The sequence below is a fragment of the Ranitomeya imitator genome, chromosome 5 (genome assembly GCF_032444005.1).
Source record: "Ranitomeya imitator isolate aRanImi1 chromosome 5, aRanImi1.pri, whole genome shotgun sequence".
Classification (NCBI taxonomy): domain Eukaryota; kingdom Metazoa; phylum Chordata; class Amphibia; order Anura; family Dendrobatidae; genus Ranitomeya; species Ranitomeya imitator.
In genome coordinates, this window is record NC_091286.1 from 8850648 (window position 1) to 8922736 (window position 72089).

The 72089-nt window shown below is 51.6% G+C and overlaps 2 protein-coding genes across 3 annotated transcripts; both read left to right on the forward strand.

Moving 5' to 3' along the window:
* The first annotated feature begins 7832 nt into the window (after nucleotides 1-7832).
* On the forward strand, nucleotides 7833-47726 carry RNF8 (ring finger protein 8). Of its 2 annotated transcripts, none has more exons than XM_069768280.1 (8): nucleotides 7833-8653; nucleotides 18885-19013; nucleotides 21306-21953; nucleotides 23706-23768; nucleotides 30224-30310; nucleotides 30415-30522; nucleotides 30607-30811; nucleotides 47254-47726. In XM_069768280.1, exons 1-8 carry the CDS (start codon nucleotides 8546-8548, stop codon nucleotides 47505-47507), a joined length of 1602 nt encoding a protein of 533 aa, XP_069624381.1. In that variant the 5' UTR covers nucleotides 7833-8545; the 3' UTR covers nucleotides 47508-47726. The 2 variants fall into 2 exon arrangements, with proteins under 2 accessions (XP_069624381.1, XP_069624382.1); XM_069768281.1 differs by having other exon boundaries at nucleotides 8428-8653; nucleotides 30607-30818.
* A 14484-nt stretch (nucleotides 47727-62210) lies between these two features.
* Nucleotides 62211-65426, forward strand: LOC138681061 (alpha-1,6-mannosyl-glycoprotein 2-beta-N-acetylglucosaminyltransferase-like). Its single transcript, XM_069768282.1, has 2 exons — nucleotides 62211-65203; nucleotides 65266-65426. The coding sequence occupies exon 1, from the start codon at nucleotides 62408-62410 to the stop codon at nucleotides 63668-63670; it is 1263 nt and encodes a 420-aa protein (XP_069624383.1). The 5' UTR covers nucleotides 62211-62407; the 3' UTR covers nucleotides 63671-65203; nucleotides 65266-65426.
* The last annotated feature ends 6663 nt before the right edge of the window (nucleotides 65427-72089 follow it).

A 72089-nucleotide genomic window follows, 5' to 3' on the forward strand; every position in this document is an offset into this window, starting at 1 on the left:
GATTTTTATGATTGGCAGCCGTCACACACTGAAAGACCCTTTTTATTGCAAAAAATATTTTTTGCAATACCACATTTTGAGAGCTATAATTTTTCCATATTTTGGTCCACAGAGTCATGTGAGGTCTTTTTTTTTGCGGGACGAGTTGACGTTTTTATTGAAAACATTTTTGGGCACGTGACATTTTTTTATCGCTTTTTATTCCGATTTTTGTGAGGAAGAATGACCAAAAGCCAGCTATTCATGAATTTCTATTGGGGGAGGCGTTTATACCGTTCCGCGTTTGGTAAAATTGATAAATCAGTTTTATTCTTCGGGTCAGTACGATTACAGCGATACCTCATTTATATCATTTTTTTATGGTTTGGTGCTTTTATACGATAAAAACTATTTTACAGAAAAAATAATTATTTTTGCATCGCTTTATTCTCAGGACTATAACTTTTTTATTTTTTTGCTGATGATGCTGTATGGCGGCTCTTTTTTTGCGGGACAATATGACGCTTTCAGCGGTACCATGGTTATTTATATCTGTCCTTTTGATCGCGTGTTATTCCACTTTTTGTTCGGCGGTATGATAATAAAGCGTTGTTTTTTGCCTCGTTTTTTTTTTTTTTTTCTTACGGTGTTTACTGAAGGGGTTAACTAGTGGGACAGTTTCATAGGTCGGGTCGTTACGGACGCGGTGATACTAAATATGTGTACTTTTATTGGTTTTTTTTTTTTATTTAGATGAAGAAATGTATTTATGGGAATATTTTTTTTTTTTTTTCATTATTTTGGAATATTTTTTTTTATTTTTTTTACACATTTGGAAAATTTTTTTTTAACTTTTTTACTTTGTCCCAGGGGGGGACATCACAGATCAGTGATCTGACAGTTTGCACAGCACTCTGTCAGATCACTGATCTGACATGCAGCGCTGCAGGCTTCACAGTGCCTGCTCTGAGCAGGCTCTGTGAAGCCACCTCCCTCCCTGCAGGACCCGGATCCGCGGCCATCTTGGATCCGGGGCTCGAGCAGGGAGGGAGGTGAGGAGACCCTCGCAGCAACGCGATCACATCGCGTTGCTGCGGGGGTCTCAGGGAAGCCCGCAGGGAGCCCCCTCCCTGCGCGGTGCTTCCCTGCACCGCCGGCACATCGCGATCATCTTTGATCGCGGTGTGCCAGGGGTTAATGTGCCGGGGGCGGTCCGTGACCGCTCCTGGCACATAGTGCCGGATGTCAGCTGCGATAAGCAGCTGACACCCGGCCGCGATCGGCCGCGCTCCCCCCGTGAGCGCGGCCGATCGGCTATGACGTACTATCCCGTCCAGGGTCAGATAAGCCCAGGGCACCTCGACGGGATAGTACGTCTAAGGTCACAGAGGGGTTAAGGTAGACAGCCAACCTATAATTAACTGTCCTGTGGAGTTCGAAGTAAGGCCTAGAGTCAGTTACTCCCGCGGTGTTCCGGCCACCGGCTACGCGCCTCAGTAGGATGTTGCCTCGGTCTCACGGCACGACTCCTACTGGTTCTCCTTTGTGCTTGATCTCGTTTACACTGTTCCACAATATCCTTCCCTTCGTGTCTCTTTCTTAGGATACCGCCGCAGGGTGTGCAGGCGCGGTTCCGTAACGTTCTGCTCTGTTCGCTAGGCACCTGCCAGGTTCCCACGCCTGACAGGGACCCCCCTGTGCCTTCTCCCTGCAACACCCCCTGCCACGGGATGTTGCCTGAATCCAACCCAGTCAGCTTCTGACTAACTTCCTCCCCAGCCCCTAGTTTTACCAGTGTGAGGAGTGGCCCAATAAATAAACCCTTTGCTCCCTCTAGTGGCCGGAGTGTGAAGTGTAATGTGTGCTCGTGATACCTGGTCAGAATTCCTTCAGTGCCATCAGACGTACCATCACTCCCCTTAGCGGCAGAGCATCATACTGCAACGACCAGGTCTCTGGGGCGCTGCACCAATACTTTGTTTGCCAATGCAGAAGCAAAATAAAAAATACACGTTGTATTCCGCCATTACGTCGTGTGTCCAATTCAGTGTGAAACATTTGGTGAAAGGTCCCCTGTAAGGCAAGATGAGACGAGGCTTCTCTGTGATAACGAATATTCTGATGTTTATAAATCCTGCAGCGCCATTATAACCTGCGTGACACAGGGCGCCCCGGTCACACATCAGCACTGGAACTGCTGCAAATTGTATCTGGACTTAGATGGAAAATTAATGTGCACAGTATGGCAGAGCACCGAGTGCACGTGGTCTGGACACAGTATGGCAGCGCACCGAGTGCACGTGGTCAGGACACAGTATGGCGACGCACCGAGTGCACGTGGTCAGGACACAGTATGGCAGAGCACCGAGTGCACGTGGTCTGGACACAGTATGGCAGCGCACCGAGTGCACGTGGTCAGGACACAGTATGGCAGAGCACCGAGTGCACGTGGTCTGGACACAGTATGGCAGCGCACCGAGTGCACGTGGTCAGGACACAGTATGGCGGAGCACCGAGTGCACGTGGTCTGGACACAGTATGGCAGCGCACCGAGTGCACGTGGTCTGGACACAGTATGGCAGCGCACCGAGTGCACGTGGTCAGGACACAGTATGGCAGCGCACCGAGTGCACGTGGTCAGGACACAGTATGGCGACGCACCGAGTGCACGTGGTCAGGACACAGTATGGCAGAGCACCGAGTGCACGTGGTCTGGACACAGTATGGCAGCGCACCGAGTGCACGTGGTCAGGACACAGTATGGCAGAGCACCGAGTGCACGTGGTCTGGACACAGTATGGCAGCGCACCGAGTGCACGTGGTCAGGACACAGTATGGCGGAGCACCGAGTGCACGTGGTCTGGACACAGTATGGCAGCGCACCGAGTGCACGTGGTCTGGACACAGTATGGCAGCGCACCGAGTGCACGTGGTCAGGACACAGTATGGCAGAGCACCGAGTGCATGTGGTCTGGACACAGTATGGCAGCGCACCGAGTGCACGTGGTCAGGACACAGTATGGCAGAGCACCAAGTGCATGTCGTCTGGACACAGTATGGCGGAGCACCGAGTGCACATGGTCAGGACACAGTATGGCAGAGCACCGAGTGCACGTGGTCTGGACACAGTATGGCGGCGCACCGAGTGCACATGGTCAGGACACAGTATGACGGAGCACCGAGTGCACGTGGTATGGACACAGTATGGCGGAGCACCGAGTGCACGTGGTCAGGACACAGTATGACGGAGCACCGAGTGCACGTGGTCTGGACACAGTATGGCAGAGCACCGAGTGCATGTGGTCTGGACACAGTATGGCGGAGCACCGAGTGCACGTGGTCTGGACACAGTATGGCAGAGCACCGAGTTCATGTCGTCTGGACACAGTATGGCAGAGCACCGAGTGCACGTGGTCTGGACACAGTATGGCGGAGCACCGAGTGCACATGGTCAGGACACAGTATGACGGAGCACCGAGTGCACGTGGTCTGGACACAGTATGGCGGAGCACCGAGTGCACGTGGTCAGGACACAGTATGACAGAGCACCGAGTGCACGTGGTCTGGACACAGTATGGCAGAGCACCGAGTGCATGTGGTCTGGACACAGTATGGCGGAGCACCGAGTGCACGTGGTCTGGACACAGTATGGCGGAGCACCGAGTGCACATGGTCTGGACACAGTATGGCGGAGCACCGAGTGCACGTGGTCTGGACACAGTATGGCGGCGCACCGAGTGCATGTGGTCTGGACACAGTATGACGGAGCACCGAGTGCACGTGGTCTGGACCCAGTATGGTGGAGTAGAGTACACGTGGTCTGGACACAGTATGACGGAGCACCGAGTGCACGTGGTCTGGACACAGTATGACGGAGCACCGAGTGCACGTGGTCTGGACACAGTATGACGGAGCACCGAGTGCACGTGGTCTGGACACAGTATGACGGAGCACCGAGTGCACGTGGTCTGGACACAGTATGACGGAGCACCGAGTGCACGTGGTCTGGACACAGTATGACGGAGCACCGAGTGCACCTGGTCTGGACACAGTATGACGGAGCACCGAGTGCACGTGGTCTGGACACAGTATGGCGGAGCACCGAGTGCACGTGGTCTGGACACAGTATGACGGAGCACCGAGTGCACGTGGTCTGGACACAGTATGGCGGAGCGCCGAGTGCACGTGGTCTGGACACAGTATGGCGGAGCGCCGAGTGCACGTGGTCTGGACACAGTATGGCGGAGCGCCGAGTGCACGTGGTCTGGACACAGTATGGCGGAGCGCCGAGTGCACGTGGTCTGGACACAGTATGGCGGAGCGCCGAGTGCACGTGGTCTGGACACAGTATGGCGGAGCACCGAGTGCACGTGGTCTGGACACAGTATGGCGGAGCACGGAGTGCACGTGGTCTGGACACAGTATGGCGGAGCACCGAGTGCACGTGGTCTGGACACAGTATGGCGGAGCACCGAGTGCACGTGGTCTGGACACAGTATGGCGGAGCACCGAGTGCACGTGGTCTGGACACAGTATGGCAGAGCACCGAGTGCACGTGGTCTGGACACAGTATGACGGAGCACCGAGTGCACGTGGTCTGGACACAGTATGACGGAGCACCGAGTGCACGTGGTCTGGACACAGTATGACGGAGCACCGAGTGCACGTGGTCTGGACACAGTATGACGGAGCACCGAGTGCACGTGGTCTGGACACAGTATGACGGAGCACCGAGTGCACGTGGTCTGGACACAGTATGGCGGAGCACCGAGTACACGTGGTCTGGACAGAGTATGGCGGCACATTGAGTGCACGTGGTCTGGACAGAGTATGGCGGCGCACCGAGTACACGTGGTCTGGACAGAGTATGGCGGCACATTGAGTGCACGTGGTCTGGACACAGTATGGCGGCGCACCGAGTACACGTGGTCTGGACAGAGTATGGCGGCACATTGAGTGCACGTGGTCTGGACACAGTATGGCGGCGCACCGAGTACACGTGGTATGGACACAGTATGGCGGAGCACAGAGTGCACGTGGTCTGGACACAGTATGGCGGCACATTGAGTGCACGTGGTCTGGACACAGTATGGCGGAGCACAGAGTGCACGTGGTCTGGACAGAGTATGGCGGCACATTGAGTGCACGTGGTCTGGACAGAGTATGGCGGCACATTGAGTGCACGTGGTCTGGACAGAGTATGGCGGCACATTGAGTGCACGTGGTCTGGACAGAGTATGGCGGCGCACCGAGTACACGTGGTCTGGACAGAGTATGGCGGCACATTGAGTGCACGTGGTCTGGACAGAGTATGGCGGCACATTGAGTGCACGTGGTCTGGACAGAGTATGGCGGCACATTGAGTGCACGTGGTCTGGACAGAGTATGGCGGCACATTGAGTGCACGTGGTCTGGACACAGTATGGCGGCACATTGAGTGCACGTGGTCTGGACACAGTATGACGGAGCACCGAGTGCACGTGGTCTGGACACAGTATGACGGAGCACCGAGTGCACGTGGTCTGGACACAGTATGACGGAGCACCGAGTGCACGTGGTCTGGACACAGTATGACGGAGCACCGAGTGCACGTGGTCTGGACACAGTATGACGGAGCACCGAGTGCACGTGGTCTGGACACAGTATGGCGGAGCGCCGAGTGCACGTGGTCTGGACACAGTATGGCGGAGCGCCGAGTGCACGTGGTCTGGACACAGTATGACGGAGCGCCGAGTGCACGTGGTCTGGACACAGTATGACGGAGCACCGAGTGCACGTGGTCTGGACACAGTATGACGGAGCACCGAGTGCACGTGGTCTGGACACAGTATGACGGAGCACCGAGTGCACGTGGTCTGGACACAGTATGACGGAGCACCGAGTGCACGTGGTCTGGACACAGTATGGCGGAGCACCGAGTACACGTGGTCTGGACACAGTATGACGGAGCACCGAGTGCACGTGGTCTGGACACAGTATGACGGAGCACCGAGTGCACGTGGTCTGGACACAGTATGGCAGAGCACCGAGTGCACGTGGTCTGGACACAGTATGGCGGAGCGCCGAGTGCACGTGGTCTGGACACAGTATGGCGGAGCACCGAGTGCACGTGGTCTGGACACAGTATGGCGGAGCACCGAGTGCATGTGGTCTGGACACAGTATGGCGGAGCACCGAGTGCACGTGGTCTGGACACAGTATGGCAGAGCACCGAGTGCACGTGGTCTGGACACAGTATGGCGGAGCACCGAGTGCACGTGGTCTGGACACAGTATGGCGGAGCACCGAGTGCACGTGGTCTGGACACAGTATGGCGGAGCACCGAGTGCACGTGGTCTGGACACAGTATTGCAGAGCACCGAGTGCACGTGGTCTGGACACAGTATGACGGAGCACCGAGTGCACGTGGTCTGGACACAGTATGACGGAGCACCGAGTGCACGTGGTCTGGACACAGTATGACGGAGCACCGAGTGCACGTGGTCTGGACACAGTATGGCGGAGCACCGAGTACACGTGGTCTGGACAGAATATGGCGGCACATTGAGTGCACGTGGTCTGGACACAGTATGGCGGCGCACCGAGTGCACGTGGTCTGGACACAGTATGGCAGAGCACCGAGTGCACGTGGTCTGGACACAGTATGGCGGAGCACCGAGTGCACGTGGTCTGGACACAGTATTGCAGAGCACCGAGTGCACGTGGTCTGGACACAGTATGACGGAGCACCGAGTGCACGTGGTCTGGACACAGTATGACGGAGCACCGAGTGCACGTGGTCTGGACACAGTATGACGGAGCACCGAGTGCACGTGGTCTGGACACAGTATGGCGGAGCACCGAGTACACGTGGTCTGGACAGAGTATGGCGGCACATTGAGTGCACGTGGTCTGGACACAGTATGGCGGAGCAGAGTGCACGTGGTCTGGACAGAGTATGGCGGCACATTGAGTGCACGTGGTCTGGACAGAGTATGGCGGCACATTGAGTGCACGTGGTCTGGACAGAGTATGGCGGCACATTGAGTGCACGTGGTCTGGACAGAGTATGGCGGCACATTGAGTGCACGTGGTCTGGACAGAGTATGGCGGCACATTGAGTACACGTGGTCTGGACAGAGTATGGCGGCACATTGAGTGCACGTGGTCTGGACACAGTATGGCGGAGCACCGAGTACACGTGGTCTGGACAGAGTATGGCGGCACATTGAGTGCACGTGGTCTGGACAGAGTATGGCGGAGCACAGAGTACACGTGGTCTGGACAGAGTATGGCGGCACATTGAGTGCACGTGGTCTGGACACAGTATGGCGGAGCACCGAGTACACGTGGTCTGGACAGAGTATGGCGGCACATTGAGTGCACGTGGTCTGGACACAGTATGGCGGCACATTGAGTGCACGTGGTCTGGACACAGTATGGCGGCACATTGAGTGCACGTGGTCTGGACACAGTATGGCGGCACATTGAGTGCACGTGGTCTGGACACAGTATGGCGGAGCACCGAGTGCACGTGGTCTGGACACAGTATGGCGGCACATTGAGTGCACGTGGTCTGGACACAGTATGGCGGAGCACCGAGTGCATGTGGTCTGGACACAGTATGGCGGCACATTGAGTGCACGTGGTCTGGACACAGTATGGCGGAGCACCGAGTACACGTGGTCTGGACAGAGTATGGCGGCACATTGAGTACACGTGGTCTGGACACAGTATGGCGGCACATTGAGTGCACGTGGTCTGGACATTTATGGAGGAGATGTACAAGATGTCATTTGTGTTCCTGAAGTCACTGTTGAGCCGAGGACCCCACACATGTAGCAGCGGTCCGGGAGCGATCCCATGTATTCTCCGATCACACCGCGATCACATGGCGCGGCGGCCATGTTATACAGCGGCTCCGGCTCAGGGGTCGCCCCATTCTCCGGGGGCCGGGTGGTCTTCCCTCTGTGCCGCCGTCTGTGTCGTGATGTCGCCTCCTCGTGGGCAGACCTGGAGCCGAAGACAGAACCATCGATGGGGGCGGAAAAAAACAACAAAATAACGATGAAAACATCGATTCTGCTCCCGGGAACGGCCCCGGCCGCCATTACAAGGACCCAAGCACTGAGGCCGCGCACACACCGGCGAGCACGGGGCTACGACCCCGCATCCATCCACGACATTGTATGGTGACATTACAGCCGCCATCTACCGTCTGGGAACACAAACCGCACAGCACGAATGAGTTAACACCGACTTTCCGATAATCCGGCACCGGACCGCGGAGCCGCCGGCTGATATGAGAACCGTGTCAGGGCGCACTGCCGGATCACCGGATTTATCAACGGTTTCCATAGTTTCCCGCCGTCTTTCCGTAGTCATGGGTACAGGCACGCTCGGCATTCAGCTGCGCATGTCTGACTAGCTCGGCTGCTGATTGGTCGAGCGCGTCTGTCTTTGGTTGTCGGCGCTTTATGACGTGTGGCCGCTCGGCGGGTGATTGGTTTCCCTGACCGTCAGGTTTTTTTTGTTTCCCTCCGGTGTTGTCGCTCGCACTGAAGGCTGCGGATGAGCGGCGGGAAAAATGACGGAGACCGAGGCTGTGAGCAACGGCGAGGGCGGCGGCATGTGCTGGTGTCTGCTGAGACTGGGAGAAAGCCGAGATGTATTATTACTGCCTGAGGGGGAAGAGGTGAGGAGATGGCGCCCGATATACACAGACCTGACAGGAGGGGCCCCGATATACACACACCTGACAGGAGGGGCCCTGATATACACACACCTGACAGGAGGGGCCCCGATATACACACACCTGACAGGAGGGGCCCCCGATATACACACACCTGACAGGAGGGGCCCCCGATATACACACACCTGACAGGAGGGGCCCCGATATACACACACCTGACAGGAGGGGCCCCGATATACACAGACCTGACAGGAGGGGCCCCGATATACAGACACCTGACAGGAGGGGCCCCGATATACACACACCTGACAGGAGGGGCCCCTATATACACACACCTGACAGGAGGGGCCCCGATATACACACACCTGACAGGAGGGGCCCCGATATACACACACCTGACAGGAGGGGCCCCCGATATACACACACCTGACAGGAGGGGCCCCGATATACACACACCTGACAGGAGGGGCCCTGATATACACACACCTGACAGGAGGGGCCCCGATATACACACACCTGACAGGAGGGGCACCCGATATACACACCTGACAGGAGGGGCCCCTATATACACACACCTGACAGGAGGGGCCCCGATATACACACACCTGACAGGAGGGGCCCCGATATACACACACCTGACAGGAGGGGCCCCGATATACACACACCTGACAGGAGGGGCCCCGATATACACACACCTGACAGGAGGGGCCCCGATATACAGACACCTGACAGGAGGGGCCCCGATATACAGACACCTGACAGGAGGGGCCCCGATATACAGACACCTGACAGGAGGGGCCCCGATATACAGACACCTGACAGGAGGGGCCCCGATATACACACACCTGACAGGAGGGGCCCCGATATACACACACCTGACAGGAGGGGCCCCCGATATACACACACCTGACAGGAGGGGCCCCGATATACACACACCTGACAGGAGGGGCCCCGATATACACAGACCTGACAGGAGGGGCCCCGATATACAGACACCTGACAGGAGGGGCCCCGATATACACACACCTGACAGGAGGGGCCCCTATATACACACACCTGACAGGAGGGGCCCCGATATACACACACCTGACAGGAGGGGCCCCGATATACACACACCTGACAGGAGGGGCCCCGATATACACACACCTGACAGGAGGGGCCCCGATATACACACACCTGACAGGAGGGGCGCCCGATATACACACCTGACAGGAGGGGCCCCGATATACAGACACCTGACAGGAGGGGCCCCGATATACAGACACCTGACAGGAGGGGCCCCGATATACAGACACCTGACAGGAGGGGCCCCCGATATACACACACCTGACAGGAGGGGCCCCGATATACACAGACCTGACAGGAGGGGCCCCCGATATACACAGACCTGACAGGAGGGGCCCCCGATATACACACACCTGACAGGAGGGGCCCCGATATACAGACACCTGACAGGAGGGGCCCCGATATACACACACCTGACAGGAGGGGCCCCCGATATACACACACCTGACAGGAGGGGCCCCGATATACACAGACCTGACAGGAGGGGCCCCCGATATACACACACCTGACAGGAGGGGCCCCGATATACAGACACCTGACAGGAGGGCCCCCTATATACACACACCTGACAGGAGGGGCCCCGATATACACACACCTGACAGGAGGGGCCCCGATATACAGACACCTGACAGGAGGGCCCCCTATATACACACACCTGACAGGAGGGCCCCCTATATACACACACCTGACAGGAGGGGCCCTGATATACACACACCTGACAGGAGGGGCCCCGATATACACACACCTGACAGGAGGGGCGCCCGATATACACACACCTGACAGGAGGGGCCCCTATATACACACACCTGACAGGAGGGGCCCCGATATACAGACACCTGACAGGAGGGGCCCCGATATACACACACCTGACAGGAGGGGCCCCGATATACACAGACCTGACAGGAGGGGCCCCGATATACACACACCTGACAGGAGGGGCCCCGATATACACACACCTGACAGGAGGGCCCCCTATATACACACACCTGACAGGAGGGGCCCTGATATACACACACCTGACAGGAGGGGCCCCGATATACACACACCTGACAGGAGGGGTGCCCGATATACACACACCTGACAGGAGGGGCCCCGATATACAGACACCTGACAGGAGGGGCCCCGATATACACACACCTGACAGGAGGGGCCCCGATATACACACACCTGACAGGAGGGGCCCTGATATACACACACCTGACAGGAGGGGCCCTGATATACACACACCTGACAGGAGGGGCCCCCGATATACACACACCTGACAGGAGGGGCCCCCGATATACACACACCTGACAGGAGGGCCCTGATATACACACAACTGACAGGAGGGGCCCCGATATACAGACACCTGACAGGAGGGGCCCTGATATACACAGACCTGACAGGAGGGGCCCCCGATATACACACACCTGACAGGAGGGGCCCCGATATACACACACCTGACAGGAGGGCCCTGATATACACACACCTGACAGGAGGGCCCTGATATACACACACCTGACAGGAGGGGCCCCGATATACAGACACCTGACAGGAGGGGCCCTGATATACACAGACCTGACAGGAGGGGCCCCCGATATACACACACCTGACAGGAGGGGCCCCGATATACACACACCTGACAGGAGGGCCCTGATATACACACACCTGACAGGAGGGCCCTGATATACACACACCTGACAGGAGGGGCCCCGATATACAGACACCTGACAGGAGGGGCCCCCGATATACACCCACCTGACAGGAGGGGCCCCCGATATACACCCACCTGACAGGAGGGGCCCCCGATATACACACACCTGACAGGAGGGGCCCCCGATATACACACACCTGACAGGAGGGGCCCCCTATATACACACACCTGACAGGAGGGGCCCCCGATATACAGACACCTGACAGGAGGGGCCCCCGATATACAGACACCTGACAGGAGGGGCCCCCGATATACAGACACCTGACAGGAGGGGCCCTGATATACAGACACCTGACAGGAGGGGCCCTGATATACAGACACCTGACAGGAGGGGCCCCCGATATACAGACACCTGACAGGAGGGGCCCCCGATATACAGACACCTGACAGGAGGGGCCCCCGATATACAGACACCTGACAGGAGGGGCCCTGATATACAGACACCTGACAGGAGGGGCCCCCGATATACAGACACCTGACAGGAGGGGCCCTGATATACAGACACCTGACAGGAGGGGCCCTGATATACAGACACCTGACAGGAGGGGCCCGATATACACACACCTGACAGGAGGGGCCCCGATATACACATGTGAAGGAACAAATTATGAAAGATTCTCCATTTTGTGCTTTGACTCCATTTTCTTGTTGATCAAAGATAAATTCTGTTATTTAATTAGGTAAAAGGTTACAGCTGCCATGAAGTAATTTTATCTTGTTTTTCACAAGCCTGTTATTCATCTAGGCTCTGGTTCATAATTGGTATAAAGACCTTGAGTGTTCTAACTCGAGCCGAGCCAGATAAGAGACTCGTGGGTGTATCGCTATACAAGACTGAGGCATCTGTTAATATTTTTTATGCCAAAAAGACACGATCATATCTGTAGTTTCCGTTTTTTCCTGTATCTTTATGGGTTAAGTTTTTCCTGCATTCTTATAGGTTAAGAACTGTGAGCGTGTTCTTATGCTGATTGGTTGAAGTAGAATTTGCTAATATGATAAAACTGCAACACAATAATCGGGGGCCCAGAGATCTGCTCGATCCCCCATACAGAGACATGAGTCTCCGTCTGGTCATTTTCAGTTGCCGGCAACGCCCTGTAGATTAATTTGGAAATCACTGAGTCAAGCGTGAAGGATCACTTTAGATCCTCCTTCAACACACACACCTGACAGGGGGGGCCCCCGATATACACACACCTGACAGGGGGGGCCCCCGATATACACACACCTGACAGGGGGGGCCCCCGATATACACACACCTGACAGGGGGGGCCCCCGATATACACACACCTGACAGGGGGGGCCCCCGATATACACACACCTGACAGGGGGGGCCCCCGATATACACACACCTGACAGGGGGGGGGGCCCGATATACACACACCTGACCGGGGGGGGGGGGCGATATACACACACCTGACGGGGGGGGGGGCCCGATATACACACACCTGACGGGGGGGGGCCCGATATACACACACCTGACGGGGGGGGGCCCGATATACACACACCTGATGGGGGGGCCCGATATACACACACCTGACAGGAGGGGCCCCCGATATACACACCTGACAGGAGGAGGGGCCCCGATATACACACACACCTGACAGGAGGAGGGGCCCCGATATACACACACACACACACACACCTGACAGGAGGAGGGGCCCCGATATATACACACACACCTGACGGGAGGCCCCCATATGTACATAACAGCCCCCATATATAATAATATACTCCCAAAATGTACAAACATTTCCCCCCCCCCTCCTTGTTCTGTCACCAACCTCAGACCTTGTTCTAAAGGTACCGTCACATTGAGCGACGCTGCAGTGATCTAGACAACGATGTCTATCGCTGCAGCGTCGCTGGAGAGCTGTCACACAGACAGCTCTACAGCGACCAACGATCCCGAAGTCCCCGGGTAACCAGGGTAAACATCGGGTTACTAAGCGCAGGGCCGCGCTTAGTAACCCGATGTTTACCCTGGTTACCATTGTAAATGTAAAAAAAAAACAAAACACTACATACTTACATTCCGATGTCTGTCGCGTCCCTCGCCTTCAGCTTCCCGCACTGACTGAGCGCCGGCCGTAATGCACAGCGGTGATGTCACCGCTGTGCTTTTCTTTACGGCCGGCGCTCACAGTCAGATATCGTTGTGTGACGGTACCTTTAACCCCGTACTCATGCTTGTTGCACTCTCCCCTTTATGATGTGCGCAGTACCTGCCTCCCCCACCGTGGGCGCTGTTTTCCCGACTACCTATAATCTCATTCACCCTTAGGCAGGGTGGATTTGATTTAAATCTAACTGATTTAAATCACGATTTAAATCACTAGTCAGTAAGGCTTGATTTAAATCAGTGATTTAACCCTCCGTCACATACAATATTCGGACTAACGAGTTCACATACAATGTGCCTGTCAGGCGCCTGCTGGAAAAATACCTATAATATCTAATGTTTGCAATTTCAGTGCTCTAAAAGTGATCAGTGGCCTTCATAGGGATGTAATAAAAGAGACTACACATAATCAGTTGCAAAAAAAAACATTTACTTAACATAAAACTAATAACTATGAAATACAAACTTTTCAAAACTCCCGCCAAATAGTCCCCAGTTCGACTCTCTCAAAAAAATGTACAAAGAAAATTTTTGAACACAAACTTAATTTTAAGGTACCTTAAGTACTATTAAAAACATATTCAATCAGAAGTAGATGCTGAGGTTTCCCCAGAAAAGTCACACTTGCAGAGCAAATAGCAAGAATTACACACCATTTTTGCATGTGTCAGGCAAATTGCTTTATGACATTTATCTTTTCCAATATAATATGATCCAACTTCTTCATCCTCACCACTGTCACCATCTTGCTCTGTTTCAGAATCCAGGACACATTCTTCCACCTCATCATGAGAATCAATCTCACTTTCCTCTCCTAAATCCTCATTCAGTGTGAGGTCTCTATCATCTAACAGCATGTTTGTTACTTCCTCAACATCAAGTTGTTTGGATAAATTGTACATTTTCCTCTCCATTTCAGCAGATAATCTGAAGCAAGAGAAGGAATATGTTAGGGAACTACTGTATATGCCTGAGCAGCACACTTTCTTTTATAAAATCTCCCTTATATCTATGAAATATCCTCACATTTTGTGCTATACATTCATAAAACAAGCTAAATAAACTATTGTGATGAATAAAAACATAAAATACCAACCTTACTGAATGTGACGTATTCACATACAATGAGCCTGAGAGATCTGTGCAGCTATATCCTCTCCCCTGAAGCTCTGAAATCCAACTGTGATATCAGGTTTCACAGACCTTCAAGAGACAGGAGACTACCTGGAGGGAGGGGGTTTCCTCACAATCTGGTGAGGAAGGAGAAATGAAAGTAAAAGAGAAGCGCCTGTCAGATCAGTTGTATGTGACGGAGGGTTAAATCAAAGTTTCTACCTAAACTAGTTCTTGCTACTTTAACATGCAAGTAGATGGAAATTTTTAGAATCACTTTTTATATTACTTTTTTCTCCCCAGTTTAATGGGTTAATCATTCATATTTGGACACCACTGTTCTGTTGTACTTGGGAAGGAGAAAAATAATCCTGACCTTAATAACAATTTAAATAGATTTATTCAACTGAAACAATAACAACATTACAGCATAAGTTATTTGCTTAAACAAACATCCATGTTTGTTAACTAATTTGGCTAAACAAAATATATATATATATATATATTATAAGAAACTTAGACTGTCAGCCCAGCCGACACATGAAAAACTTAAATACTACTGTCCCTGCTGTCCTCTGTAGCTCACTTGTCGTCATCTTCATCATCATCTTCTTTGTTCCTATTCATAATCTGGAAAAGAAAAACAAGCTTTCCTGCTTTATTGGGTCCCAACCGATTGGATTCATTCATTCTAAATTGAGAAAAGGAAGAGAATATTCTTTCAATGCCTGCAGAAGAAGCTACTGCTGTTAAAAGTGAAATCATTACTTGAACAGTCTCTATATCCAAGCGCTTAAGTGACTTCCACCAGTTTACTGGTGTGACCTTCCTTAAAATATCTTCAGCAAACATATATTTCTTGAATGGTTCCCCCTTAGCTCTGAAGTTTATTATAGTTGGCATTAAAGATGGATGATTGCTGGATACACATGTCATAGCTAACTCCTCTTCCTCAGCACTTAGGTTTTGACCCTGATATTGGATATTGACAATATTTGCCAAAAAATGAGCTGAAGTCAGTGCTTGTCCCATTCGTTTGTTTACTGCTTGTAATTTAATTCTGTCCATGTGTAGTTCTGTTTTTAAGTGTTCACTCAGTTCCTTCCAAATTTCAACAGCATCCGCAATAAAACAGCTATTTTTCTGTATTTTGTTTAAAGCTTGAGAGATGGGTTTCAGGAAGCTCAGCATATGTTCAACATTTCTCTTAAGCCCAATGTTGAGGATTTTGGCCGTGACAGTGCCATCTATTTTATCTCGATTTTCTTCACAAAGTGTCATCAGAATAGGCCAGTTTTTGATATACTGCTCAAAACAGTCCACCACAGAGTTCCATCTAACATCTTGTGGGAGCGTTAGCTTGGTTCCACCCATCCTTTTCAGAGCTGCTGCAGCAAAATGATTATTACGGAAGTATTTAGCAATTTCAACAACATTAGCCTTTATTTCTGGAACACTTAAGTCTTTGGCTAAGAGGTGCAGCAAATGAGCACTGCAACCATATGTTATTAGCAGCTTTGTATTCCCTCCCTGCTCTTCTAAATCTCTTCTCATCTTGGATACGTTTGCAGCATTGTCAGTGACCAAACTGCATACTAGACATTTGAATTTTTGTTCACATGTCGTTATAGCTTTTACTGCCACTTCTTGTAAGTATTATGCTGTGTGTGCATTTCCTGACGTATCAGTTGTTTGTGCAAGGAAGACTTTACCTTCTTCTGTTGTTATACAAGCACATACAATAGGATCATTGTGGACATTACTCCACCCATCAATACTTAGGTTCTGTCATACACTTGATCCAGCAGTTTCCCTGCAACATCAGCTCTGCTGGGTGGACTGTATCCTGGTCTCAGTGACTGAACCATATTAATGAAATGTGGGTTCTCAGTCAGACGGAAAGAAGAGTTCGTTGCATAAATAAACTGGGCAATTTTTTCATCAATCAACTCTTTTTCTAATCTGCTAGTTCTTTTCACAAACCTATCTATGGTGGTTCCAGGAGGTAAAGGTTTTTTCTTCCTTTTGGGTGATGGTGATATGTGGCTGTGGGTGTCTGATGATGATGCTGCTGCTAATGAAGCACTATCCTGGATGGATAAGGGTATGTTCACACGTTCCTGATTTCCATCCTTTTTTTTTTTTCAGGACTGTTTTTTAAAAAACTGCAGCTCTTGGCAGAAAACGCAGGTCCTTTTTTTGGTCCTTTTTTGGTCCTTTTTTGATGCGTTTTTTGATGCAGTTTTCTAGCCAGAGTCTGTGTGTTTTCTAGGAATTTTTTTAGGGTTAAAATGGCTGAAAATACCCTAACCCTACCCCTAACCCTAACCCTATTCTAACCTTAGTGAAAAAAAAAAAATTCTTTATTTTTTTATTGTCCCTACCTATGGGGGTGACAAAGGGGGGGGTCATTTACTATTTTTTTTTATTTTGATCACTGAGATAGGTTATATCTCAGTGATCAAAATGCACTTTGTAACGATTCGGCGGGCGCACTGCGCATGCGCCCGCCATTTTGCAAGATGGCGGCGCCCAGGGAGAAGACGGCCGGACGGACAACGGGACCGGGTAAGGGGGGAGATGGGGGCACGGGGGGGGGGCGTCGGAGCACGGGGGGGTGGCATCGGAGCATGGGGGGGTGGGATTGGGGCACGGGGGGGCAGCCACACTGCAGCGGTTCTGCACCACAAACCGCAGTAAAACCCACAGATATTTTTTTCATCTGCGGGTTTTACTGCGGCTTTCACCTCACAATGGAGGTCTATGGGTGCAGAACCGCTGCTGTTTTACAAAAAGAAGTGACATGGTACTTCTTTTTTACCGCAGCTAATCAGTGCGGTTTTTTTTTTTCAATTCAGGACCATGTGCACAGTGGGTCCTGTTTTCCATAGGGTACAGTGTACTGTACCCTGCATGGAAAACAGCCGCGGAACCGCAGCGGCAAAACCGCTGCGTTTCCGCGGTAAAAAACGCACTGTGTGAACATGGCCTAACTCTGAAACTGTAGAACAGGATGATGGTGATCTTGGAGGTGGATAGTTTCCAGAATCCATGAATTCCCCTAAACAAAAAAAGTCAATGCTGTTATTTTATTGTTTATACAATTTCTGCTTATTGTACACAATACATCACTGCCCCTGCCCCAAAAGGAATATTTGTTTTTCTTCATAACTGTACCAAATGACAGTAACATGCAGTAATAAGATATATAATTTTTCTCACACATGACAGTTCAGTCTTTAGAAATAGGATTCAATAAAAATGTTTACCAACCTGAAGATCCTGCCTGTTCAGAAGTGTTTCTTTGGTCATCTTCATCACCGCACTTCTCATGATGTTGCCTCATTCGCGCCACCAGGCCTTGCATCTCTTTGTTGCATCGTTTGCATTTTGCACGCATGCCTGCCTTACCGATAGGCGAAGGAGCTTCATTAAAATATTCCCAAACTGGGTCTCTTTTACGGCCTGCTGCCATTATAAGGAAAGAATGTAAAAAACCTCAGATCGTACACACAAACAGATCCAGACTTGTCTGTGAGTGGCTATGCTGCACTATTGTGCTCAAAGTTTCACTTTCATTTTCTTGTCTGCTTGCCCTTCCTCCTCCTCACACTTAGATTCACATTCTTCTTGTGTTGTGCAGATCTATTCCACTCCAAACAATCAGAAACATATTGTCTAACTTCTTGGACTTGGCACTGAAGAGGTTGATTCTGTATTCATAGGTTTGTAGAACAATAGGATTAAGGTCTTTTTCTCAACTCTGTTCATGTTGTAACATTTTTGCCGTGAAGAAGAGGCTGGGACCTCTGCGGAGTCAAATTCAGTTTTGAGAACTGCGTAAGTAAAGCGAGCGTCTGTGATCATATAGGAGAGAAACTGCCCACTAATCCTACAGAAACCTCTGGAAGAGCATGGCATTGTGAATGTTACACATATACAGCCTTTATTCTACTGAGTTAAACAACTCCGCTTTATCTCATGATGGAAGAACCAGGTAAAATATTTTCCTCAAAAAGCAGTTTATTGAAAAAAATCCGATTTAAATAAATAAAATCCGATTTAAATAAAAAAAATCCGATTTTTAATTTATTTATTTTTTTTATTAAAAAAAAACAAAAAAAAAAAACCATTGATTTTTATCCACCCTGCCCTTAGGTCATCGTGAAGTTATCATCTGAGGTTCTCCCGGCTCCGCGGGGCGCCACGTCACTAATGAGCTTCCATCTTTCCTTCAGGTTTCCTTGGGGAGAGGATATGACGTCATGTACCAGCTGAGCTCCGCTGCGTGCCCCCTTATGATCTCCCGCACACACTGCTTCCTCAGGCAGAATGCGGAGGGGCACTGGACCATCACCGACAACAATGTGAGTTTGACAACCTGATTGCAGGAGCAGCATGATGTACAGGACAATCCCTGCAAGGGCACAGGAGATGGGAAAGTGGGCATCTCTGGAGGGGCGAACAGCAGTAGAAAGGTCCCTCCATGACCCCTCTCACCTCCAACCCAACGGGCAAAGGTAGGGGTGGGCTCTACAAGAAGGTGGGGGCAGCCGTAGGACCGCGCCCGGGGCTCTGCTGGTGTGTAGCATTCACTATATGATGCACACAGTCCAGGATGTCTTTACCACAGTGTAACACAGTGTGGAAGAAGCAAGACGCGAAACGTGCGTTGGGGCCTTCAGGACTGCACGTGCAGGTTATGTATTACCTCCATTTTTTCCACCTTTAACATGCATCTAGTGTGGGGCATGGCTTATTGGTAAGCCCTCTGTGCACAGGCATCTTCTGACAACTATTAACCGTTCAGTGGCAGCGATGTAGATTGGTTTATACAGCACTAAGCACTTTATCTATTGTTCATTCTTTGTATCAGTCCATGTTTATTTAAATACTGGGTACGGTAACCCTACAAGGAGAGATATGTACTATTTAGTATGGGTTGTTCTTCATTGACAATATATACTACTGTTTATCAATCCATTGTTTAATGGTTATTTAACCCCTCTGCATACTGATTTTTCTCTATACCTTAATGGTTGTGATGCATGATCTGCACACCTGCAGTTTTATTTTGCATGTGTATTTCCATTTTTGGACGGTATATCTATACTTTTTTTTTTTTTAATGAAAGTGTTTTTAATCAAGATTTAATAAAGCTTTAATGTTTATGTACCTGTGACATTTTGCTTTCGTTACACATTTTTTGGGGGATTTCTTTGAGTTTATGGAAGTCATTTATATAGGCCGGGATTAAACTATATGGCACAGTGTAACACTAGATGGCGCCACGTCAGTATATTCTTTTGTGACTGTTATTGGGGTCTTTACCTTGTTAGTTTTATTAGGAGACTTTCTCTCCGTCAGCGACGTCTCTTGAATAAGCGCTGCCCAGCTCGCCTGCCCCTCCAGCTCGCCTGCCCCTCCAGCTCGCCTGCCCCTCCAGCTCGCCTGCCCCGACAGCTCGCCTGCCCCGCCAGCTCGCCTGCCCCGCCAGCTCGCCTGCCCCGCCAGCTCGCCTGCCCCGACAGCTCGCCTGCCTTCACACCCTGTTCTCTAATGTTTGTAAATCAGGGCAGGGGCATCAGTGGGACCGGCTGCAGCCGGAGAGAGAACACAAAACTGTCAATGGAATAACAGAGTGTCATGTACTGAACACGTTAACTGGATAATGTGCCGCTGCCCCCAGGTCTCTAAGGAATACTTCTTTACAATCTGTGCACTGCCCTGTAGGCGAGGAGACGTACGTGACTGCCCCAAAATATTGTCACTTGGAAACACTAAACCTTGTGGGTGCGTTCCCTTCTCCAAACTGAACTCTGACGCCAGAAGCCATTCATTCACATGTGAAGAGAAAACTGGACTGAAAGTCAGATCAAATTCTGCGTAGAAGCTGTAAAAGCTGGGAATGCCTAGAATGTCAGCACTGAGAAATACAAAATAGTGAGTGCAGCTCTGGAGTATAATACAGGATGTAACTCAGGATCAGTAATGTAATGTATGTACACAGTGACTGCACCAGCAGAATAGTGAGTGCAGCTGTGGGGTATAATACAGGATGTAACTCATGATCAGTAATGTATGTACACAGTGACTGCACCAGCAGAATAGTGAGTGCAGCTCTGGAGTATAATACAGGATGTAACTCAGGATCAGTAATGTATGTACACAGTGACTGCACCAGCAGAATAGTGAGTGCAGCTCTGGGGTATAATACAGGATGTAACTCTGGATCAGTAATGTAATGTATGTACACAGTGACTGCATCAGCAGAATAGTGAGTGCAGCTCTGGGGTATAATACAGGATGTAACTCATGATCAGTAATGTAATGTATGTACACAGTGACTGCACCAGCAGAATAGTGAGTGCAGCTCTGGAGTATGTCATTAAAGCTGAGTAACGTATATTGTGTAGCTTTCAGTGAAGTCTCTTTCGGGTTTATAAGACAGGTGCCAGTGATCGTCCATCCCATGGTAATTATTATACGAGACCCCTGATGAGACTGTATACTGGCTATATATTCTGACCGCTGTTGCTTCTGGCTCAATGATGCTGTTGACTACACTGAAGTTGTGGTTTGGGCCCTTTACAATCACCTGGGCTTTTTATGGAGGGGAGGAACCTCAGATGCTGATTGTCTTCTCTCTCATGTTGCAGAGCCTCAATGGAGTTTTTCTCAATAAAGTGAAGCTGTCTCCTCAGACACCGTACGTCCTGACCAAAGGCAGCAGCATCCAGATCGGTGTCGTTATGCCCAATGCCGAGAGGGCCGAGTTTGAGTACGAGTTGGTTGAGGAAAATCTAGAAAAGATTCGGCCACTTCTAACTCGTCCACAGTCGGGAAAGAGAAAGTTGATCAGAAACAAACGGAAACTAAACTGTGAAGACTCTGAGGCCTCCGTGACAGAGGGCACCTCCAGCACGTCCAAGGCCAAAATCCCCCGCATCTTAATAGACAGCAGCCAACCAAACAGGTCACAAAAGGCTGAGATCTCTACGCAGCCCACAGTAAAGATGGAGACCTCAGTGGATCTGGACTGTTCTGCGGATGTGGACCTCATTGCCTCCACTCAAACGCCAACAGAGAACACGCTCCATTTTACGAATATAAGGCAGTCTCTTGTAGAACTTAAGAATCTTATTGCTCAGGTCAAGGAGAAGATGAAGACCACTCAACAGAGCGGATCCACCGGGGACAGACCGGAGCTCCTGGACCTGCAGAAGGAGCTGAGCAGTAAACAAGAGGAGCATCTCCAGAGAGTCAACGAGATGAAGACGACCGTCCAGGAGCAGCAAGGAATCCAGGTATGAGGAGGAGACACTGGTGTGGACTATGGACACGCACCGTGACTCCCTGCGGGATTGTGTGGGCTAGGTGGAAATACAGGGGCTTTCTGAAGTCCAGCTATGTGATGAGGATCATGTCGGCACAGGAGCCCCCGGCCAGTGTGACCAGCAGGAGGCAGGTTGTGATTGACAGATGAGCGACCAGGATGAGAGAAGTCTCTGATCTCAGACGCTTAACCCTCTAAATTCCACTACGGAGCTTAGTAGGGGAGGACACTTCTCAGACATGGCTGCCCATTGATTTCTTTCATCGCATATTCAGGGTAGCCGTGTACTTAAGACTGCCCCAAGGTCTGCCACGGGTGTCCACCAAAGGCACGGTCTAGTAGAAAACCTTTAATGATAAATATTTCAGTCAATTAAAAGAAATCTAAAACAACTATAACCATTTTATTAAACCAAGCTAAATTTTATTCAATTTAGAATTTTTTTTTCACCAGAAAATTTTTTTAAACTTGACTAAAAAATAAATAAAATTTAGCTTGCATCGCCATTTTCTGTGAACTTTTTTTATTTTTCCGTTGATAGAGCTGCGTGAGGGCTTGTTTCAACGTAACTATCTATTTTTTTTATTATTATTATTTTGCTATTGTGTGGTACATAAGAACGATTTCAACGATTTTTAATTAATTTTTGGGAAGGTGTAACTACCAGAAAACTGCAATTCTAGCATTTTATACAAAATGTTTTTTTCTTTTTCATTATTTTTTAAGTATTTACCGGACTTGCGTGGATGTGGCAATACTGTGTTTAAAGGGGTTAATGACTTTTTTTTTATATTTGTTACAATTTTTTTTTTTTTTTTTTAAATATACACTGCCCAAAAAATAAAGAGAACACTAAAATCCCACATCCTAGATATCACTGAATGAAATATTCCAGTTACAAATCTGTATTCATTACATAGTGGAATGTGTTGAGAACAAAAAAACATAAAAATGATCAACGTAAATCAACCTGCGCTATCCCCAGTTCTCCAGCACATACACTTCAGCTAATATTTCTGCATTTGGTTGCTCGTGTCTACCTGAAATTTCAAACATATTTTTTCTTTAATTTTGTTAAGTTCTCCTAGGATGACCCCTTAGAATTACAAGACTTTCTGATCTCTCAAGGAGGTCACCATCTCTGACACTGGTGCTGCCTGCATTACAATTCTGTTCCACACACAGAGGGGACGAGACCGAAACTCCCATCGCAGTTAATGATGATGACTGCACAGCTCCGATCACAGAATTATAATGGAATCCTGCCTCCCTGATTACTTCTAACCTATTAGTCTTATTTGGGGGAAGGAGAATGATCGCACTTTCCTCCCTGCAGGCAGAGATGTTACTGGCTCTAGCTGGTCATGTGATGCTGTACTTAAGATGGAGGAAGCGCTGCAGGAAAATGGCGACACTATTATGAGAAGCCCTGAATGTGCTAGATAAGGACCTAGTGAGACCCGTGGGCTGGAGAGGAGCATAAGGGACCATGTGTGACATCTGAGCAGACCTGACGCTACACACTCATAACTTACCAACACGTTACTCTAAAACTTTGAGACTTAGAGTTGCAAAGTCAGTGCATAAGTTTCCAGATCCGTCCCCTTTACCTAAGGCCCCATCTGCTTTGCTGAGGTCGGGGTTACTCCGTTATGTGGCCAGCAGTGCTGTGGATTTGGGGTTTCTCCCGTGTCACTCACAGATTTTCTCCGTCTGACCACAGGGGAATTCATTGCAGTCAGAAGAGGAGCGTCAGAAGGAGCCGCTGGCACAGATCCTGGCAGAGGTGAGGTCGAGCCGTGAGAGGCTCAGATGATTGATATCGAGAAGGACGCTTGTGTCCTCCTGGCTGTTTCCACAGGGCACAATTACTGTGTGATTACGGGACATTTTATATCCTGCAGTGCTGCCATCTCCCGGCATTTCTGCAGATCCTATGCTTGCCTCTAAGTGACCTGCTCTGTGCCATGACCCTGCGTCCTGCAGAGACCACAAGCACCAGGGGAGGTTTTTTTTATTTTTTTGCAGGAGTTGTAGAATTTGCTGCAGATAATCTGCAGCAAAACCTGCAACAAAGTGGGTTACATTTTACCACACGTCAACGCTGGTAACAGATGAGGTGCATAGCTCTATAGTAATATATGGGGGTTGTGGTAATAGATGGGTGCACGGCTCTATAGTAATATATGGGGGTTGTGGTAATAGATGGTGCGCGGCTCTATAGTAATATATGGGGGTTGTGGTAATAGATGGGTGCGCGGCTCTATAGTAATATATGGGGGTTGTGGTAATAGATGGGTGCGCGGCTCTATAGTAATATATGGGGGTTGTGGTAATAGATGGGTGCGCGGCTCTATAGTAATATATGGGGGTTGTGGTAATAGATGGGTGCGCGGCTCTATAGTAATATATGGGGGTTGTGGTAATAGATGGGTGCACGGCTCTATAGTGATATATGGGGGTTGTGGTAATAGATGGGTGCACGGCTCTATAGTAATATATGGGGGTTGTGGTAATAGATGGGTGCGCGGCTCTATAGTAATATATGGGGGTTGTGGTAATAGATGGGTGCACGGCTCTATAGTAATATATGGGGGTTGTGGTAATAGATGGGTGCGCGGCTCTATAGTAATATATGGGGTTGTGGTAATAGATGGGTGCTCGGCTCTATAGTAATATATGGGGGTTGTGGTAATAGATGGGTGCGCGGCTCTATAGTAATATATGGGGTTGTGGTAATAGATGGGTGCGCGGCTCTATAGTAATATATGGGGGTTGTGGTAATAGATGGGTGCACGACTCTATAGTAATATATGGGGGTTGTGGTAATAGATGGGTGCGCGGCTCTATAGTAATAATATATGGGGGTTGTGGTAATAGATGGGTGCGCGGCTCTATAGTAATATATGGGGTTGTGGTAATAGATGGGTGCGCGGCTCTATAGTAATATATGGGGTTGTGGTAATAGATGGGTGCACGGCTCTATAGTAATATATGGGGGTTGTGGTAATAGATGGGTGCACGGCTCTATAGTAATATATGGGGGTTGTGGTAATAGATGGGTGCTCGGCTCTATAGTAATATATGGGGTTGTGGTAATAGATGGTGCACGGCTCTATAGTAATATATGGGGGTTGTGGTAATAGATGGGTGCGCGGCTCTATAGTAATATATGGGGTTGTGGTAATAGATGGGTGCGCGGCTCTATAGTAATATATGGGGGTTGTGGTAATAGATGGGTGCGCGGCTCTATAGTAATATATGGGGTTGTGGTAATAGATGGGTGCGCGGCTCTATAGTAATATATGGGGGTTGTGGTAATAGATGGGTGCACGACTCTATAATAATATATGGGGTTGTGGTAATAGATGGGTGCGGCTCTATAGTAATATATGGGGGTTGTGGTAATAGATGGGTGCGCGGCTCTATAGTAATATATGGGGGTTGTGGTAATAGATGGTGCGCGGCTCTATAGTAATATATGGGGGTTGTGGTAATAGATGGATGCGCGGCTCTATAGTAATATATGGGGGTTGTGGTAATAGATGGGTGCATAGCTCTATAGTAATATATGGGGGTTGTGGTAATAGATGGGTGCTCGGCTCTATAGTAATATATGGGGGTTGTGGTAATAGATGGGTGCATAGCTCTATAGTAATATATGGGGGTTGTGGTAATAGATGGGTGCTCGGCTCTATAGTAATATATGGGGGTTGTGGTAATAGATGGATGCACGGCTCTATAGTAATATATGGGGGTTGTGGTAATAGATGGGTGCACGGCTCTATAGTAATATATGGGGGTTGTGGTAATAGATGGGTGCGCGGCTCTATAGTAATATATGGGGGTTGTGGTAATAGATGGGTGCGCGGCTCTATAGTAATATATGGGGGTTGTGGTAATAGATGGGTGCGCGGCTCTATAGTAATATATGGGGTTGTGGTAATAGATGGATGCGCGGCTCTATAGTAATATATGGGGGTTGTGGTAATAGATGGGTGCGCGGCTCTATAGTAATATATGGGGTTGTGGTAATAGATGGATGCGCGGCTCTATAGTAATATATGGGGGTTGTGGTAATAGATGGGTGCATAGCTCTATAGTAATATATGGGGGTTGTGGTAATAGATGGGTGCGGCTCTATAGTAATATATGGGGGTTGTGGTAATAGATGGGTGCGCGGCTCTATAGTAATATATGGGGTTGTGGTAATAGATGGGTGCGCGGCTCTATAGTAATATATGGGGGTTGTGGTAATAGATGGGTGCGCGGCTCTATAGTAATATATGGGGGTTGTGGTAATAGATGGGTGCGCGGCTCTATAGTAATATATGGGGGTTGTGGTAATAGATGGGTGCGCGACTCTATAATAATATATGGGGGTTGTGGTAATAGATGGGTGCTCGGCTCTATAGTAATATATGGGGGTTGTGGTAATAGATGGGTGCTCGGCTCTATAGTAATATATGGGGTTGTGGTAATAGATGGGTGCACGGCTCTATAGTAATATATGGGGGTTGTGGTAATAGATGGGTGCACGACTCTATAATAATATATGGGGGTTGTGGTAATAGATGGGTGCACGGCTCTATAGTAATATATGGGGTTGTGGTAATAGATGGGTGCACGACTCTATAATAATATATGGGGGTTGTGGTAATAGATGGGTGCGCGACTCTATAGTAATATATGGGGTTGTGGTAATAGATGGGTGCTCGGCTCTATAGTAATATATGGGGGTTGTGGTAATAGATGGGTGCGCGGCTCTATAGTAATATATGGGGGTTGTGGTAATAGATGGGTGCGCGGCTCTATAGTAATATATGGGGGTTGTGGTAATAGATGGGTGCGCGGCTCTATAGTAATATATGGGGGTTGTGGTAATAGATGGGTGCACGGCTCTATAGTAATATATGGGGGTTGTGGTAATAGATGGGTGCGCGGCTCTATAGTAATATATGGGGGTTGTGGTAATAGATGGGTGCGGCTCTATAGTAATATATGGGGGTTGTGGTAATATATATGGGGGTTGTGGTAATAGATGGGTGCGCGGCTCTATAGTAATATATGGGGGTTGTGGTAATAGATGGGTGCGCGGCTCTATAGTAATATATGGGGGTTGTGGTAATAGATGGGTGCGCGGCTCTATAGTAATATATGGGGGTTGTGGTAATAGATGGGTGCGCGGCTCTATAGTAATATATGGGGGTTGTGGTAATAGATGGGTGCACGACTCTATAGTAATATATGGGGGTTGTGGTAATAGATGGGTGCGCGGCTCTATAGTAATATATGGGGTTGTGGTAATAGATGGGTGCTCGGCTCTATAGTAATATATGGGGGTTGTGGTAATAGATGGGTGCGCGGCTCTATAGTAATATATGGGGGTTGTGGTAATAGATGGGTGCGCGGCTCTATAGTAATATATGGGGGTTGTGGTAATAGATGGGTGCGCGGCTCTATAGTAATATATGGGGGTTGTGGTAATAGATGGGTGCACGGCTCTATAGTAATATATGGGGGTTGTGGTAATAGATGGGTGCGCGGCTCTATAGTAATATATGGGGGTTGTGGTAATAGATGGGTGCGGCTCTATAGTAATATATGGGGGTTGTGGTAATATATATGGGGGTTGTGGTAATAGATGGGTGCGCGGCTCTATAGTAATATATGGGGGTTGTGGTAATAGATGGGTGCGCGGCTCTATAGTAATATATGGGGGTTGTGGTAATAGATGGGTGCGCGGCTCTATAGTAATATATGGGGGTTGTGGTAATAGATGGGTGCGCGGCTCTATAGTAATATATGGGGGTTGTGGTAATAGATGGGTGCACGACTCTATAGTAATATATGGGGGTTGTGGTAATAGATGGGTGCACGACTCTATAATAATATATGGGGGTTGTGGTAATAGATGGGTGCACGGCTCTATAGTAATAATATATGGGGGTTGTGGTAATAGATGGGTGCGCGGCTCTATAGTAATAATATATGGGGGTTGTGGTAATAGATGGGTGCGCGGCTCTATAGTAATAATATATGGGGGTTGTGGTAATAGATGGGTGCGCGGCTCTATAGTAATAATATATGGGGGTTGTGGTAATAGATGGGTGCGCGGCTCTATAGTAATAGATGGGGGTTGTGGTAATAGATGGGTGCGCGGCTCTATAGTAATAATATATGGGGGTTGTGGTAATAGATGGGTGCGCGGCTCTATAGTAATATATGGGGGTTGTGGTAATAGATGGGTGCGCGGCTCTATAGTAATATATGGGGTTGTGGTAATAGATGGGTGCGCGGCTCTATAGTAATATATGGGGTTGTGGTAATAGATGGGTGCGCGGCTCTATAGTAATATATGGGGGTTGTGGTAATAGATGGGTGCGCGGCTCTATAGTAATATATGGGGGTTGTGGTAATAGATGGGTGCGCGGCTCTATAGTAATATATGGGGGTTGTGGTAATAGATGGGTGCGCGGCTCTATAGTAATATATGGGGTTGTGGTAATAGATGGTTGCACGGCTCTATAGTAATAATATATGGGGGTTGTGGTAATAGATGGGGTGCACGGCTCTATAGTAATATATGGGGGTTGTGGTAATAGATGGGTGCGCGGCTCTATAGTAATATATGGGGGTTGTGGTAATAGATGGGTGCGCGGCTCTATAGTAATATATGGGGTTGTGGTAATAGATGGATGCGCGGCTCTATAGTAATATATGGGGGTTGTGGTAATAGATGGGTGCATAGCTCTATAGTAATATATGGGGGTTGTGGTAATAGATGGGTGCGGCTCTATAGTAATATATGGGGGTTGTGGTAATAGATGGGTGCGCGGCTCTATAGTAATATATGGGGTTGTGGTAATAGATGGGTGCGCGGCTCTATAGTAATATATGGGGGTTGTGGTAATAGATGGGTGCGCGGCTCTATAGTAATATATGGGGGTTGTGGTAATAGATGGGTGCGCGGCTCTATAGTAATATATGGGGGTTGTGGTAATAGATGGGTGCTCGGCTCTATAGTAATATATGGGGGTTGTGGTAATAGATGGTGCACGGCTCTATAGTAATATATGGGGGTTGTGGTAATAGATGGGTGCGCGGCTCTATAGTAATATATGGGGGTTGTGGTAATAGATGGGTGCACGGCTCCATAGTAATATATGGGGGTTGTGGTAATAGATGGGTGCGCGGCTCTATAGTAATATATGGGGGTTGTGGTAATAGATGGTGCACGGCTCTATAGTAATATATGGGGGTTGTGGTAATAGATGGGTGCGCGGCTCTATAGTAATATATGGGGTTGTGGTAATAGATGGGTGCGCGGCTCTATAGTAATATATGGGGGTTGTGGTAATAGATGGGTGCGCGGCTCTATAGTAATATATGGGGTTGTGGTAATAGATGGGTGCGCGGCTCTATAGTAATATATGGGGGTTGTGGTAATAGATGGGTGCGCGGCTCTATAGTAATATATGGGGGTTGTGGTAATAGATGGGTGCACGGCTCTATAGTAATATATGGGGGTTGTGGTAATAGATGGGTGCGCGGCTCTATAGTAATATATGGGGGTTGTGGTAATAGATGGGTGCGCGGCTCTATAGTAATATATGGGGGTTGTGGTAATAGATGGGTGCGCGGCTCTATAGTAATATATGGGGGTTGTGGTAATAGATGGGTGCGCGGCTCTATAGTAATATATGGGGGTTGTGGTAATAGATGGTGCACGGCTCTATAGTGATATATGGGGTTGTGGTAATAGATGGGTGCGCGGCTCTATAGTAATATATGGGGTTGTGGTAATAGATGGGTGCGCGGCTCTATAGTAATATATGGGGGTTGTGGTAATAGATGGGTGCGCGGCTCTATAGTAATATATGGGGGTTGTGGTAATAGATGGGTGCGCGGCTCTATAGTAATATATGGGGGTTGTAGTAATAGATGGTGCGCGGCTCTATAGTAATATATGGGGGTTGTGGTAATAGATGGGTGCGCGACTCTATAATAATATATGGGGGTTGTGGTAATAGATGGGTGCGCGGCTCTATAGTAATAATATATGGGGGTTGTGGTAATAGATGGGTGCACGGCTCTATAGTAATATATGGGGGTTGTGGTAATAGATGGAGACATAAACCTAGTAAAGTATGAGGGGCTGAGTAATCTGGGAGATCGCTGATGTTTATCCTCGTTTTTCTCATTCGGGGGATTTACCGCTTCCTCTCGTTGTGTCCTCAGTACTCGCAGCTCCTGGATGACTTGAGTTTTTGTCGCCACGACCTGGAACTGATTATTGAAGCAAAGAATAAAGAGCAGGAAACCAAGGTGCATCATCGTCTGTCCACATTATCGATGACACACGGGTTGAGCTCCATTCATCTCTGCTGGGGGTTGTAGTCCTCACTTTGTGACTTTTCTGTATTTTGCAGGAAGAGAAGGAGAAGATGGAGGCTCAGAAGGAAGATGTTCTGCATCACATGAATGATGTCCTGGATAACGAGCTGCAGTGCATCATCTGCTCCGAGCACTTCATAGAGGTGAGCGGCCTTCACCGCCGGGCGGGAAAGAAGCAACAGACGCTAATGTGATGTGCATTACCAAATGCTTACTGCCCCCCACAGGCCGTCACCCTGAATTGCGCCCACAGCTTCTGCGCTTTCTGCATCCAGGCTTGGAGAAGCAGGAAGGAAGAGTGTCCCATCTGCCGGCAGGAGATCGTGACACAGACGCGCTCCCTCGTCCTTGACAATTGTATTAACCGCATGGTGGAGAAGCTGAGCCCCAAAATGAGAGATCGAAGGCTGGCCGTCATCCTAGAGCGCAAAGGTGAGAGGTGGGTGACTTGTATCAAAGCATTCTCTTACTGAACCCCGAGAAACAGCGGAGCAAGAACTGCTGATCTCTGGTGATGGATAGGAGGCATTCTCAGTGATGTCACCGCTGATCTCTGGTGATGGATAGGAGGCATTCTCAGTGATGTCACCTCTGATCTCTGGTGATGGATAGGAGGCATTCTCAGTGATGTCACCTCTGATCTCTGGTGATGGATAGGAGACATTCTCAGTGATGTCACCGCTGATCTCTGGTGATGGATAGGAGGCATTCTCAGTGATGTCACCGCTGATCTCTGGTGATGGATAGGAGGCATTCTCAGTGATGTCACCGCTGATCTCTGGTGATGGATAGGAGGCATTCTCAGTGATGTCACCGCTTATCTCTGGTGATGGATAGGAGGCATTCTCAGTGATGTCACCGCTTATCTCTGGTGATGGATAGGAGGCATTCTCAGTGAGGTCACCTCTGATCTCTGGTGATGGATAGGAGGCATTCTCAGTGATGTCACCGCTGATCTCTGGTGATGGATAGGAGGCATTCTCAGTGATGTCACCGCTGATCTCTGGTGATGGATAGGAGGCATTCTCAGTGATGTCACCGCTGATCTCTGGTGATGGATAGGAGGCATTCTCAGTGATGTCACCGCTTATCTCTGGTGATGGATAGGAGGCATTCTCAGTGATGTCACCGCTTATCTCTGGTGATGGATAGGAGGCATTCTCAGTGATGTCACCGCTTATCTCTGGTGATGGATAGGAGACATTCTCAGTGATGTCACCGCTTATCTCTGGTGATGGATAGGAGGCATTCTCAGTGATGTCACCGCTTATCTCTGGTGATGGATAGGAGACATTCTCAGTGATGTCACCACTGATCTCTGGTGATGGATAGGAGACATTCTCAGTGATGTCACCACTGATCTCTGGTGATGGATAGGAGACATTCTCAGTGATGTCACCGCTGATCTCTGGTGATGGATAGGAGACATTCTCAGTGATGTCACCGCTGATCTCTGGTGATGGATAGGAGACATTCTCAGTGATGTCACCTCTGATCTCTGGTGATGGATAGGAGGCATTCTCAGTGATGTCACCGCTGATCTCTGGTGATGGATAGGAGACATTCTCAGTGATGTCACCACTGATCTCTGGTGATGGATAGGAGGCATTCTCAGTGATGTCACCTCTGATCTCTGGTGATGGATAGGAGGCATTCTCAGTGATGTCACCTCTGATCTCTGGTGATAGATAGGAGACATTCTCAGTGATGTCACCTCTGATCTCTGGTGATGGATAGGAGACATTCTCAGTGATGTCACCTCTGATCTCTGGTGATGGATAGACGGCTGTGATGAACCCGCACCTCGCCATCCATCCTGATGTCACTATTACGTCAGAAGGATCACGTAATGTGGTCTTCCCACTTTTGCCAACTTGATGTTCTGTTAAGCCGATAAACGGACGTGTGAGATGAGAGAAACCCAAGGTTAAATTCTATATATAATCGCCTTAGTGGCACACTGGACAATACACTATACACACAATGGTCAGATATGCAAATACAATAGTGGTGGGACAAAATTTGCAGAATATAAGTCAGGAACCTGTCAGATGAAAGGGCTATTTTGCGGGGAGTGGCTGCCACCTGGGAGGCTTGTGGTTCCCTCTGTTCCTTGACTTCTTTCCCCTACAATAAGTCATATCAGCCTCCTCAGAAAAAGCAATAGGCCATGCTTTACACGATCATTAACCCCTTTGAGTCACTACCCTCTGAGCTAAACCTAAATCCCTTCCCCTTGCCTCTAGCAGCTAAAAACTGCAAAACCTAAGATGGGTCCATAACTCCTTAATGAATGGTCCTAGGGGAGGCGGTTTTGGCATCATCGGATCCAGTGCAGTGAGGCCCCTGCTACGCGTTGAGACCAAACAGCTTTGCCACCTGGCTCCTACTAGCCATTCTACGTATCTTCCCTCGACTGCTAGATCGGATCGAGACCCTGGAAGGCATTCGGCCCGTTCCAGAGATCTCAAAAATGTAACCGATCTGTGGCTATGACTTACAATATGTCCATATTCTCCTTTATCAAGTCCTAGCTGTCTAAACAAAGCAGCTTGACCGCATGGTATCCATGTTGCAAGCATATCTGTTGTCCTGAGATTAGCTGGCCACAAGGTGTGAGATCTTTCACTCACAGCCTTTTCAGGCTTGACTCCCTGCTTAGCTAGGTGTCCTGTTGCAGCTGCATAATGGAATTGTGTTTTATAATCCCATGCCAAGTAGGATACAAATGATTGACATGAAATTATGTTTCCAATATTCTTCACACCTCCCCCTTTAGAGGGCGCTAGGGGGCATCACTTTCCGCTGTTTTCCTGCACTTCCGTCTGCAACCTGTTTGTCGGCTCCAGCATGGCAACCTCCCATTCGTTCTGGATACAGTGTGTAACCAGGTGAGGAGGTTGTGGACCGTTTTCACGGTGAATTGGTGTTTGTATGTAATGGGTGCAGACGCTGCAGGGCCACACAATTGCCAGACATTTCTTCTCCATTATGGAGTAGGCCACCTCCCTCGGCAGGAGCTTCCGACTCTGGTACCAAACGGGATTTGCCAAAGTCGGCTGCTTGTAGTACTGGGAAGCTGGAAAGGGCGGTCTTCAGCTTCCTGAAGGCTGTCTTAGTCGTTTGTTCAATCGATGGCGGAGGGCAGCTTCTTCTTGGTGATGTCCGTCAGGGGTTTCACAAGGCTACGATAGAGGGGGGCGAACCTTCTATAGTGCCTGGCGGTGCCCATGACCTGTTATTTGGTTCTGGGGGTAGGCCAGGATGTGATGGCATCCACTTTCCTGGGCTCTAGTTTCAGAGCCCCACCTCTCCCCCACCCACACCTACCCAGTGACCCAGGTAGTGGTTTTTACTCGTAGCCAACTGGCACTTTTCCAGTTTAATGGTCAAGCCTGCCTCGCAAATCCGCCCAAGCCACTGCGCCAGATGCTCTAGGTGATCCTCCCAGACTGGACAGAAGATTACAGTCGTCCAGGTATGCAGCCGCGTACCCTTCAAATCCATTGAGCAGCTTGTTGACCTTCCGCTGAAAAGTGGCAGGAACATTCTTCAATCCGATCAGCATCATCGTGGACTCGTACAGTCCGAATGAAAGGCAGCGTTCCCACACCTCACGGGTCAGGGAAATTTGCCAATATCCTCGGCTCAGGTCCATGATGGTCCTGGCCAACTGATTGAGCAGGTCATCGATGCGCGGCATTGATTAAGCATCTGTGACCGCGTTGAGCCCCCTGTAGTCCACGCAGAACCAGGTCGTCCTGTCCTTCTTTGGGACGTGGACTACAGGCGAGACGCTGGATATTTGGATGACCCCAGTTTCAGCATTTCGTCTATCTCCTGACGCATGTGCTGCTGCACCTCCAGGGAGACCCAATATGCTGAACTCTGGTGCGATCCCTTGTGTCCATGTGATGAATGCCGACTTGGTCCTTCCGGGCTTGTTGCTCAACACATTCCAGAAGGGGTGTAGGGTAGCCCACATCTGGGACCATTGGTTCGACAAGAGCTGGTGAAAAACCTCCACATCCTGCTAGAGGGCCAGCAGGCGTCTTGTGGACAGATAAGACGGAGTGTTTGGTAAAGCACGTGATTCTACTGTTTACTGTAAATGGAATGAGACCTACAAATAAAAAAACACAGTAGTTGGTCAAATATGGTGAAGGGTCAAAGATATTTTGGGTTGTTTTGCTGCCTCTGGCACTGGGTGCCTTAACTGTTTGCTAGGCATCATAAAATGTTAAGATTCCCAAAAGGAATGTAGTGCATGGGGTCAGAAAACTGGGTTTGCATCCTGAGTCATGGGTCTTCCAGCAGGACAATGACCCCAAACATACTTAAAGCACCCAGAAATGGATGGAAACAAAGCGCTGGAGAGTTCAGAAGTGGTAATTCTAGCTCCAGTAGCGTAAAGTCTCCCACCACTACCACTTACATACAAATGCTAGAGATAAACTGTGAATGTATACATTAAATCAGTTAATTTTGCCTGCTTTGCTGAATTTCTGAATACAGATCACTGTAAAAAAAAACAACAAATTGGTCCATGAGTCCACTGAACCAGGCAGCAGCAAGGCTTAAAATTTATGAGGCAATAATCCCTGACTAGATGCCTGTCAAAAGCTATACCTACTGCCATACCTCACCATAGAAGAATTGCAGATAAGAGCGGTAGTATTGTAACAGAATAGAATCACTTTTTTCAAGACAAATTCAAATAGATTTGTTTAACCCCTTCCCGACCCATGACGCCACGTAGGCGTCATGAAAGTCGGTGCCATTCCGACCCATGACGCCTATGCGGCGTCATGGAAAGATCGCGTCCCTGCAGATCGGGTGAAAGGGTTAACTCCCATTTCACCCGATCTGCAGGGACAGGGGGAGTGGTAGTTTAGCCCAGGGGGGGTGGCTTCACCCCCTCGTGGCTACGATCGCTCTGATTGGCTGTTGAAAGTGAAACTGCCAATCAGAGCGATTTGTAATATTTCACCCATTATAACGGGTGAAATATTACAATCCAGCCATGGCCGATGCTGAAATATCATCGGCCATGGCTGGAAATACTAGTGTGCCCCCACCCCACCCCTCCGATCGCCCCCCCACCCCCCCGATCTGGCCGGTACACTGCTCCGGCTCCCCTCCGTCCTGTGCTCCGCTCCCCCCCCGTGCTTGTGCCCGCTCCCCCCGTGCTCCAATCACCCCCCCGTGCTCCAATCACCCCCCCTGCACTCCGATCCACCCCCCCCGTGCTCCGTTCCACCCCCCCGTGCTCCATTCCAGCCCCCCCGTGCTCCGTTCCACGCCCCCCGCGCTCCGTTCCACCCCTCCCGCGCTCCGATTCCCCCCCCCGTGCTCCGATCCCCCCCCCCGTGGTCCCCCCCCACCCTATCATACTTACCGATCCAGCCGTGGTCCCGTCCTTCTTCTCCCGGGCGCCGCCATCTTCCAAAATGGCGGGCGCATGCGCAGTGCGCCCGCCGAATCTGCCGGCCGGCAGATTCGTTCCAAAGTGCATTTTGATCACTGAGATATAATCTATCTCAGTGATCAAAATAAAAAAAATAATAAATGACCCCCCCCCCCTTTGTCACCCCCATAGGTAGGGACAATAAAAAAATAAAGAAATTTTTTTTTTTCCACTGTTAGAATAGGGTTAGGGGTAGGGGTAGGGTTAGGGGTAGGGTTAGGGTTAGGGGTAGGGTTAGGGGTAGGGTTAGGGGTAGGGGTAGGGTTAGGGGTAGGGTTAGGGGTAGGGTTAGGGTTAGGGCTAGGGTTAGGGTTAGGAATGTGCACACGTATTCTGGTCCTCTGCGGATTTTTCCGCTGCGGATTTGATAAATCCGCAGTGCTAAACCGCTGCGGATTTATGGCGGATTTACCACGTTTTTTTCTGCGCATTTCACTGCGGTTTTACAATTGCGATTTTCTATTGGAGCAGTTGTAAAACCGCTGCGGAATCCGCACAAAGAAGTGACATGCTGCGGAATGTAAACCGCTGCGTTTCCGTGCAGTTTTTCCGCAGCATGTGTACAGCGATTTTTGTTTCCCATAGGTTTACATTGAACTGTAAACTCATGGGAAACTGCTGCGGATCTGCAGCGTTTTCCGCAGCGTGTGCACATACCTTTAGAATTAGGCTATGTGCACACGGTGCGGATTTGGCTGCGGATTCGCAGCAGTGTTCCATCAGGTTTACAGTACCATGTAAACATATGAAAAACCAAATCCGCTGTGCCCATGGTGCGGAAAATACCGCGCGGGAACGCTGCATTGTATTTTCCGCAGCATGTCAATTCTTTGTGCGGATTCCGCAGCGTTTTACACCTGTTCCTCAATAGGAATCCGCAGGTGAAATCCGCACAAAAAACACTGGAAATCCGCGGAAAATCCGCAGGTAAAACACAGTGCCTTTTACCTGCAGATTTTTCAAAAATGGTGCGGAAATATCTCACACGAATCCGCAACGTGGGCACATAGCCTTAGGGTTAGGGTTGGAATTAGGGTTGTGGTTATGGTTAGGGGTGTGTTGGGGTTAGGGTTGTGGTTAGGGGTGTGTTGCGGTTAGGGCTGTGATTAGGGTTATGGCTACAGTTGGGATTAGGGTTAGGGGTGTGTTGGGGTTAGTGTTGGAGGTAGAATTGAGGGGTTACCACTGTTTAGGCACATCAGGGGTCTCCAAACGCAACATGGCGCCACCATTGATTCCAGCCAATCTCGTATTCAAAAAGTCGAATGGTGCTCCCTCACTTCCGAGCCCTGACGTGTGCCCAAACAGTGGTTTACCCCCACATATGGGGTACCAGCATACTCAGGACAAACTGCGCAACAATTACTGGGGTCCAATTTCTCCTGTTACCCTTGTGAATCTAAAAAAATGCTTGCTAAAACATAATTTTTGAGGAAAGAAAAATGATTTTTTATTTTCACGGCTCTGCGTTGTAAACGTCTGTGAAGCACTTGGGGGTTCAAAGTGCTCACCACATATCTAGATAAGTTCCTTGGGGGGTCTAGTTTCTAAAATGGGGTCACTTGTGGGGGGTTTCTACTGTTTAGGCACACCAGGGGCTCTGCAAACGCAACGTGACACCCGCAGACCATTCCATCAAAGTCTGCATTTCAAAAGTCACTACTTCCCTTCTGAGCCCCGACGTGTGCCCAAACAGTGGTTTACCCCCACATATGGGGTATCAGCGTACTCAGGAGAAACTGGACAACAACTTTTGGGGTCCAATTTCTCCTGTAACCCTTGGGAAAATAAAAAATTCTGGGCTAAATAATTATTTTTGAGGAAAGAAAACGTATTTATTATTTTCACGGCTCTGCATTATAAACTTCTATGAAGCACTTGGGGGTTCAAAGTGCTCACCACACATCTAGATAAGTTCCTTTCAGGGTCTAGTTTCCAAAATGGGGTCACTTGTGGGGGGTTTCTACTGTTTAGGCACATCAGGGGCTCTGCAAACGCAACGTGACGCCCGCAGAGCATTCCATCAAAGTCTGCATTTCAAAACGTCACTACTTCAATTCCAAGCCCCGGCATGTGCCCAAACAGTAGTTTACCCCCACATATGGGGTATCAGCGTACTCAGGAGAAACTGGACAACAACTTTTGGGGTCCAATTTCTCCTGTAACCCTTGGGAAAATAAAAAATTCTGGGCTAAATAATTATTTTTGAGGAAAGAAAACGTATTTATTATTTTCACGGCTCTGCATTATAAACTTCTATGAAGCACTTGGGGGTTCAAAGTGCTCACCACACATCTAGATAAGTTCCTTTCAGGGTCTAGTTTCCAAAATGGGGTCACTTGTGGGGGGTTTCTACTGTTTAGGCACATCAGGGGCTCTGCAAACGCAACGTGACGCCCGCAGAGCATTCCATCAAAGTCTGCATTTCAAAACGTCACTACTTCAATTCCAAGCCCCGGCATGTGCCCAAACAGTAGTTTACCCCCACATATGGGGTATCACCGTACTCAGGAGAAACTGGACAACAAATATTGGGGTCAAATTTCTCCTGTTACCCTTGGGAAAATTAAAAAATTCTGGGCTAAATAATTATTTTTGAGGAAAGAAAACGTATTTATTATTTTCACGGCTCTGCATTATATACTTCTATGAAGCACTTGGGGGTTCAAAGTGCTCACCACACATCTAGATAAGTTCCTTTGGGGGTCTAGTTTCCAAAATGGGGTCACTTGTGGGGGGTTTCTACTGTTAAGCCACATCAGGGGCTCTGCAAACGCAACGTGACGCCCACAGAGCATTCCATCAAAGTCTGCATTTCAAAACGTCACTACTTCACTTCCGAGCCCCGGCATGTGCCCAAACAGTGGTTTACCCCCACATATGGGGTATCAGCGTACTCAGGAGAAACTGGACAACAACTTTTGGGGTCAAATTTCTCCTGTTACCCTTGGGAAAATAAAAAATTGCAGGCTAAAAGATCATTTTTGAGAAAATATTTTTTTTTTTTATTTTCATGGCTCTGCGTTATAAACTTCTGTGAAGCACTTGGGGGTTCAAAGTCCTCACCACACATCTAGATTAGTTCCTTTGGGGGTCTAGTTTCTAAAATGGTGTCATTTCTGGGGGATCTCCAATGTTTAGGCACACAGGGGCTCTCCAAACGTGACATGGTGTCCGCTAATGATTGGAGCTAATTTTCCATTTAAAAAGCCAAATGGCGTGCCATCCCTTCCGAGCCCTGCCGTGCGCCCAAACAGTGGTTTACCCCCACATATGGGGTATCAGCGTACTCAGGACAAACTGGACAACAATATTTGGGGTCCAATTTCTCCTATTATCCTTGGCAAAATAGGAAATTCCAGGCTAAAAAATCATTTTTGAGGAAAGAAAAATTATTTTTTATTTTCATGGCTCTGCGTTATAAACTTCTGTGAAGCACCTGGGGGTTTAAAGTGCTCAATATGCATCTAGATAAGTTCCTTGGGGGGTCTAGTTTCCAAAATGGGGTCACTTGTGGGGGAGCTCCAATGTTTAGGCACACAGGGGCTCTCCAAACGCGACATGGTGTCCGCTAACAATTGGAGCTAATTTTCCATTCAAAAAGTCAAATGGCACGCCTTCTCTTCCGAGCCCTGCCGAGTGCCCAAACAGTGGTTTACCCCCACATATGAGGTATCGGCGTACTCGGGAGAAATTGCCCAACAAATTTTATGATCCATTTTATCCTACTGCCCATGTGAAAATGAGAAAATTGAGGCGAAAAGAATTTTTTTGTGAAAAAAAATTACTTTTTCATTTTTACAGATCAATTTGTGAAGCACCTGAGGGTTTAAAGTGCTCACTAGGCATCTAAATTAGTTCCTTGGGGGGTCTAGTTTCCAAAATGGGGTCACTTGTGGGGGAGCGCCAATGTTTAGGCACACAGGAGCTATCCAAACGCGACATGGTGTCCGCTAACGATGGAAATAATTTTTCATTCAAAAAGTCAAATGGCGCTCCTTCCCTTCCGAGCCTTACCATGTGCCCAAACAGTGGTTTACCTCCACATGTGAGGTATTGGTGTACTCAGGAGAAATTGCCCAACACATTTTAGGATCCATTTTATCCTGTTGCCCATGTGAAAATGAAAAAATTGAGGCTAAAAGAATTTTTTTGTGAAAAAAAAGTACTTTTTCATTTTTACGGATCAATTTGTGAAGCACCTGGGGGTTCAAAGTGCTCACTATGCATCTAGATAAGTTCCTTGGGGCGTCTAGTTTCCAAAATGGGGTCACTTGTGGGGGAGCTCCAATTTTTAGGCACACGGGGGCTCTCCAAACGTGACATGGTGTCCGCTAAAGAGTGGAGCCAATTTTTGATTCAAAAAGTCAAATGGCGCTCCTTCCCTTCCAAGCCCTGCCGTGCGCCAAAACAGTGGTTTACCCCCACATATGAGGTATCAGCGTACTCAGGACAAATTGGACAACAACGTTCGTGGTTCAGTTTCTCCTTTTACCATTGGGAAAATAAAAAAATTGTTGCTAAAAGATAATTTTTGTGACTAAAAAGTTAAATGTTCATTTTTTCCTTCCATGTTGCTTCTGCTGCTGTGAAGCACCTGAAGGGTTAATAAACTTCTTGAATGTGGTTTTGAGTACCTTGAGGGGTGCAGTTTTTAGAATGGTGTCACTTTTGGGTATTTTCAGCCATATAGACCCCTCAAACTGACTTCAAATGTGAGGTGGTCCCTAAAAAAAATGGTTTTGTAAATTTCGTTGTAAAAATGACAAATCGCTGGTCGAATTTTAACCCTTATAACTTCCTAACAAAAAAAAATTTTGTTTCCAAAATTGTGCTGATGTAAAGTAAACATGTGGGAAATGTTATTTATTAACTATTTTGTGTCACATATCTCTCTGGTTTAACAGAATAAAAATTCAAAATGTGAAAATTGCGAAATTTTCAAAATTTTCGCCAAATTTCCGTGTTTATCACAAATAAATGCAGAATTTATTGACCTAAATTTACCACTAACATGAAGCCCAATATGTCACGAAAAAACAATCTCAGAACCGCTAGGATCCGTTGAAGCGTTCCTGAGTTATTACCTCATAAAGGGACACTGGTCAGAATTGCAAAAAACGGCAAGGTCTTTAAGGTCAAAATAGGCTGGGTCATGAAGGGGTTAATGTAGCAACATCAAGGACTGTTATTTCATCAATCCTGCTGGGGAATATAGTGGAGTGTTTCTCATCTACTCACCCTGATTTGGAGGAGACCAGGATCTTCTGCGCTGGTCTTATACTAGTAGAACCCACCGGTTCTTTTGGTTTCAAAATGTTTTCCCTCAAGTAGAAGGTGGAGATTCAGAAATTTTTTTTTTTTCATTACTAAGGCGTAGGTCTCCTTCACTGGTAAAATGTGTGCACTAAACGCAAAGGATGCCAAAAATTAGGAGTCACTCCAGTACCCCTTTGAAGAGATGTAGTGGAAGGTCTCTGAATACATTTTTCCCCATTATTAACCCCATCACGCCGCAGCCCATTTTCGTTTTTGCATTTGTTTTTTGCTCCCAGACCAATAACTTTTTTATTTTTCCATCAATATGGCCGTGTGAGGGCTTCTTTTTCTGCGGGATGAGTTGTACTTTTGAATGACACCATTGGTTTTACCGTGTGGTGTACTGGAAAACGGGAAATAAATTCCAAGTGCGGTGAAATTGAAAAAAAAAAGTGCAATTCCACAACTTTTTTTTTTTTTTAACCATGTTCACCTAGGGGGTATGCATGTATATAAGAATGTTCGAGGTGGCATCCTAAAAGCCCTTAAAAAAATTATAGTGAGGGTAGCATGATCACCTTGTTGATTTGGTGGTGGTGGTGGTGGAAGAGGAGGAGGACGATGACACACAAAAGATGAAATCCTGAAGTGTATACCGATGTTTGGGTGGGAAGTGGTGCATGGGCATACACCAGAAATAAATCCCAAAATGCTGCATTTGAGTTTATGTACCGCTGCTGTCATTTGATAGTGTACAGAAGTCTTGACCTAGCCAGCCCTTGATCATTTTGATAAGACTCAACCTGTCAGCATTCTAAGTTGTCAGAGCGGCACTAAAACCAGCTCTGACAAAACGCTAGCGGCAGGACAGGCCAGGACCTCCAAGGCGTACAGAGACAGTTCATGCCACATGTCCAGCTTGGGTGCCCAATAGTTGTAAGGCACAGAGGAATCACAGAGAATGCTGGTACAGTCAGGTACTCCTTCAGCATTTTCCTAAATGTTACCCTCCTTGTCAGAGTACCCCACGCATCAGGGCCTGGTTGCTTGGAGGGTCTGAGAAAACTATCCCAGACCTTTGAGAATGTTCCCCTTCCTCTGCGGCATCTGGTGTGTGTCTGTGACCTCTGCCAACAGTGTTGTCAGATGGGAATTTTTTTAATAACTCTTCAACTAGGGCTTTTTGGTACTGCAACCTTTTATTAGACCTATCCTTGTAGCGTGGGCCTAGAAGGGTGACCAACCGGTAATTAGTGTTGGCCAAAAGGCTTACAGCGTGAGGGTCTTGGGAAAGGCAGTGGAGCATAAAGTCAGGCATGTGTGCCAGACTGCCAGCAGCCAAGACTTCTCTGTCCCCACCAAGAGGACGACTGTCCATGTTGTCTTCTTCGTCCTCCCGCTCCTCCTAGTCTTCAGGCCATCCACAGTGAACAGATGGGATGAAGGTGATGGGGTTACTGCTATTTGTAGCGGAGGCAACCAGCTCCTGTTCCTCTTCTGCCTTCTCATTATCACCCAATCCGCATTGACAAGATGAGATGAGGATGGGCTGTGTTTCATCACCCTGTATAGTTTCTTGCTCCATCTCAACTTGCTCCTCCTGCAAAGCCTCCTCTTTAATTGTGAGCAGTGAGCGTTTCAGTAGACAGAGAAGCAGGATGGTGCCGGTGATTATGGTGTCATCGCCACTCAGCATCTTGGTCGAGTCCTCAAAGTTGTGGAGAACTGCACAGATGTCAGACATCCGTACCCACTCAACAGCTCTTATATGCGGAGGATTACCGGAATACTGACGTGCATGGTGTACCTGGTATTCCAACTACTGCCCGTGAGCGTCTCACAAAGCCTTGCCAACATATGTAACGTTGAGTTCTAATGTGTGGTGACATCGCACACCAGCTGGTGAGCTGGAAGTTGCAAGCGCTTCTGCAGCACTGCCAGGGCAGCGGAAGCTGTAGCCGACTTGCGGAAATGGGCACATACGCGGCTTAGTTTCTCAAGTAGCTCAGGCAGATCTGGGTAGGTTTTGAGAAACCACTGAACCACCAAGTGGAGCATGTGGGCCAGACGTGGTACATCTGTGAGGTTGCCAAGCTTCAGAGCTGCCACCAAGTCACAAGCGACCATGCCTGGTTGTAGAGTCAGGGGCGAGACCTGTAGATCAGTCTGGTCAGTAGGACCTTTCAACAACTCTGCGGTGGTGTGCTGTTTGTCACCTAAGCAGATTAGCTTCATCAGATCTTGTAGTCGCTTGGCTGAGGGAGTGCTGCAGTGCATCCAGCTTGAGACTGATGTTGAGGTTTGTGATATGGAGGGTGTGGAGGAGGTGCAGAAACTGCTGTAGAAGGTGGGTGCATCCATGATTGAACCAGGCCTCGGTGTTGATAGCACGTGCTCATTCCAGGGTCCGACTGGGTCCCAGCTATCACAATGCTCACCCAGTGTGCCGTCAGAGAAATGTAGCATCCCTGGCAATAAGCACTTGTCCAGGTGTCCATGGTTAAGTGGACCTTCCCAGTCACAGCATTGGTCAGAGCATGGCTGATGTTATGGGACACGTGCTTGTGTAAGGCTGGGATGGCACATCGAAAGAAATGGTGGTGGTTGGGAACCTAGAGATGGCTGCTGCCATGAGGTTGTGGCAACGTCCCCAGAAGCCTCCATATTTCCAGGGCGAGCAATCAGGAAACGTGGCTGTTTAATATCGTGGCCTGTTGGTGGGTGGCTGCTTATTTATTCTTGCGTTCCCAGGACTGGGATAGGGACAACTGAACACTGCACTGGGACAAGATTACTGACGGTTGCAAGTGTGTAACGGCAAGTGCAGGGTGGGAGTCATCTTTGCCTACATCATGGACAGGATTGGCATGCCCCTAGAACAGAGGAAGAGGCAGTGGTGTCACCCGCAGACACTGATTCTGGACCCTGGCATTCGGCAGAAGTAGTTGGGTGCTTTGCTTGCATGTGCCTGAGCATGCTGGTGGTGGTCAGGCTGGTAGTTGTGCTGATCCAGGCATGGATATGGGTTAACTAGACTGTCTTAAAAAAAGCCAGACTTGAGAACACAAAGCTCGGCCTGGCAACTTAACCCGTGTTGGTGCTCTGGGGAGCAGTTGCCCGCCTTTTGTCTGTGGCCACCCCACTGCGTCTTCCTTCCTTTTGTGATGCTGCGGATCCCTCGATCTGTGCACTAGTGTCCTTGCTCTGCATCTGACTTTCCCATGTTGGGTCAGTGACTTCACATCATCCACCACCTTATCTTCCACATCCTGGTCCTCCTCCTGACTTACTGACATAACACCACTTGCTGGCAATTGTCTCATCATTATCCTCTACCTCTTGCGACAGTAATTGTGGTTTTCCACCATCGCCTTCTCATGAGCGTGGCTGCTCAAATATTTGGGCACCGCTACGCACGATGTCCTCATGTCCTGGTTGGAATGAGCAGGGCGACTGTCCAGAATCTATATAAAGAAGCTGCGGAGACACCATCACGTGTTTCTCGACGCAAGCAGTGAATAGCCAGGCCTTTCCCCGGGAAGGAACAACCACGGGAAGGGCAGCATCCTATGAAGGAAAGCCACCTATGCCAAGCATGGTATCCATCCACAGACAGCTGTTTCGGGGTTTTTGCCCCTCATCAGTGTGGAGTAGGAATCTGGCTATTAGGAGCAGTGCCTAGTAAAAAGGCTATAAAGGCACAGATGCCCTTCCCGTGGTTGTTCCTTCCCGGGGAAAGGCCTGGCTATTCACTGCTTGCGTCGAGAAACACGTGATGGTGTCTCCGCAGCTTCTTTACATGCATCTGCATATTTCCCATAAGGGATGGGGGCAGTGTTCTGGAATCACTGCGTTGAGAAACACGTGATGGTGTCTCCGCGGTGTTGGATGTTTTGGTCTCCCCGAGGCCAATCATCTGTGCCTTTATGTCCAGAATCTATAAATGGAAATGTGAACAGCTCTTCGGAGTTTCCAAGTGTGGGATCACTTTTGTGTCTGGGCACTCAGTGTCGTGCGAGGAAGGAGGATCAGGGTGAGTATTATGTGGTCTGGCGACTGAGATTGGCCCATGTGGAAGACCGGATGGTGCTGGCAAAGTGACTGGAAGCATTATCTGCTATTCATCCATCAACCTTCTCACACTGCTCTGGCTTCAAGAGTGGTGTTCATCGCCCCCCTACAAAGTGGGACAGGAATCTAGATCGACACGATGTGTGTGTTTGTTCTCCTGCGGCAGGCACAGTTTAACCTTACCTTTGTGCTCACCATCAGCATCGCGTCCACTTATCCGTCCCTTACCACGCGCCTTGCCCATTTCAAATTACATATGATATATCCCTGTTGAGAAAATGTTGCATTATTACTATAGCAGAAAAATGTGCCCACTACAGATGGACGTATAAGACTGCAGTATCAATGTAGCAATGAGATTTATAACCAAACTTTTTTGTTTTGTCGGCACAACTCTAGCACAATAAATGCCGAATAAAATTTCCCTGCTTAAAAAAAATGCTGTATTACAATGACAGGAAAATTTGCCCACCTCAGATGGACGTATGAGACTGCAGTATCGATATAGCAATGCTATTCGGATCCAACCAAGTCTGGCTGTAGCTTTTTATGCACAACTGCCGCAGTATAAATGATTTATAATATTTCCCTGCTCAGAACAATTTGCAGGATTAGGAGTAAAAAGATTATTATTGGCCCTGAGAAGAGGGTTTGATCTGAGTTGCAGCAGAAAGGAAGTACTATTCACCCTATCCTGTCCTACACGATCCCTTCAGCAAAAACTCTCCCTAAGTGCTGCTAACAGGAATACTATTGATTATCATTAGTCCTAAGAAGGGCAGTTTCACTTTGCAGAAATATAAATGTGATTGAATCCCTAGCTAACACGCAGATACAATTCTGTCCCTCTCTCACCAACACCTTTCCCTGCTCTGTCTGTGTCTGGGGTACAGTGTGACAAGCATGGCATCCCTTGTCTTGTATAGAACTGATGATGCTACATGGCTATGGCATTACATGGACCGTGAGGCAATCTCCACATGTTCATTGGCTGTCTAAAAAGTGCCAAACGTGTGTGGCGGGGATTCGAGCTTGTCAATCCCATACTTGGTCATTTTTTTAAATAATGATGGTATCAGACACTTTATCAAATGTTTTGCTGAAATCGAGGTATACTATATCTACCGCATTTCTCTGATCCACCCAGTCAGTGATTCCATCATAGAGGGAAATTAGATTTGTCTGGCATGAATTGTTTACTACAAACCCATTCTGGCTCTGGTTAATTACTGTATTTTTATCCAAGTACTAACATACATGCTGTTTAATAATTTGTTCACACACCTTTCTTGGTATAGAAGTAAGGCTCACTGGCCTGTAATTTCCTGGCTCCGTCTTCTTTACTTTTTTGAAGATGGGGTCAACATTTGCCCTTCTCCAATCTTCTGGGACTTCTCCTGTTCGCCAACACTTTTCAAAGATTCTGGCTGGTGGTTCTTCAATTTCTTCTGCTAACTCTTTTTTTTGTATCCTAGGATGTAACTCTTCTGGACCAGGATATTTACATTCATGTAAATTAGCTCCGTGTCCCCTCATTATCTCTCGGTTTATGGATAGTGTGGATTATTTTCTTCCTTCAATGGCTCCGTGAAGCTCATTTGATGTTACATTTGCTTTCTTAGAGAACACAGATGCCAAATTGGGAATTTATAAGTTCGGCGTCTCAATATTTTTGACCACTTCACCCTTTTCATCCTGTAAAAATCCTATAGCATCTTTGACTTTTCTTTTGCATTTGACATACCCCCCAAATCCTTTCTTGCTGCTTTTAGTCTCCCTCACAAGCCTCACTTCATTACTGGCTTTAGCTCTTCTAACTCGTGCCCTGCATTCCCTGCACACAGAATTATATTCTTCTTTAGATTTGCCCCCTCTTTCCATTTAATATACGTTTCTTTTTCCTTTTTAACAATTGATAAGTTCTGTGTTCATCCATCCTGCTCTCTTTAATGCTTCCAATTCTTCCTTCTTTTCAGGACTGTTACTGATTGTGAGAATTTCATTTAGTATAATCTCCCCTCCTTCTTGGATGGTTCCCCGCTCTGCAGTGTGTAACCCTCTCTCTGTCTCTTCGCAGATCAAGAAGAGGCGACCACCCACATCTCGGTCCTCTCGGACACTGAGGGCAGCCCCCTTCGCTCTGACTTATCCATTCTGTCCAGCAGTGAGGACATGGACGACCTGTCTGACAGTGAGGAGATCCACAGCTTCTTCTCTGAGGATGAATTTGACAGTGACGATCGGGAGGATCTGTTCTCTGATGACTACATGTATGATGATGATGATTATGATGATGACGATGAAGACTTCTTTTCTTTAGCATTTGATTAGGGGTCGAAGGAGCGGGCGCATTAAAATCCTGCAACATTCACTGCCCTTGCTAAGATTTAGTTTTTCGGCTGCAGGTGGAGTGAAGAGCGTTGCGCACTGTCGGGAGGGCGTTATTTATTTTGTATTGGGTACTGTACGGGATCTGACCGACTCTGGGTCTAATTGTAAATTGTCTGCATTTTGTTCTGTTAATACAATGATTACACTTGTTCAGTTACCCGCCGGTGTTGGGGGTCTTCATTTGTCATATCTGCTTCAACCCTGTTCTGTGGGACCACGGGTCACCATATCCTCTCCACCCTGCCGAGTCATTGGTCGCTGTAGTTGCACCGCACCCTCCCTGCTGGGTCATTGGTTACCATGACTGCACCGCCCCCTCCCTGGTCATTGGTTGCTATGACTGCACCGCCCACTCCTTGCTGGGTCACTGATCACCATGACTGCACCGCCCACCTCCCTGCCGGGTCACTGTGTGTACATCGCCTGTGCTCTGCCGGGTCACTGCAACTGCACCATCCCCGCTCTGCCCGGGTCACTGGTCACCATGACTGCATCGCCCCAGCTCTGCCAAGGTCACTTGTTGCCGTGACTGCACCGCCCCCTGCTCTGCCCGGGTCACTGGTCACCATGACTGCATCGCCCCTGCTCTGCCCAGGTCACTTGTCGCCGTGACTGCACCGCCCCCTGCTCTGCCTGGGTCACTGGTCGCACCGTGACTACATCGCCCCTGTTCTGCCCAGATCACTGGTCGCGCCATCACTGCATCGCCCCTGCTCTGCCCGGTTCACTGGTCGCACCGTAACTACATCGCCCCTGTTCTTTCCCGGGTCACTGGTCACGCCATCACTGCATCGCCCCTGCTCTACCCGGGTCACTGGTCACACCGTGACTACATCGCCCCTGTTCTGCCAGATCACTGGTCGCGCCATCACTGCATCGCCCCTGCTCTACCCGGGTCACTGGTCACACCGTGACTACATCGCCCCTGTTCTTTCCCGGGTCACTGGTTGCACTGTGATTACATTGCCCCTGCTCTGCCCGGGTCACTGGTCGCTGTGACTGCATCGCCCCTGTTCTTTCCCGGGTCACTGGTTGCACTGTGATTACATCGCCCCTGCTCTGCCCGGGTCACTGGTCGCTGTGACTGCATTGCCACTGCTCTGCCCGGGCCACTGGTTGCCGTGACTGCACTGCCCCCCTCTGCCCATGTCACTGGTCACCGTGACTGCATCGCCCCCGCTCTACCCGGGTCTCTGGTCACCATGACTGCAGCGCCCCCGCTCTGCCCGGGTCACTGGTCGCCATCACTGCATCGCGCCTGCTCTACCCGGGTCACTGGTCGCCATGACTGCATTGCTTCCTCTGCCCGGGCCACTGGTCACCATGACTGCATTGCTTCCTCTGCCCGGGCCACTGGTCACCATGACTGCATTGCTTCCTCTGCCCGGGCCACTGGTCCCCGTGACTGCACTGCCCCCCCCTCTGCCTGGGCCACTAGTCGCCGTGACTGCGCCTTGGGCTGATTCCAAGCCTCTATTCTTTCCATGCTCATCACTGTCTGCACCTACATAACGGCCGGGGCGCAGACTCTTCACCATGCTTTACACTTCAGCTCTGCTTCATGCAATGGTAAATCACGATTGTGTCCCACCAGAGGATGCCCTAATAATTCCATTGAATCCGCATCTTCCTTCCTTTGCGTCACTGCACAGTTGTGGGGGTAATTATCTGGGGTCCGGTGAAGCCCCCTCTGCCAGGTTTGTTGTTCCTGTCCCTTCCGGTGAGTGTCAGGATCCGCACCCCTGGGACACCTCACCCGCGCCCCACCTGGAGGCCTCAGAGCCCACGTGCCCTGACATTAATCATCTCGTTGGACTGGTTCTGTGGGTCCATGATTAACCCCTTCAGTGCTGGACTCTGCACACTGGGAACCACATTGTAATACAAGTCTGTGCCTGCTGCGCACTGTGGACCCTGGCGGGGATGACCGTGCAGATTAGTGGAAGCACTGAGAGTTCCAGCTGCCGCGGTCAGAACATTGTCCCAAAAAAGTATCTGGATATTAGGGACAAAAGGAACGATAAAAAGCTCTAATACCAGATGCCCGGGGCCAGGCAAAGAAAGATCGGTCATGGTGCTGCCACCTCCAGGAAATGAAGTGTCCAGAACCCGCTGACCACCAGGGCCCTGACCGTGTACCACTGACCACCAGGGGCCCCGGACATGAGCGTGTGCCACTGACCACCAGGGGCCCGGACATGAGCGTGTACCACTGACCACCAGGGGCCCGGACATGAGCGTGCACCACTGACCACCAGGGCATTCACTGTGCTGTCCACCAAATATTTTAGGTTCCTCTGGAGCACTTTTCTCTGTCTGATTAATGGTTGCAGCAGGAAGTGCTTCACCTCCAGAGCAGAACTCCTCATGGCTGATCTTATCTGTCCTGCTGGGGGAGGGGATGACGCTGCGACCTTTGTACAGATTGGTTTCACTTTACTGAAATATTACAAAATTTTGCAGATTTTTCAGAGAAACCTTCAAATAAAATAATCCGAGAAATTCATCAGCAGCGAAAGCACAAGGCAGCCTGTCCGCTCACGCCATCCTGCAGCCTGTCCTCCGCTCACGCCATCCTGTCCTCCTCTCGCGCCATCCCGCAGCCTGTCCTCCGCTCACGCCATCCCGCAGCCTGTCCTCCGCTCACGCCATCCTGCCCTCCGCTCACGCCATCCTGCAGCCTGTCATCCGCTCACGCCATCCTGCCCTCCGCTCACGCCATCCTGCAGCCTGCCCTCCGCTCACGCCATCCTGCAGCCTGTCCTCCGCTCGCACCAGTCCTGCAGTCTGTCCTCCGCTCGCACCAGTCCTGCAGCCTGCCCTCCGCTCACGCCATCCTGCAGCCTGTCCTCCGCTCACGCCATCCTGCAGCCTGCCCTCCGCTCACGCCATCCTGTTCTCCGCTCACGCCATCCTGCAGCCTGTCCTCCGCTCATCATCCTGCAGCCTGTCCTCCGCTCACGCCATCCCGCAGCCTGTCCTCCGCTCGCACCAGTCCTGCAGCCTGTCCTCCGCTCGCACCAGTCCTGCAGCCTGTCCTCCGCTCGCGCCATCCCGCAGCCTGTCCTCCGCTCACGCCATCCCGCAGCCTGTCCTCCGCTCACGCCATCCTGCAGCCTGTCCTCCGCTCACGCCATCCTGCCCTCCGCTCACGCCATCCTGCAGCCTGTCCTCCGCTCACGCCATCCTGTTCTCCGCTCACGCCATCCTGCAGCCTGTCCTCCGCTCACGCCATCCTGCAGCCTGCCCTCCGCTCACGCCATCCTGTTCTCCGCTCACGCCATCCTGCAGCCTGTCCTCCGCTCATCATCCTGCAGCCTGTCCTCCGCTCACGCCATCCCGCAGCCTGTCCTCCGCTCGCACCAGTCCTGCAGCCTGTCCTCCGCTCGCACCAGTCCTGCAGCCTGTCCTCCGCTCGCGCCATCCCGCAGCCTGTCCTCCGCTCACGCCATCCCGCAGCCTGTCCTCCGCTCACGCCATCCTGCAGCCTGTCCTCCGCTCACGCCATCCTGCCCTCCGCTCACGCCATCCTGCAGCCTGCCCTCCGCTCACGCCATCCTGCAGCCTGTCCTCCGCTCATCATTCTGCAGCCTGTCCTCCGCTCACGCCATCCTGCAGCCTGTCCTCCGCTCGCACCAGTCCTGCAGCCTGTCCTCCGCTCTCGCCATCCCGCAGCCTGTCCTCCGCTCGCGCCATCCTGCAGCCTGTCCTCCGCTCATCATCCTGCAGCCTGTCCTCCGCTCATCATCCTGCAGCCTGTCCTCCGCTCGCGCCATCCTGTCCTCCGCTCACGCCATCCTGCAGCCTGTCCTCCGCTCATCATCCTGCAGCCTGTCCTCCGCTCACGCCATCCCGCAGCCTGTCCTCCGCTCTCGCCATCCCGCAGCCTGTCCTCCGCTCATCATCCTGCAGCCTGTCCTCCGCTCATCATCCTGCAGCCTGTCCTCCGCTCATCATCCTGCAGCCTGTCCTCCGCTCGCGCCATCCTGTCCTCCGCTCACGCCATCCCGCAGCCTGTCCTCCGCTCTCGCCATCCCGCAGCCTGTCCTCCGCTCATCATCCTGCAGCCTGTCCTCCGCTCATCATCCTGCAGCATGTCCTCCGCTCATCATCCTGCAGCCTGTCCTCCGCTCGCGCCATCCTGTCCTCCGCTCACGCCATCCCGCAGCCTGTCCTCCGCTCTCGCCATCCCGCAGCCTGTCCTCCGCTCATCATCCTGCAGCCTGTCCTCCGCTCTCGCCATCCTGCAGCCTGTCCTCCGCTCACGCCATCCTGCAGCCTGTCCTCCGCTCGCACCAGTCCTGCAGCCTGTCCTCCGCTCACGCCATCCTGCAGCCTGTCCTCCGCTCTCGCCATCCCGCAGCCTGTCCTCCGCTCACGCCATCCTGCAGCCTGTCCTCCGCTCTCGCCATCCCGCAGCCTGTCCTCCGCTCATCATCCTGCAGCCTGTCCTCCGCTCGCACCAGTCCTGCAGCCTGTCCTCCGCTCATCATCCTGCAGCCTGTCCTCCGCTCATCATCCTGCAGCCTGTCCTCCGCTCATCATCCTGCAGCCTGTCCTCCGCTCGCGCCATCCTGTCCTCCGCTCACGCCATCCCGCAGCCTGTCCTCCGCTCTCGCCATCCCGCAGCCTGTCCTCCGCTCATCATCCTGCAGCCTGTCCTCCGCTCTCGCCATCCTGCAGCCTGTCCTCCGCTCACGCCATCCTGCAGCCTGTCCTCCGCTCGCACCAGTCCTGCAGCCTGTCCTCCGCTCACGCCATCCTGCAGCCTGTCCTCCGCTCACGCCATCCTGCAGCCTGTCCTCCGCTCTCGCCATCCCGCAGCCTGTCCTCCGCTCATCATCCTGCAGCCTGTCCTCCGCTCACGCCATCCTGCAGCCTGTCCTCCGCTCACGCCATCCTGCAGCCTGTCCTCCGCTCATCATCCTGCAGCCTGTCCTCCGCTCTCGCCATCCCGCAGCCTGTCCTCCGCTCATCATCCTGCAGCCTGTCCTCCGCTCATCATCCTGCAGCCTGTCCTCCGCTCACGCCATCCTGCAGCCTGTCCTCCGCTCGCACCAGTCCTGCAGCCTGTCCTCCGCTCACGCCATCCTGCAGCCTGTCCTCCGCTCACGCCATCCTGCAGCCTGTCCTCCGCTCTCGCCATCCCGCAGCCTGTCCTCCGCTCATCATCCTGCAGCCTGTCCTCCGCTCACGCCATCCTGCAGCCTGTCCTCCGCTCACGCCATCCTGCAGCCTGTCCTCCGCTCATCATCCTGCAGCCTGTCCTCCGCTCTCGCCATCCCGCAGCCTGTCCTCCGCTCATCATCCTGCAGCCTGTCCTCCGCTCATCATCCTGCAGCCTGTCCTCCGCTCACGCCATCCTGCAGCCTGTCCTCCGCTCGCACCAGTCCTGCAGCCTGTCCTCCGCTCACGCCATCCTGCAGCCTGTCCTCCGCTCACGCCATCCTGCAGCCTGTCCTCCGCTCATCATCCTGCAGCCTGTCCTCCGCTCACGCCATCCTGCAGCCTGTCCTCCGCTCACGCCATCCTGCAGCCTGTCCTCCGCTCACGCCATCCTGCAGCCTGTCCTCCGCTCATCATCCTGCAGCCTGTCCTCCGCTCTCGCCATCCCGCAGCCTGTCCTCCGCTCATCATCCTGCAGCCTGTCCTCCGCTCACGCCATCCTGCAGCCTGTCCTCCGCTCTCGCCATCCTGCAGCCTGTCCTCCGCTCTCGCCATCCTGCAGCCTGTCCTCCGCTCACGCCATCCCGCAGCCTGTCCTCCGCTCATCATCCTGCAGCCTGTCCTCCGCTCACGCCATCCTGCAGCCTGTCCTCCGCTCACGCCATCCTGCAGCCTGTCCTCCGCTCACGCCATCCTGCAGCCTGTCCTCCGCTCATCATCCTGCAGCCTGTCCTCCGCTCTCGCCATCCCGCAGCCTGTCCTCCGCTCGCACCAGTCCGCAGCCTGTCCTCCGCTCGCACCAGTCCTGCAGCCTGTCCTCCGCTCGCACCAGTCCTGCAGCCTGTCCTCCGCTCATCATCCTGCAGCCTGTCCTCCGCTCACGCCATCCCGCGGCCTGTCCTCCGCTCATCATCCTGCAGCCTGTCCTCCGCTCATCATCCTGCAGCCTGTCCTCCGCTCACGCCATCCTGCAGCCTGTCCTCCGCTCGCACCAGTCCTGCAGCCTGTCCTCCGCTCACGCCATCCTGCAGCCTGTCCTCCGCTCATCATCCTGCAGCCTGTCCTCCGCTCACGCCATCCTGCAGCCTGTCCTCCGCTCATCATCCTGCAGCCTGTCCTCCGCTCGCACCAGTCCTGCAGCCTGTCCTCCGCTCATCATCCCGCAGCCTGTCCTCCGCTCACGCCATCCCGCAGCCTGTCCTCCGCTCACGCCATCCCGCAGCCTGTCCTCCGCTCATCATCCTGCAGCCTGTCCTCCGCTCGCACCAGTCCTGCAGCCTGTCCTCCGCTCATCATCCTGCAGCCTGTCCTCCGCTCTCGCCATCCCGCAGCCTGTCCTCCGCTCATCATCCTGCAGCCTGTCCTCCGCTCTCGCCATCCCGCAGCCTGTCCTCCGCTCATCATCCTGCAGCCTGTCCTCCGCTCTCGCCATCCCGCAGCCTGTCCTCCGCTCATCATCCTGCAGCCTGTCCTCCGCTCATCATCCTGCAGCCTGTCCTCCGCTCACGCCATCCTGCAGCCTGTCCTCCGTTCGCACCAGTCCTGCAGCCTGTCCTCCGCTCACGCCATCCTGCAGCCTGTCCTCCGCTCACGCCATCCTGCAGCCTGTCCTCCGCTCATCATCCTGCAGCCTGTCCTCCGCTCACGCCATCCTGCAGCCTGTCCTCCGCTCATCATCCTGCAGCCTGTCCTCCGCTCTCGCCATCCCGCAGCCTGTCCTCCGCTCATCATCCTGCAGCCTGTCCTCCGCTCACGCCATCCTGCAGCCTGTCCTCCGCTCGCACCAGTCCTGCAGCCTGTCCTCCGCTCACGCCATCCTGCAGCCTGTCCTCCGCTCACGCCATCCTGCAGCCTGTCCTCCGCTCTCGCCATCCCGCAGCCTGTCCTCCGCTCACGCCATCCCGCAGCCTGTCCTCCGCTCATCATCCTGCAGCCTGTCCTCCGCTCACGCCATCCTGCAGCCTGTCCTCCGCTCACGCCATCCTGCAGCCTGTCCTCCGCTCACGCCATCCTGCAGCCTGTCCTCCGCTCATCATCCTGCAGCCTGTCCTCCGCTCTCGCCATCCCGCAGCCTGTCCTCCGCTCGCACCAGTCCTGCAGCCTGTCCTCCGCTCGCACCAGTCCTGCAGCCTGTCCTCCGCTCGCACCAGTCCTGCAGCCTGTCCTCCGCTCATCATCCTGCAGCCTGTCCTCCGCTCACGCCATCCCGCGGCCTGTCCTCCGCTCATCATCCTGCAGCCTGTCCTCCGCTCATCATCCTGCAGCCTGTCCTCCGCTCACGCCATCCCGCAGCCTGTCCTCCGCTCATCATCCTGCAGCCTGTCCTCCGCTCACGCCATCCTGCAGCCTGTCCTCCGCTCACGCCATCCTGCAGCCTGTCCTCCGCTCTCGCCATCCTGCAGCCTGTCCTCCGCTCATCATCCTGCAGCCTGTCCTCCGCTCTCGCCATCCCGCAGCCTGTCCTCCGCTCATCATCCTGCAGCCTGTCCTCCGCTCACGCCATCCCGCAGCCTGTCCTCCGCTCGCACCAGTCCTGCAGCCTGTCCTCCGCTCGCACCAGTCCTGCAGCCTGTCCTCCGCTCATCATCCTGCAGCCTGTCCTCCGCTCTCGCCATCCCGCAGCCTGTCCTCCGCTCATCATCCTGCAGCCTGTCCTCCGCTCATCATCCTGCAGCCTGTCCTCCGCTCACGCCATCCTGCAGCCTGTCCTCCGCTCTCGCCATCCTGCAGCCTGTCCTCCGCTCATCATCCTGCAGCCTGTCCTCCGCTCTCGCCATCCCGCAGCCTGTCCTCCGCTCATCATCCTGCAGCCTGTCCTCCGCTCACGCCATCCTGCAGCCTGTCCTCCGCTCGCACCAGTCCTGCAGCCTGTCCTCCGCTCGCACCAGTCCTGCAGCCTGTCCTCCGCTCATCATCCTGCAGCCTGTCCTCCGCTCACGCCATCCTGCAGCCTGTCCTCCGCTCGCACCAGTCCTGCAGCCTGTCCTCCGCTCATCATCCTGCAGCCTGTCCTCCGCTCTCGCCATCCCGCAGCCTGTCCTCCGCTCATCATCCTGCAGCCTGTCCTCCGCTCACGCCATCCTGCAGCCTGTCCTCCGCTCTCGCCATCCTGCAGCCTGTCCTCCGCTCATCATCCTGCAGCCTGTCCTCCGCTCTCGCCATCCCGCAGCCTGTCCTCCGCTCATCATCCTGCAGCCTGTCCTCCGCTCACGCCATCCTGCAGCCTGTCCTCCGCTCGCACCAGTCCTGCAGCCTGTCATCTGCTCATCATCCTGCAGCCTGTCCTCCTCTCGCGCCATCCCGCGGCCTGTCCTCCGCTCATCATCCTGCAGCCTGTCCTCCGCTCGCACCAGTCCTGCAGCCTGTCATCTGCTCATCATCCTGCAGCCTGTCCTCCTCTCGCGCCATCCCGCAGCCTGTCCTCCGCTCATCATCCTGCAGCCTGTCCTCCGCTCATCATCCCGCAGCCTGTCCTCCGCTCATCATCCCGCAGCCTGTCCTCCGCTCATCATCCCGCAGCCTGTCCTCCGCTCATCATCCCGCAGCCTGTCCTCCGCTCATCATCCTGCAGCCTGTCCTCCGCTCACGCCATCCCGCAGCCTGTCCTCCGCTCACGCCATCCTGCCCTCCGCTCACGCCATCCTGCAGCCTGTCCTCCGCTCATCATCCTGCAGCCTGTCCTCCGCTCATCATCCTGCAGCCTGTCCTCCGCTCGCACCAGTCCTGCAGCCTGTCCTCCGCTCATCATCCTGCAGCCTGTCCTCCGCTCATCATCCTGCAGCCTGTCCTCCGCTCACGCCATCCCGCAGCCTGTCCTCCGCTCATCATCCCGCAGCCTGTCCTCCGCTCATCATCCCGCAGCCTGTCCTCCGCTCATCATCCCGCAGCCTGTCCTCCGCTCATCATCCTGCAGCCTGTCCTCCGCTCACGCCATCCTGCAGCCTGTCATCCGCTCATCATCCTGCAGCCTGTCCTCCGCTCACGCCATCCCGCGGCCTGTCCTCCGCTCGCACCAGTCCTGCAGCCTGTCCTCCGCTCGCACCAGTCCTGCAGCCTGTCCTCCGCTCATCATCCTGCAGCCTGTCCTCCGCTCATCATCCTGCAGCCTGTCCTCCGCTCGCACCAGTCCTGCAGCCTGTCCTCCGCTCGCACCAGTCCTGCAGCCTGTCCTCCGCTCATCATCCTGCAGCCTGTCCTCCGCTCATCATCCTGCAGCCTGTCCTCCGCTCACGCCATCCTGCAGCCTGTCCTCCGCTCATCATCCTGCAGCCTGTCCTCCGCTCACGCCATCCTGCAGCCTGTCATCCGCTCATCATCCTGCAGCCTGTCCTCCGCTCACGCCATCCCGCGGCCTGTCCTCCGCTCGCACCAGTCCTGCAGCCTGTCCTCCGCTCATCATCCTGCAGCCTGTCCTCCGCTCATCATCCTGCAGCCTGTCCTCCGCTCGCACCAGTCCTGCAGCCTGTCCTCCGCTCGCACCAGTCCTGCAGCCTGTCCTCCGCTCGCGCCATCCTGCAGCCTGTCCTCCGCTCACCCCATCCTGTCCTCCGCTCACGCCATCCTGCAGCCTGTCCTCCGCTCATCATCCCGCAGCCTGTCCTCCGCTCGCACCAGTCCTGCAGCCTGTCCTCCGCTCACGCCATCCTGCAGCCTGTCCTCCGCTCATCATCCTGCAGCCTGTCCTCCGCTCATCATCCTGCAGCCTGTCCTCCGCTCACGCCATCCTGCAGCCTGTCCTCCGCTCATCATCCTGCAGCCTGTCCTCCGCTCACGCCATCCCGCAGCCTGTCCTCCGCTCATCATCCTGATGACGTCATGTCTGCACGTATCTGACAGGAAACACACTGTCGGCAGGTAACGTGCAGGCGAGCCATCGGGTGTGTACAGGCCGGCAGGTAACGTGCAGGCGAGCCATCGGGTGTGTACAGGCCGGCAGGTAACGTGCAGGCGAGCCATCGGGTGTGTACAGGCCGGCAGGTAACGTGCAGGCGAGCCATCGGGTGTGTACAGGCCGGCAGGTAACGTGCAGGCGAGCCATCGGGTGTGTACAGGCCGGCAGGTAACGTGCAAACGCTTTGTCATCTGCGCTGCCCATCCCCCGATACAGAAGTGGCGGCATCCCTTTAATGTAATGCACAGAGCTGTGCAGTTCTTCACATATCAGGTCTCGTAAAGCAATTAGTGGTGCTTAGAATAACACGGTGTATTGTTTCAGAAATGGCGCCACTGCGGCCATGGTCTTGCCCGGTATTACAGCTCGGCTGCGTTGTGGTGATGCGCTGTGATGATCGTCCTATGAAGCTGCCTGTGCCCCCTGATATTCCGGCATCGGTCCTGCATTGTGTCTCGCAGCCGCCTCCTGCTCACACCCCGCTCTTTATAGGCTTATAAATGAGGTGACGGCACATAGACGTGTAATGACCCAGGGTGACACCTTCCCCTAGTGTCGGGCTGGGGCCATTTATTGGGGAGGGGTGAGACATGGAGATCGGGGGCCGGCGCTGCCCCCACATTCTCAGCCTATGATGCTCAGTTCTGGGCGAGTATAAGATGAAGATGCTAATGAGCTCCGGCCCAGAAGAAGTTGCTGCAGCTCATTTACATATTTCTCCCAAGGAGCATTGCCTGTAAGACTCGCTGCAGCCCCTGGATCTCCAGAAGCGGCCGAGAGGACATGTTGCTAAACGCGCAGACAGAGGTTCCGTTCAGGGCACCATGAAAGCTGGGCGACAACCTCTGAAGACACCGATCATTGGGTCTTGTTCACATGGCGGAGTCCAGTTTCCAGGATTTGGAGACTTCTGGTCCAGTTGGATATAAAATGTCATTATCCTCAGCGTCCGCCGTCACACAGGAGCCGACACTCTAATTGCCTATCACTCCCATCATTACAGAGGATGTGTCACAGCTGCTCAGCGCTTCATGTCCGGTCCGCTCCAAACCTGATGATGAGGATGATGGTGATGACGGTCAGGGCTGTAGGTCTGGCGGACACAAAGAAGGGCTCCTGTGCAAGAACAATCAGTGGGCCCTCGGCGGCCCAAGAGCTCCTAAAAATGCAAAATTGCACCCGCTTTGGAGGTCGAAATGGGGCCCTTTACCTCTTGGGCCCCTGTGTGGCCGCACAGGTTGCACCAATCATGTCCGCCCCGGGGTGGCAGCTCCGGAGCAATGTGTTGCTCCTCTAATGATGGTGGTTGTGGCAGTGATGAGGGTAGTAGTTCTGGTGACTTGCAGGCAGGGCCGGTGTCGACACCCGGGCAAGTTCCAGGTGGGGGAGGGCCCACTCACTGTCGGGGACACCGACGCGCTATGCCCCCCCCCCTGCCCACTTGCTCAGGGACCAAGTACTTGCGATACCTCTCCCCGTTCTTCTACATCTTCTGACTCTGTGACGTTTCAGGTCGGAGGGCGCAATGACGTCACTATAACGCGCTCTGCTCTGAACAGTCACTGCAGGGAGATGAAAGGTCGATGCTGAGGAGTCCAGACCTCCGGCCAGCGAGGAGAGGTGAGTATTTCATATTTATGTTTGAAGCAATATATGGGGCCCATTCTGTATGGAGCAATATATGGGGCTCATTATTCTGTATGGAGCAATACATGGGGTACATTGTACTGTATGGAGCAATATATGAGACCCATTATATTGTATGGAGCATTATATGGGGCCCATAATACTGTATGGAGCATTATATGGGGCTCATTATACTGGATGGAGCATTATACGGGGCACATTATGCTGTATGGAGCATTATTTGGGGATCATTATATTGTATGGAGCAATATATGGGGCTCATTATAGTGTATGGAGCATTATATGGGGCTCATTATATTGTATGGAGCATTAAATGGGGCTCACTATGCTGTATGGAGCATTATATGAGACCCATTATATTGTATGGAGCATTGATATGGGGCCATTATACTGTATGGAGCATTATATGAGACCCATTATATTGTATGGAGCATTATTTGGGGATCATTATATTGTATGGAGCATTATATGGGGCTCATTATAGTGTATGGAGCATTATATGGGGCTCATTATAGTGTATGGAGCATTATATGGGGCTCACTTTATGAAGGCTTTGCGCACTATGGTGCTGCCCTTTTTTCCGCATTATCGGTCATCCTCCTGTTACGTAGGCGCTGCGCTGCTGTCCTCCGTTAGGTTACTCTGATTCGCCGGTCACATCGGATGGTTCCCTATGGTGTCGTTGCGACCTCCTGCTACCAATGTGTTGGATTTTTCTCACCGGTCACAGGTGACTCGTTTGCTTTAGACTTCAATGTGAGATGCAGAACGGCGACCGTCCCGCGAGTGTCATCCATCCCGCGAGTGGTCGTCCGTCCCGCGAGTGGTCGTCCGTCCCGCGAGTGGTCGTCCGTCCCGCGAGTGGTCGTCCGTCCCGCGAGTGGTCGTCCGTCCCGCGTGTGGTCGTCCGTCCCGCGAGTGGTCGTCCGTCCCGCGAGTGGTCGTCCGTCCCGCGAGTGGTCGTCCGTCCCGCGAGTGGTCGTCCGTCCCGCGTGTGGTCGTCCGTCCCGCGAGTGGTCGTCCGTCCCGCGAGTGGTCGTCCGTCCCGCGTGTGGTCGTCCGTCCCGCGAGTGGTCGTCCGTCCCGCGTGTGGTCGTCCGTCCCGCGTGTGGTCGTCCGTCCCGCGTGTGGTCGTCCGTCCCGCGAGTGGTCGTCCGTCCCGCGAGTGGTCGTCCGTCCCGCGAGTGGTCGTCCGTCCCGCGAGTGGTCGTCCGTCCCGCGAGTGGTCGTCCGTCCCGCGTGTGGTCGTCCGTCCCGCGTGTGGTCGTCCGTCCCGCGTGTGGCCGTCCGTCCCGCGAGTGGCCGTCCGTCCCGCGAGTGGCCGTCCGTCCCGCGTGTGGCCGTCCGTCCCGCGAGTGGTCGTCCGTCCCGCGTGTGGTCGTCCGTCCCGCGAGGCAGCAGATCACAGAGCCATCGTCGCTGTGTGACCCGCCGGCCGCTCACAGCGTGTTTGGTCGCAGACTGCTGGACGCACCGCTGCTGCCGATCAGGGGTCAGCACTCCGCCATCACAGACAGGAAGTCACTGCGACTTATTTACTGTTCTGTGACAAGAAAAGGAGAAAAACTGCAGAAACTTGGTGTTTGCACAAAGTCTGTGGCGGCCGCGTCTCGGGCAACGTTCACACATTCCGGATTTTGCATCAGTATTTGTAGCCAAAACTAAGAACTAACTCGTCACCACTTCTGTATTCTCAGCCACTGCTGGCGAGAACTACTGACCGGATCCGGACCGTGTGCACGCGGCCTTGTACTTCTGTTACTCACATCCAGTGCTGGTGCCCCCAGAATGTCAGACCCCCGATGGCCGCGACCCCCCTCTATTAACTCCTTATGCTCTGACGTTTAACAAGGAACTGGCTGATGTACTGGCAGCTCTGCCCTTACTAAACATGGCCGACCCGGCATTCACCCCGCTCCTCATTGGCGGAAAGTTTGTGCTGGTTATTCCCCTGTGGGCGGTCCAGCCGCTCAGTGCGTCGTCAGTGCTGTGTGATTGGTGGTCAGGGCGTGACGTCACGCAGCCCGTGGACGGGTAAAGTCCGAGCAGTCAGTTCAGGTGTTCGGTACCTGGAGGACGGAGGAGCCGCGGGCGGCGGAGACTGAGGGGCTGCGGGGCCCGGGAGGGGCGGAGTCACCGGGGCAGGAAGGGACAGCGACTGAGCGGAGTGTATAGTGGGGTACAGCGGTATATAGCGGGGGCTTCTGGTACAGGGGTCTATAGCGGGGGCGGTGGTTATCCAGCGCTGTACAAGGAGTGTAGAGTTTGGGCTGTGGGGTACAGGGGTGTATACTGGGGGCTGCTGGCACGGTGTAGTATACAGAGGTTGTATTTTGGGTCTAGGTATATAGCGGGGGCTGCTGGCAGGGTGTATAGTGGGGTACAGGGCTGTATATATAGGGACAGGGGTGTATATTGGGGGCTGCTGGCACTGTGTATATACGCAGGGTGTATATTGGTGCTGTGGGTATATAGTGGGGTACAGGGCTGTATATACAGGGACAGGGGGTGTATATTGGGGGCTGTGGATCTACAGGGGGTGTATATTGGGGCAGTGGATATATAGGGGGTGTATATTGGGGGCTGTGGATATACAGGGGGTGTATATTGGGGGCTGTGGATATATAGGGGGTGTATATTGGGGGCTGTGGATATACAGGGGGTGTATATTGGGGGCTGTGGATATACAGGGGGTGTATATTGGGGGCTGTGGATATACAGGGGGTGTATATTGGGGGCTGTGGATATACAGGGGGTGTATATTGGGGGCTGTGGATATACAGGGGGTGTATATTGGGGGCTGTGGATATATAGGGGGTGTATATTGGGGGCTGTGGATATACAGGGGGTGTATATTGGGGGCTGTGGATATATAGGGGGTGTATATTGGGGGCTGTGGATATATAGGGGGTGTATATTGGGGGCTGTGGACATACAGGGGGTGTATATTGGGGGCTGTGGACATACAGGGGGTGTATATTGGGGCAGTGGATATACAGGGGGTGTATATTGGGGCAGTGGATATACAGGGGGTGTATATTGGGGGCTGCTGGCACAGTGCAGGGGATACGGCTCGGCTGAGGCAGGGGCGCCTTGTTAGCAGAGCTCTCAGTCCCGTCGGTGCCCATTTCTTGCCATGCGGCTGACACTGCACAAGAAGAAGATCGCCGCCCTGCTGCTGCTCCTGGGGATGGCATTCGGCACCTGGCTGCTGCTCACGTCCTCCCGTCTGGACGACGCTCCCCCCACAGAGCCACTGTCCGGTGAGAGGAGAGACCCCTCTGGTTTCCGGCCCCCGCTGGGCGCCCCGCTACAGATGAGACTGGCAGCATACCGTAACAACCTGCGCCAGCCGGTCCTCAACGCAGAACTGTTTCCTGGTCGGCCGGAGCTGGTGGTGGTGGTGCAGGTCCGCGGGGGGCCGGGCAGTGGGTCCAGGCTGCGGTTACTGGCCGAGTCTCTGCGGAGCGCTGGGCCCGGTGCCACCGGCCGCCTCCTGCTGGTGCTGAGCATGGAGCAGCCGAGCCCAGAGGCCACCGAAGCCATGAGGTCCATAGACTTTTGCCGGGTGCTGCCTCTCTACTTCCCGTACAGTCTGAGCTTCTACCCGAATGAGTTTCCTGGCAGTGACCCATCCGACTGCCCGCGGGATCTGCCCAAAGAGTCTGCCCTGCTGAAGGGCTGCACCAACGCGGAGTACCCCGACAGCCACGGGCACTACCGGGAGGCCGCCTTCACCCAAGACAAGCACCACTGGTGGTGGAAGCTGCACTTCTCCTGGGAGCGGGTGCGGGAGCTGAGCGGGCACAGTGAGCACGTCCTGTTCCTAGAGGAGGGCGACTACCTGCTCCCGGACTGGCTGCACGTCCTGCGGCTCATGCAGAAGCAATGCCGGGAGGAAGGCTGCCACATGCTGAGCCTGGGGGGCATCAGTGTCCCGGAGCCCACCCCGGAGCAGATGGAGCTGAGCAGCTTTGTGGCCTCGCGGCACAGCGCCGCCATCACCGTGCCACGAGAGACGTACTACCAGCTGATGGGCTGCCTGGCGGAGTTCTGCACCTACGATGACTACAACTGGGACTGGAGCTTACAGCACGTCTCTGCCGCCTGCCTGGCACACCCGCTCAAGGTGCTGTCTGCCCGCCTGCCGCGAGTGCTGACGCTGCCCGCCAAGGCTGAGGACGGCGGCCTGTGCGGGCGCTCCGGGCCCTGCTCCAATATCGACGCCGCCTCCCAGTCTCTGCGGGCAAAAGTGCGGGAACTGAGCGGCCAACTCTTCCCAAAGACCATGACGGTAGCCAGCCGGCAGCAAGAAGTGCGCAACCCCCCGGCCATGAAGAACGGCGGCTGGGGGGACATCCGGGACCACACACTGTGCCAGTCCTATGCCCAGCTCTGAATGTGCTGACGATGACCACCGCTCTCCACACTCAGGGATTACTGCCGCTGACACCAGGGGAATCGCTGCTTGTTATGACGATGCCCGGAGCTGCCATCTTGGTTCTTCCGGGAAAAGAAGTAAATTTGTTAAACATAAATTATTTTCTTGACTTTTCCATTTTCCTACGTGGAGTACAATCATCTACAGCACCACTGGGCTGCAGCGGTCAGGACATGCTGGGAGATGTAGTTCCACAGAGCAGTGCTGGCTGATGACTATTGTTTGCTGGGAGGGGGGCACAGACTAATGCCGCCATATCCCCCGGTGTCCCTCCGTTGTCTGGTGTTTCTCTCAGGGGCGCAGTTCCAGTACTGCAGGGGTTAATGAGCAGCCCGTCGGTCCTGTTTTGGGGCAGGAGCTCACTGGCTGCACAACATTCTGCTCCACCAGTTTCCCAGCATTCCCTCCTGTCTGCTGGTGTCCTGCCTGAAGCCACATACCGAGCGCTGACAGATCTCCGGTGCCTCGCGCCTCCGTGTGCACATAACAAATATGAACTGTCAGAGCCGCCGTCCCTTTATTAACTGCACATATAATCTGTTTACTGGATGAGACGATGCAGGGTGCGGTGCCTCGGTGCGGTGCCTCGCGCCTCCGTCCTGTCAATGACGCCTATTATCAGGGTGGATAGAAGCTGTATACCAAATGCTGAGTGTTCCTCCCGTGCCTCGCGCCTCCATCATGTCAGACAATTACACTGAAGCGTGCCAGGTGCTGCCCGTTGTGCCAGGTGCTGGTGATATCATTGAGGTGCGAGGTTGGTGCATTGTAAGCCTCAATCACGGTGATGGCGGTCAGCCTCCCAACAGGCACCGCTAATGCCATGTATAAGATGCTGGCACCTGTGACGCTACCAGGATGTTACTGAGCACCTCGTGCCTCACTCAGGGTGGGCAGAACAGTACCCACGTGCCTTATACGCTCTGAGGCGTCAGGTGCCTCATTGTACCCCCGTGCCTTATACACTCTGAGGTGTCCCGGTGCCTCATTGTACCCCCGTGCCATGTATGGTCTGTGAGGCGTCAGGTGCCTCATTGTACCCACTTGCCTTATATACTGAGGCGTCAGGTGCCTCGTGCCTCATTGTACCCCCATGCCATGTATGATCTGTGAGGTGTCAGGTGCCTCATTGTACCCCCGTGCCTTATACACTCTTAGGTGTCCCGTGCCTCATTGTACCCCCGTGCCATGTATGGTCTGAGGCATCAGGTGCCTCGTGCCTCATTGTACCCCCGTGCCTTATATGCTCTGAGGCGTCAGGTGCCTCATTGTACCCCCGTGCCTTACACGCTCTGAGGCTTCAGGTGCCTGGTGCCTCATTGTACCCCCGTGCCATGTATGGTCTGTGAGGCGTCAGGTGCCTCGTGCCTCATTGTACCCACTTGCCTTATACACTGAGGCATCAGGTGCCTCATGCCTCATTGTACCCCCGTGCCTTATACACTGAGGTGTCCGTGCCTCATTGTACCCCCGTGCCTTATACACTCTGAGGTGTCCCATGCCTCATTGTACCCCCGTGCCTCATTGTACCCCCGTGCCTTATACGCTCTGAGGTGTCCTGGTGCCTCGTGCCTCATTGTACCCCCGTGCCATTTATGGTCTGTGAGGCGTCTGGTGCCTCGTGCCTCCGTCTTTTTTGCTTTTGTATTTAATGAATTACAGATGATTTTATAAAGAATTTCTCGATTGAAGGAAACATAAAGTTTAATCTTTTGCTCTTGTGTTTTCTGAGTTTCTCTCTCGCTCGGTCTCCACATTCTTCGCTCGGGACAGACGGCGTCGCTGCTGCAGTCATAAAATAATGATGAAATAAAGAGCGGATTGATGGGGCGGCCCCCCAGAAGGTGCAGACTCGCCCTGGTTGGCAGCGGGGCCCCTCATTGCAGAGATTATGATATACAAGGTTGTGCAGTTGATCCCGACTGAGGTGTCTGACCGGAGAGGATGGGATGTGGGGGCACGCGAGGACCCCACCATGTGCTGCCGCCACTGACCGACCGTCCATTCCTATAGAATTTCTCAGAATTGTTTGATACTTGGTATTTTATTGGTTACATTGTAGCAGTCCGGTCGGAGCCATATAATAATTTTGTGCCAAATTTGATAAATGCAGAAATTAATTCTTGAAGATCCCGCGGCTTCCATAATCGTAAGGTTTCTTTTACAGTTGCCGTGTTGTTGCAGCCCTAATAGATTTCTATGGGGCCGCAAAAATTCATTGGAGCGCTGCATTGCCGTGAGGGCCGTATTTACAGCCGTGAAAAAATATCGAGTCTGCTCAATATTTTTCATGGCTTACAGACACGAAAATCAATGGGCCGCAAAAATAATGGAAGATTGTTTTTGCGGAGCACCATTTTTTTGTTTCAATACTTTTTCCCTAGTATTCGAAACCAGAAAAACGGCGATCCGCAAGAGTTTTGAAAATTGCGGCAATACAACCCGCAAAAAACACAGCAAGTGTAAAAGTAGCCTAATGGAGAGGTCAGGTGTTTAGAGTCAGTTCTGTGTGTGACCACAAGATGGCGCTGATCGGCTGCAGATGGGCCTGGGCTGCTGAGCTGTCACATAGTGAACTGGCGTGCTGCTGCCACCCTGTGGTCAGTCACAGAGCTGCGCTTTCATCTGACCAGACCTGTCCTGCAATTACCAGAATCTGCGATGATGTAAAAGTCCAGACATCCCTGCCCTCCACTGTTCCCCAACCGCTACTTATCACGTTTTTTATTTTCTTTGGTCAGTGACTCTCGGTCAGCTGCAGTGTCTGTGGGAGTCTGAGCAAATCTAAGTCCCCCACTTTCCTTCTTTTCAGGGCCTCAAGCTCCTCATCTTTCCCTCGTACTTTACACTGCAGCTCTGGTTGTACAGATTGGTTGCAGTCTGAGTGCACGTATGAAGGAGAATGGCGTCTGCAGAGAGCTGCAATATCCGTCTAATATGGGGTGCAGCTGAGGGAGCAGTTTGGTGCAATTCTACTGCAAAAATCAGGGGCAGAAAATGCACCAAAGTATTAATGTGCGGATTCCCCTAACACAAGGGGAGCATTTCCTCGTTCCCATGAATAATGCTCGGAGCCGGGCGTCACAGCTTCTATCATGTTTGGTGGTGAATCTGCTCCAAAATTCTCATTACAAACCACGTGTGTGAACATTGCCTAACGAGCAGCAATATTAGAATCCAAGACAAGAAGTGGCAGGGGGACGAGGGGAGGTGGCGCAAGAAGTGGTGCTGAGGAAGGGGGAGGTGGTGCAAAAAGTGGCGGTGAGGAAGAGGGGGAGGTGGCACAAAAAGTGGAAGTGAGGACAAGCGGAGGTGGCAATGAGGGGGAGGTGGTGCAAGAAGTGGCATTGAGGGGGAGGTGGCACAAAAGTGGTGGTGAGGAAGAGGGAGGTGGCGCAAGAAGTGAGGATGAGATGGTGCAAGAAGTGGGGATGAGGAGGGGAGGTGGCGCAAGAAATGGCAGTGAGGACAAGCAGAGGTGGCTCAACAGTGGCAGTGAGGACGAGGGGAGGTGGTGCAAGAAGTGGCGGTGAGGATGAGAGGAGGTGGCGCAACAGTGGCAGTGAGGACGAGGGGAGGTGGTGCAAGAATTGGCGGTGAGGATGAGGTGGCGCAACAGTGGCAGTGAGGATGAGGGGAGGTGGCGCAACAGTGGCAGTGAGGATGAGGGGAGGTGGCGCAACAGTGGCAGTGAGGATGAGGGGAAGTGGCAGTGAGGATGAGGGGAGGTGGCGCAACAGTGGCAGTGAGGATGAGGGGCGGTGGCGCAACAGTGGCAGTGAGGATGAGGAGAGGTGGCGCAACAGTGGCAGTGAGGATGAGGGGAAGTGGTACAGGAAGTGGCGGTGAGGATGAGGGGAGGTAGCACAAGAAGTGGCGGTAAGGATGAGGGGAGGTAGCACAAGAAGTGAGGATGAGGGGAGGTAGCACAAGAAGTGGCGGTGAGGATGAGGGGAGGTAGCACAAGAAGTGAGGATGAGGGGAGGTGGTGCAGGAAGTGGCGGTGAGGATGATGGGAGGTAGCACAAGAAGTGGCGGTGAGGATGAGGTGGTGCAGGAAGTGGCGGTGAGGATGATGGGAGGTAGCACAAGAAGTGGCAGTGAGGATGAGGAGGTGGTGCAGGAAGTGGCGGTAAGGATGAGGGGAGATAGCACAAGAAGTGGCGGTGAGGATGAGGTGGTGCAGGAAGTGGCGGTGAGGATGATGGGAGGTAGCACAAGAAGTGGCGGTGAGGATGAGGTGGTGCAGGAAGTGGCGGTGAGGATGATGGGAGGTAGCACAAGAAGTGGCAGTGAGGATGAGGAGGTGGTGCAGGAAGTGGCGGTAAGGATGAGGGGAGGTAGCACAAGAAGTGGCAGTGAGGATGAGGGGAGGTGGCAAAGAAGTAGCAGTGAGGATGATGGGAGGTAGCACAAGAAGTGACGGTGAGAACGAGGGGAGGTAGCACAAGAAGTGGCGAGGTGGCACAAGAAGTGGGGAGGTAATGCAGGAAATGGCGGTGAGATGGTGGGAGGTGGCATTGATCACGTGGGGAGCATGGATGAAGACAACAGTCTCCGCAACAACCGACTTGGTCAAAAATTCTAATTTAATAAATCAAGTCAGTTGTGCCAGAAACTACCGTTGTCTTCTCTATAAGAATCCAAGCTGAACCTCAGGAATGATGGAGGATTGTCCGCCACCTGCAGCGCACAGGGGCGGGGCCTGGAGGAGGAGCCTCTGCAGGTACATATAGCGCATCTTGCATACGTGTCGCCCCGACCCTTCACTAGTGGGGAGAAGCGTCCATCACACCCCGGAGAAGCCGCTGATCTCCAGAGAGAAACTGAAGAAAATCCTACCTGATCCTGGAGTCCCCGAAGCTGCACAGATTATGTATGCTGGGAGCTGTAGTTCCACACCAGCCCCACTGTATGCTCATGACTTATGTTCTTAACCCCTCATATGCTGAGAGGAGGAGGTCACTGACTAGTAAGCCCCCTCCATCCTCATCGTTTGGCGTCCCTCGGTGGAACGGCTCCGTCAGTGCTGCAGGGGTTAATGGGCGGCCAGTTGTTTGCTCCCGCAGGCAGGATAGCACCAGTCGAGTGGACGCACAACATTCCACTTCACCAGTTTCCCGTTATTCCCTTATGACAACACGATGACTGAAAATTCAACTATCAGTGTTGTCTAAGGGTACGTGTCCACGTTCAGGATGGACGGATCGGAAAACTCGCTCTGCCCCCTTTTGGAGACGCCATGATGACGGATGTGTTCATTGCACACATCCGGAATCACCGCATTCTATACATAGGACCCTGTGTTTTACCTTGCGGACATGCTGCGTTCTAAAAAGACGCGCCGCTTGTCCGGAATCGCAGGGCCGCCGGATACATGTTTACACGCATAGTGGAGACATAGTAACATAGTTAGTAAGGCCGAAAAAAGACATTTGTCCATCCAGTTCAGCCTATATTCCATCATAATAAATACCCAGATCTACGTCCTTCTACAGAACCTAATAATTGTATGATACAATATTGTTCTGCTCCAGGAAGACATCCAGGCCTCTCTTGAACCCCTCGACTGAGTTCGCCATCACCACCTCCTCAGGCAAGCAATTCCAGATTCTCACTGCCCTAACAGTAAAGAATCCTCTTCTATGTTGGTGGAAAAACCTTCTCTCCTCCAGACGCAAAGAATGCCCCCTTGTGCCCGTCACCTTCCTTGGTATAAACAGATCCTCAGCGAGATATTTGTATTGTCCCCTTATATACTTATACATGGTTATTAGATCGCCCCTCAGTCGTCTTTTTTCTAGACTAAATAATCCTAATTTCGCTAATCTATCTGGGTATTGTAGTTCTCCCATCCCCTTTATTAATTTTGTTGCCCTCCTTTGTACTCTCTCTAGTTCCATTATATCCTTCCTGAGCACCGGTGCCCAAAACTGGACACAGTACTCCATGTGCGGTCTAACTAGGGATTTGTACAGAGGCAGTATAATGCTCTCATCATGTGTATCCAGACCTCTTTTAATGCACCCCATGATCCTGTTTGCCTTGGCAGCTGCTGCCTGGCACTGGCTGCTCCAGGTAAGTTTATCATTAACTAGGATCCCCAAGTCCTTCTCCCTGTCAGATTTACCCAGTGGTTTCCCATTCAGTGTGTAATGGTGACATTGATTCCCTCTTCCCATGTTTATAACCTTACATTTATCATTGTTAAACCTCATCTGCCACCTTTCAGCCCAAGTTTCCAACTTATCCAGATCCATCTGTAGCAGAATACTATCTTCTCTTGTATTAACTGCTTTACATAGTTTTGTATCATCTGCAAATATCGATATTTTACTGTGTAAACCTTCTACCAGATCATTAATGAATATGTTGAAGAGAACAGGTCCCAATACTGACCCCTGCGGTACCCCACTGGTCACAGCGACCCAGTTAGAGACTATACCATTTATAACCACCCTCTGCTTTCTATCACTAAGCCAGTTACTAACCCATTTACACATTTTCCCCCAGACCAAGCATTCTCATTTTGTGTACCAACCTCTTGTGCGGCACGGTATCAAACGCTTTGGAAAAATCGAGATATACCACGTCCAATGACTCACCGTGGTCCAGCCTATAGCTTACCTCTTCATAAAAACTGATTAGATTGGTTTGACAGGAGCGATTTCTCATAAACCCATGCTGATATGGAGTTAAACAGTTATTCTCATTGAGATAATCCAGAATAACATCCCTCAGAGACGGGATTTCATAAAATCTATGCTGTAACATCTGAACGCTGCGGCTCCACGCATCGTTCAATCCGCAGCTAGTCCAGATGTAAAACGGCCCGTGGACACATACCCTAAGGGTATGTGCACACGTTCAGGTTTTTTCGCGTTTTCTTGTTTTTTCGCAATTAAAAACGCTATAAAAACTCATAGATATGCATCCTATCATTTAGAATGCATTCTGCAATTTTTGTGCACATGATGCGTTTTTTTCCGCGTAAAAAACGCACCGCTGTAAAAAAAAGCAACATGTTCATAAGGTTTGCGGATTTCTCGCGATTTTCCTGCTATTCTATGCATTGGGAAAAAACGCCGCAAAAAACGCATGTGGATTTCTGGCAGAAATGTCCGTTTTTTGTCAGGAAATTTCTGCTAGAAAATCCTCACGTGTGCACATACCCTAACAGGTAAACTGCGTGCACCGCCCACAGCGACCAATCAGACCGGAGCGTGTGTCTCACCGAAGCAGACTATGGAATTAACGCTGCACTGTGATTGGTTGTGATAGGCCACAGAACAAGTGCTGTCAGATGTCGTTATCGTTACCTGTTTACTAGGAGGTGTGGGGTCCGGGGCCCTGACTGCACCTATCCACGTTCATGGTGCCTGATTACGTGCGGACTCCTCATATAAGTTACACACAGCTCTGGCAAAAATGAAGAGACCATTGCAAAATGTTCAGTTTGTCTGATTGTTCTCTATTTTTGAGTAAAATGTAAATTGTTCTTTTATTCCATAAACTACTGACAACAGGTCTCCGAAGTTTGTTTGATGGCTTGTGACTATCCATCTTCCTCCTGATTACATTCCAGAGGTTTCCAATGGGGTTCGGGTCTGGAGATTGGGCGGCCATGACAGGGATGTGATGTGGTGGTCCTTCATCCACACCTTGATTGACCGAGCTGTGTGGCACGGAGGATTGTCCTGCTGGAAAAACCAGTCCTCAGAGTTAGGGAACATTGCCTGAGCAGAAGGAAGCAGCTGTTTTTCCACTTATTGTGCACATGTGTGTAGAGCCTCACCTGCTCTTTTTTTGTTTTGGGACGATATAAATGCTTTTCTGCTTTACAATTATCTATCCTGTTGTGATCCGGCGGTGACTACATCAGGGGTGTCAAACTGCATTCCTCGAGGGCCGCAAACCATGCGTGTTTTCAAGATCTCCTTAGCTTTGCACAAGGTGCTGTAATCATTATGTGTGTAGGTGATTAACCCCTTTACCCCCAAGGGTGGTTTGCACATTGCACACTAACTGGGTCGCTGTGACCAGTGGGGTACCGCAGGGGTCAGTATTGGGACCTGTTCTCTTCAACATATTCATTAATGATCTGGTAGAAGGTTTACACAGTAAAATATCGATATTTGCAGATGATACAAAACTATGTAAAGCAGTTAATACAAGAGAAGATAGTATTCTGCTACAGATGGATCTGGATAAGTTGGAAACTTGGGCTGAAAGGTGGCAGATGAGGTTTAACAATGATAAATGTAAGGTTATACACATGGGAAGAGGGAATCAATATCACCATTACACACTGAACGGGAAACCACTGGGTAAATCTGACAGGGAGAAGGACTTGGGGATCCTAGTTAATGATAAACTT

What these genes read in the sequence shown, in the direction of transcription:
- RNF8 (XM_069768280.1), top strand. Translation starts at nt 8,546, where the DNA reads ATGACGGAGACCGAGGCTGTGAGCAACGGCGAGGGCGGCGGCATGTGC. An exon ending in TGGCACAGATCCTGGCAGAG is followed by an intron (nt 23,769 to 30,223) that starts GTGAGGTCGAGC and finishes TTGTGTCCTCAG; the next exon opens with TACTCGCAGCTCCTGGATGA. An exon ending in ATAAAGAGCAGGAAACCAAG is followed by an intron (nt 30,311 to 30,414) that starts GTGCATCATCGT and finishes TGTATTTTGCAG; the next exon opens with GAAGAGAAGGAGAAGATGGA.
- LOC138681061 (XM_069768282.1), top strand. Translation starts at nt 62,408, where the DNA reads ATGCGGCTGACACTGCACAAGAAGAAGATCGCCGCCCTGCTGCTGCTC.